This window comes from Hyperolius riggenbachi, chromosome 9 (genome assembly GCF_040937935.1).
Source record: "Hyperolius riggenbachi isolate aHypRig1 chromosome 9, aHypRig1.pri, whole genome shotgun sequence".
Taxonomy (NCBI): Eukaryota; Metazoa; Chordata; class Amphibia; order Anura; family Hyperoliidae; genus Hyperolius; species Hyperolius riggenbachi.
Window position 1 is genome coordinate 236,795,800 of NC_090654.1, and position 72,089 is coordinate 236,867,888.

General features: G+C 45.0%; 2 protein-coding genes across 5 annotated transcripts in view; one reads left to right on the plus strand and one right to left on the minus strand.

Moving 5' to 3' along the window:
- Window positions 1–998: 998 nt before the first annotated feature.
- On the plus strand, window positions 999–47,364 carry SAV1 (salvador family WW domain containing protein 1). 2 transcript variants are annotated; one of them, XM_068254172.1, is made up of 6 exons: window positions 1,166–1,250; window positions 16,834–16,940; window positions 18,358–18,789; window positions 26,590–26,860; window positions 33,528–33,683; window positions 44,853–47,364. In XM_068254172.1, the coding sequence occupies exons 3-6, from the start codon at window positions 18,363–18,365 to the stop codon at window positions 45,046–45,048; spliced, it is 1,050 nt and encodes a 349-aa protein (XP_068110273.1). In that variant the 5' UTR covers window positions 1,166–1,250; window positions 16,834–16,940; window positions 18,358–18,362; the 3' UTR covers window positions 45,049–47,364. The 2 variants fall into 2 exon arrangements, with proteins under 2 accessions (XP_068110272.1, XP_068110273.1); XM_068254171.1 differs by lacking the exon at window positions 16,834–16,940 and having other exon boundaries at window positions 999–1,250.
- A 7,735-nt stretch (window positions 47,365–55,099) lies between these two features.
- Window positions 55,100–72,089, minus strand: part of ATL1 (atlastin GTPase 1) — a 116,998-nt gene continuing 100,008 nt past the window's right edge. For all 3 annotated transcript variants that reach the window (XM_068254175.1, XM_068254174.1, XM_068254173.1), the window contains exons 10-14: window positions 71,033–71,089; window positions 67,076–67,147; window positions 61,856–62,287; window positions 56,407–56,421; window positions 55,100–55,269 (exon numbers count right to left, since the gene is read on the minus strand). In XM_068254175.1, coding sequence (XP_068110276.1) covers window positions 55,159–55,269; window positions 56,407–56,421; window positions 61,856–62,287; window positions 67,076–67,147; window positions 71,033–71,089 — 687 coding nt within the window. In that variant the 3' untranslated portion in view covers window positions 55,100–55,158. The remainder of the gene's footprint in view (window positions 55,270–56,406; window positions 56,422–61,855; window positions 62,288–67,075; window positions 67,148–71,032; window positions 71,090–72,089) is intronic.

The following is a 72,089-nucleotide window of genomic DNA, read 5'->3' on the forward strand; positions in this document are numbered from 1 at the left end:
GTTTATTTTGTGCTGACATGTTGCCCATTGCGTTTATTTTGTGCTGACATGTTGCCCACATTGCATTTATTTTCTGGTGTCTGGGGTTTACTGTTGCTGCATTTATTATTTAATGGTCATAGTTGGCTATGTTTGCTGCTTTGGGGTTACGGTATACTATTAAATAGCATCACACAGTTTCTGCACACCCATGATGCGAATCCTCGTTTGACCACATCATGGCGTAAACACTGCCTTCTTATGCCTCGCTGTTACATCATTATGTCAGCTCCGCCCATACAATGTCATGGCCACGCCCACTATTCGCTTTTGCGCGTGCCGGCCCGCCTTTAACCCCTAACCGCCCAGCCCCCCAAATCCCCCCCAGCACAGGTTGAACCGACAAAAATCTGGTCACTCTAGTTTAGCGCTCTTCCTATACCTTCCTTTAGAGCAAAATCGCCTCAAAAATGATACAGGCACCGCTTTGCAACGTGCTGATATGAACCTTCTCATAGACAATCTTTGCACAAGCGTTTTGTGGGAGATTTTGAAAATCTCCTGAGCTTGAAAAAAGGCCAAAAACACCCTTAGTGTGAACAAGCCCTCAGTCTGATAGTAGAAAATCTCGGATCAGCCTATACAGTAAGGAGTTCTTGGGCAAGACTCCCTAACTCTGCTACCGCTTCAGTGCACACTAGTGGCTGCATTGCAAGCGCTTTGAGTCACACAGAAAAATAAACGTTATACAAAGAAAAGAATTATTATTTATTATCTCAGGTTTCCTTTGCATTACACATTCCGGACAGAATATACCCTTGAAACTTGCTTGTCCATTTTACACCAGCCACCCACCCAGCTATTATAAGCGGAACAAACTCTCACAAACTAAACGAAAACTCGTCTCCTGGCGCTGATCAGCCCAACTAGAAGAAGCTGGGGCAGAGCGGTGACGTAGTGGATGTTTAGGGAAAAGCTCCGGTCACGTGATGAGGGATGCGCATTCCCGTCGTATCCGGGAGAGGGAGGTGTCTGCGCTGTCTCTCCGGTCCCCGTAGTGGCCGGCAGGGGGAGCCCGGGGCGGGTGTATGCTGGGTGGAGTATGTTGCCGTGCAGCCGGGGAGCGGAGGCTATGAGGGGACGCACCGTATAGCGGAGCCCGGGGAGGGAGGAGGGGATGTTATCCAGGAAGAAGACCAAGAAAGAAGTTTCCAAACCCTCCGAGGTGCAGGGCAAGTATGTGAAGAAGGAGACCTCGCCGCTGCTGCGGAGTAAGTGCCTGGCAGAGGGGGTGGGGCTGTAATGCAGTCAGGGGTCAGCAGTTTGGGGTCCCCAGCACATCAGGCGCCCCTAAAAAGAATGAGGGTCAACGCTAACTTGTGTTAAAGGGCACCTGTGAGTTTAAAAGGAAAAGTTATATACTTTAGTTAGTAGATGGATCCAGAGTCCCTGTCTCCCTGGAGCTCTCCATTCCAGTGCTGGAACCCTCTGAACCTAATCGCCGACAGCTTGCTCACGCAGCTGTGTGCCTGGCCCGTGCTCCAACAATCTAACCTACATCCCATAGACTTTATTATCCCTTACCCTAACCCTAATGGTACATACACACTTGCGACTATGGTCGTTTGAAACAGCAGCTTAACGATCGGTCTGCCGACAATCGGGTAAAGAACTTTACCAAACTATCATTAAGTACAACGACGAACTAATGATATCGGAACGATGAGAAAATCCAACAGGACGGATCGTATCGAGCGACAAGCGTTACAAAACTATAGTGTGTACAGTTATCTGCCGAGAACGATCGTTACAAGGGCCAATGCGCCTGCGTTGGATTCTGCCCAGATTCCGTACTTCCTGTGTAGCACGACCCGTAAAGATTGTTACATTACAATTTTCAAATAAACTTTGTTTTCAAGTTAACTATCATATATTTTTATCTATTGTAACTCCATTTTAGTGTTTTTTTTTTTTATATATAAATATGTACGCAACATTTCCCTCTGATCGTGCTTTTCTGCGAGAATGATCGTTAAAATGTGTATGATGATCGCTGCATCCCATCGTTGCATTCCAATCGTTCCAATATTGTTCATCTGGTAACTATCGTTCCTTGCAAACGATCGTTATCGCAAGTGTGTACGTAGCATTACCCTCCTGCTATATGTTGTATAGTGAATGTAGGCTGATTCGACGGGTAGGTTATTTCGTCGGTACACCGGCCTTATTGCGCAATGTCCCGCTGTAGTACGCATGCCCTAGCCCGGTTGCGCTCATTAGTGCGTATACCCTGGCCTGGCGGTGCGTGTCCTTGATTACGTGCCTGTGGCCGGGCACGCTTCATGAAGTCAAGGACACGGACCACTGGACCAGTGCATGCATACTATTGAGCGCGTCCGGGCTAGGTCATGCGTACTACTGCGGGACATTGCGCAATAAGGCCGGTGTACCGACGAAATAACCTACCCGTTGAATCGGCCTACATTCACTATAAAACGTATAGCTGGCGAGCTGTTCGCCTACATCACTACTGTGGAAGATCCATTGACTTCTCCAATCCTCCTGCAACCCACCGCTTCTTGCCAGGACCCTCTTCTTCTTCATGGCCGCACGGACGGTCTGTGCCTTTACATTAGCATGGAGCCGCTTGTGCACAGCTTCCATCCTCTGTGCATATGTGGCTCTGTACTATTGCGCAGGTTTTCATGCTGAAAAAGCATCCGCTAATATTGCAATAGGTCAGGACTTTGTGCTCTGTTTACTGCAGTTTTAAAAAGCAAGGGGAAGCATGCTCTATTTTTTTTTTTTTTTTTTTTTGCATTGAATCTATTTGCTGTATTTTCCTGTGCTGCAAAAAACATTGAGCAGGTACGTTTTCTGTGCAGTTGGGAACAGGGGCTTGTCATGGGGCTTTTTGTACTGAGGTTAGAGATCTTCAGCGATGAAAATCTTGTGTCTCTACATAGCTTTAAAACGTGTACAAGAGTGTGAAGAATGTTGAGTGCAGGGATCAGGACTTGATATTTTGGGGGACAGTTGCTGTCATGACGCATTCTGTTGCTGTAGAAGGAGGAGAATGGATAAAGGTACGGCTCACAACCGAGTAGTTTCTGTCGATAGGGAAACAAGGTGCTCAGTCAAGATGACCTGGGCACTTAAATGTACCCAAACCGAAGCTCGGGTACACACAATCAGACACTTGCCTTAACCTCCCTGGCGGTCTATTAAAACTGCCAGGGGGCAGCTCAGCACTTTTTTTAGATCATGTAGCTAGCCTAGCGCTAGCTACATGTTAGCCGCTGTGCAGCGGCATCCCCCCACCCCTTCCGATCGCCTCCGGCGATCAGAGCAAACAGGAAATCCCGTTTAGAACGGGATTTCCTGTTTGGCTTCCCCGTCGCCATGGCGACAATCGGGATAACATCAGACGTCGTGACGTCAGAGGGAGTCACGATCCACCCCACAGCACTGCCTGGCACTGATTGGCCAGGCTGCGCACGGGGTCTGGGGGGAGTGGCCCTCTAACGTAGCGGCGAGTGTCGACGATAGTTATTCACGCAGCTAGCAAAGTGCTAGCTGCGTGCAACAACAAAAAAAAGTGTACAAATCGGCCCAACAGGGCCTGAGCAATCCTCCGCGGCGGCTTAGCCCGTGCTCAGCACGGGCTTACCGCCAGGGAGGTTAAGAGAGGGAAGCCTCAGGGTCCTATTTAGCTTCCCTCAGTGGTCTGCTGTCCCCCCTCCCTCGCTGAGATTGGCGACGAGGCATTGTTGGTAATTAGGTCCGCGCCGCTCATCTTCCGCATACAGGCCGCGCAGTAGCCGACAGCCTGCATGCGCAGTAAGCCGAAGCCGCAGGCTCTGTGTAACTATGCATGCCCGCAGGGCTGTGGAGTCGGAGTCGTGGAGTCGGGCAATTTTGGGTGCCTGGAGTCGGAGTCGGGAAAAAATGCACCGACTCCTAATGAATTTGTAACTGTAATTAAAATAGAAAATATGATAAAATGTTCTATTTCTCAGATAATAGTCATTAAAAATAATGTATATATACAGTATATATACAGTAATAGCTGTGCTTAGTCCACAAAAATGAAATAAACCAATCAAAATTAGTTACTTGTGCTGCTTCAATAAAGCAGTCCCCGTATTTTTAAGGTCAGATATACATATCTGATTGTGACTGTATATATGCTGTGTACACAGGAATCTCTTATATATACTAAATAACATCTATGCTGTAAGAGTAAAGCCTGATGTGTAGCTATGTCACTAATAGAGATGGTCAACGAGATGGAAATAATTATGCATTGATGCTGATTTATGCAAATGTATGCACTCCCTTTGCTGATGAAATAAAATAATTTGATATGTTGTTAAAATTTGGTTTGGTGACTACAAATTAAAGGGTAACTGAGACAGATGAAAAGTAAAGTTTTATACATACCTGGGGCTTCCTCCAGCCCCCTTCAGGCTAATCAGTCCCTCATTGTCCTCCACCACCCGGATCTTCTGCTATGAGTCCTGGTAATTCAGCCAGTCAGCGCTGTCCGGCCGCATGCCGCTCCCACAGCCAGGAACATTCTGCACCTGCGCAATAGTGCTGCACAGGTGTAGTATGCTCCTGGCGGCGGAGTGTGTGCATGCGCACTACGCTTGATTGACTCAAGTACCTGGACTCATAGAAGAAGATCCAGGTGGTGGAGGAGGACAACGAGGGACTGATTATCCTGAAGGCGGCTGGAGGAAGCCCCAGGTATGTATAAAACTTTAATTTCATCTGTCTCAAGGCCCTTTTCCACTAGCGCGTTTGCGCTAGCTGAATCGCAAAACCGCAAACCGCTAGCGATTTTACAATCGCTACGGTTTGCTTTTCAACATAGGAATCGCGGTAGGTCATTTCCACTACCGCGATTCGTTTTTTACTTGATCGCGATCGCGCCACGGAGCGACTTTTGCCGCGATTTTGCTATGCAGTGCATAGCATAGCAAAATCGCGGCCGCAAACGTCGGGAAAACGGCGGAATTGCGATTCAGCAATCGCTAGCGTTCAGCACGAACGCTAGCGACTGCTAGTGGAAAAGGGCCCTCAGGCTTACTTTGTTACACAGTAGTACTATACTCTACATATGCACTCCCCACAGAGCTGCAGGGAATCCACTGAGAATGCTGTGCACATTGAACACAGAGGTGTTGTCTGTTTACAATCTCCTCATTCCCCTGCAGAGTACCTGCACATCATTCTTACATGCACCCACACTTGATAGATGTTCTTTGTTCCGGTTGTACCTTTTACAAGTACTCTTACCAAGGACTAGTTTTAGTCTAAAGGGAATAAATATAGTAGTCTACATATCCTTCTCACTTCCGTTGTCTTGTAAAATTCCTAAGCGTTGGCAGTTAAGAGACGAATTTCATGTTACATACTTTTAATCAACAAAATTGTAATATGCAAATTAGAGGAGTCGGAGTCGTGGAGTCGGTGGAATCCTAAACTGAGGAGTCGGAGTCGGATTTTTGGACCGACTCCACAGCCCTGCATGCCCGGGCGGGCTACAGCTTCTAATGTGCAGCCACGATGAGGAGGAGGGGGCGTGCACGCTCACCAACCGGGGATAACGGACCACCGAGGGAAGCCTCAATAGGATCCAGAGCCTTCCCTCTCTTCATGGTAAGTATCCGTTTTTGAACCCGGGCTTCGGCTAGGGTTCACTTTAAAGAAAATCTAAGGAGGAAAAAAAAGTTTTAATTTACCTGGGGCTTCTTGCAGTCCCCTGCAGTCATCCTGTGCCCACGTCATCTTTCCGAAACCCTCCAGCCAGCAGCGGTGACCCCCTCAAAGCCAGCCCGCCACGCACCTCCTCATCGCATCCCTTAGCATCAGGGCTGTGGAGACGGAGTTGAGTCGGAGCAATTTTTGGGTACCTGGAGTCGGGAAAAAATGCGCCGACTCCTAATGAATTTGAACTGTTATTAAAATAGAAAATATGACACAATGTTCTATTTCTCAGATAATAGTCATCATAAATAATTTATATATACAGTAATAGCTGTGCTTAGTCCACAAAAATTAAATAAACCAATCAAAAAATAGTTACTTGTGCTGCTTCAATACAGCGGTTTCCGTATTTTTAGTCAGTTATACATATCTAATTGTGACTGTATATATGATGTATATGTGTTGGGCAGAACCCGAAGTTTGGCCACTTCGGATTCTGGCCGGGCAATGTGCGAAGTGGCCGCGGCGCTGCGGCCAATGTCCGAAATGCGCCGAATCTTGGCGGCTCCGATCATTTTCCCAGGCGCTGGTTCCGCCCCCTGCCTCCCTGCTATCGGCTTCCCCCCCCCCCCCCCCCCCCCGAGTCGTTCGTGGCTGCAGGAAGGCAGAGGCAGGAGAGCAAGAATTAGTTCGTCCCTGCAGAGCGGGTGCTGACAGAAGCAATGTCTGCAGCGCTCCCCGCTCTGCTTTCCTGCAGCCATGAACGACTCGGGGGAGGGGGGGACTCGTGTGTCTCCGGCTGACTGAAAGCCGATAGCAGGGAGGCAGGGGGCGGAGCCAGTGCTGGGGAAAATGATCGGAGCTGCCAGGATTCGGCTCATTGCGGACATTGGCCGCAGCGCTGCGGCCACTTCGCACATTGACCGGCCAGAACCTGAAGTGCCAAACTTCGGGTTCTGGCCGTAACATATATACTAAATAACATTTATGCTGTAAGAATAAAGCCTGATGTGTAGCTGTGTCACTAATGGAGATGGTCAATGACATAGAAATAATTCTGCATTGATGCTGGTTTATGCAAATGTATGCACTCCCTTTGCTCATTAAATCAAATAATTTGATATGTTGTTAAAATTTGGTTTGATGAATTAAAGGTTACCTGAGACGGATGAAAGGAAAAGTTTTATACATACCTGGGGCTTCCCCCTTCATGCTAATCAGTCCATCGCTGTCCTCCTCCGCCACCCGGCGGCGGAGTGTGTGCATGCGCCCTACGCCAGACTGGCTCAAGTACCTGGTCCCATAGCAGAAGATCCAGGTGGCGGAGGAGGACAGCGAGGGACTGATTAGCCTGAAGGGGGCTGGGAGAAGCCCCATGTGTGTATAAAACTTTAATTTAATCTGTCTCAGGTTTACTTTGTTATACAGTAGTACTATACTCTACATATGCACTCCCCACAGAGCTGCAGGGAATCCACTGAGAATGTTGTGCACATTGAACACAGAGGTGTTGTCTATCAACCACAAACCTGGTTCAGATTGTGCATGAAGAATGTGTGATGGAGGAAGAATCCCCTCATTCCCCTGCAGAGTACCTGCCCATCACTCTTACATGTACCCACAGTCACATTGCCTAGGGCCTGATAGATGTTCTTTGTTCCTGTCTGTACCTTTTACAAGTACTCTTACCAAGGAATCGTTTTCGTCTATGACTAAAAGTATTAAAGGCAGAAGATCAGCCGGATAGCCAGGTAACTGGTATTGTTTAAAAGGGAATAAATATGGCAGCCTCCATATCCCTCTCACTTCAGTTGACTTTTAAAATTCCTAAGCGTTGGCAGTTAGACTCTGAAGCCAATTTAAAAACGGCTTTTTACCTTTTATTTGTTAGGCATGTTTGCCCCTGTTGAAACGTCGCTATGCCGTGGCAGAACAAGGGTTTTTTAACCCCCAAATCCCCTGGGGCACATTGCGGGGAGTCTAATGAGATTAACAAGTTGTATGGAAGTGGACTCTTCTTAGCAGTTTCTTGCCCGGACTTATATCATACGAGACTATATTGTTTATTATTGCATGTATGTGGTGTGAGCACTGTGCACATAACTATTCACATTGCGGGGAGCGCTTCCGTGAGAGCCAGAGCTTTTGGCTGTAGCTCTGCCTCTACTCACGTCCATCAGAGTGGGGAGAGGCTGCTAACAGCGCTGATTGACGTGCATGTAGGCAGAGCTACAGCCGAAAGCTCTGCCTCCCTGGGCAACAAAACCCACGACCAAGAAAGTTGTGGATTTTGCACAGAGGATTTGGGAGGTAAAAAATCCTCGTTCTGCATCGGGATAGCTGCGTTTTAAGAGGGGCAAACATGCCTAACATCAGAGGCGGCCTTTGGGGGGGGCCACTGGGGAGGTCGCCCCAGGCCCCGCGTCTGAAGGAGGCCCCGCAGTCAGACAGTATAGGGAATTTGCTGATATTACCTTCCGTGCGTTGCTATGAGCTCAGGAGAGCCCAACGCTGCCTCCATACACGCCCCCTCAGTTTCCGGCCAATAGAGGCAGTCAACACTTCTCTCTGCTTCAGCCTCCGCCTCTAAACCCGCCCCTTCCTCATAGCAGCAGCCAACAGCCTCCAGAGTAGTGTTTGCCATTTCCGTGAGGCCCCGCCTCTAACTCCGCCCCCTCTCGTTCTGCCAGGCATGAGGGCGACAGAGAGACTATGTTCTCCTGCGTGGCTGTGTCCCCCTGACTCCCCCAGACAGAGAGACTCGAGCAGGAGCTGCAGCCAGTGAGTGGACACAGGCAGGAGGGCACACACCAGAGAGAGAGAGAGAGAGAGAGAGAGAGAGAGAGAGAGAGAGAGAGAGAGAGAGAGAGAGAGTGTGTGTGTGTGTGACAGGCACAGCCAGCCAGCCAGCTCTGAGGACACAGGCAGCAGCAGCAGAATTACCAGGGATCTGTGGTGGGCACAGAAGAGGTGACAACACATGGGTCAGAGAGACACACACACAGTTTGTGTGCCTGATGCAGCAGCTGCGGCAGTAGCAATAAATGATGAGCATCTAACAATCATGCTGATGCTGCTGCATTGCTCTTTTTTTTTTTTTTTTTTTTTTTTTTTTTACTGATTTTAAAATAGTGTTTTTCTATTATATACATGTGGGATTTCTGGGGCTAAACATGACTGATAGCATGGTATTGATAAGCTGCCTGCTTATCAATATCATGCTGTGGCCCCAGAAATCCCCTCTTCCCCACTGAGACCACTCATGTATATAGGAAACACACACAGAAAATCCAAGCCAGCTATCAGCACAGCACATTGGAATGTGGAAGATTTACAGCACTTGCCTAACAAGAGGGAATCCTTCTATAGAGGCTTCCCATGGCGTCCTCTGGTCCCCTGTTGCTGTGGACACCCAAAGATTTCCGACAAGGGCTTGTCGGAAATCTGAGCAGGCCCCGCTCCTCTTCACAGAGCTGTACTGTACCTGTGGAACTCATAATCTGATCCTTTCACAGTCAAATGTCCTACCATATTATTATTATGTATTTATATAGCCCTGACATCTCCTGCAGCACTTTACAGAGTACATAATCATGTCACTGACTGTCCTCAGAGGAGCTCACACTCTAATCCTACCATTCATAGTGTAATGTCCTACCATATTATTATTATGTATTTATATAGCCCTGGCATTTCCTGCAGCACTTTACAGAGTACATAATCATGTCACTGACTGTCCTTAGAGGAGCTCACAGTCTAATCCTTACCAGTGTCATAGTCTAATGTCCTACCATATTTTTATTATGTATTTATATAGCCCTGACATCTCCTGCAGCACATTACAGAGTACATAGTCATCTCACTGTCTGTCATCAGAGGAGCTCACAATCTAATCCTGCCATAGTCATACTAGTCTAATGTCCTCCCATATTATCATAGAAGCACTGCACAGAGTGCATAGAGTTGTCAGTAATTGACTGTCCTTAAAGAAGCTATTAGTCCAATGACTATCCTAGCCATAGTGTGATGTTTTCACTCTAGGCTTATTATGTGGAAAAGCATATTCTGTATAACACTATCTGTATTTGATCTGTGGGGACATGATATCTGCATTTGATCTGTGGGGACATGATATCTGCATTTGATCTGTGGGGACATGATATCTGCATTTGATCTGTGGGGCATGATATCTGAATTTGGTTATGTGGGGAGCATGATATCTGCATTTGATCTGAGTGGGGCATGATATCTGCATTTGATCTGAGTGGGGCATGATATCTGCATTTGATCTGAGTGGGGCATGATATCTGCATTTGATCTGAGTGGGGCATGATATCTGCATTTGATCTGAGTGGGGCATGATATCTGCATTTGATCTGAGTGGGGCATGATATCTGCATTTGATCTGAGTGGGGCATGATATCTGCATTTGATCTGAGTGGGGCATGATATCTGCATTTGATCTGAGTGGGGCATGATATCTGCATTTGATCTGAGTGGGGCATGATATCTGCATTTGATCTGAGTGGGGCATGATATCTGCATTTGATCTGAGTGGGGCATGATATCTGCATTTGATCTGAGTGGGGCATGATATCTGCATTTGATCTGAGTGGGGCATGATATCTGCATTTGATCTGAGTGGGGCATGATATCTGCATTTGATCTGAGTGGGGCATGATATCTGCATTTGATCTGAGTGGGGCATGATATCTGCATTTGATCTGAGTGGGGCATGATATCTGCATTTGATCTGAGTGGGGCATGATATCTGCATTTGATCTGAGTGGGGCATGATATCTGCATTTGATCTGAGTGGGGCATGATATCTGCATTTGATCTGAGTGGGGCATGATATCTGCATTTGATCTGAGTGGGGCATGATATCTGCATTTGATCTGAGTGGGGCATGATATCTGCATTTGATCTGAGTGGGGCATGATATCTGCATTTGATCTGAGTGGGGCATGATATCTGCATTTGATCTGAGTGGGGCATGATATCTGCATTTGATCTGAGTGGGGCATGATATCTGCATTTGATCTGAGTGGGGCATGATATCTGCATTTGATCTGAGTGGGGCATGATATCTGCATTTGATCTGAGTGGGGCATGATATCTGCATTTGATCTGAGTGGGGCATGATATCTGCATTTGATCTGAGTGGGGCATGATATCTGCATTTGATCTGAGTGGGGCATGATATCTGCATTTGGTTCTGTGGGAGCATGATATCTACATTTGGATCTGTGTGGGGCATGATATCTGCATTTGGTTCTGTGGGGGTCATGATATCTACATTTGGTTCTGTGGGAGCATGATATCTGCATTTGATCTGTGTGGGGCATGATATCTGCATTTGATCTGTGGGGACATGATATCTGCATTTGATCTGTGTGGGGCATGATATCTGCATTTGATCTGTGTGGGGCATGATATCTGCATTTGGTTCTGTGGGGGGCATGATATCTGCATTTGGTTCTGTGGGGGGCATGATATCTGCATTTGATCTGTGTGGGGCATGATATCTGCATTTGATCTGTGTGGGGAATGATATCTGCATTTGGTTCTGTGGGGGGCATGATATCTGCATTTGATCTGTGAGGGGCATGATGTCTGCATTTGATCTGTGAGGGGCATGATGTCTGCATTTGATCTGTGAGGGGCATGATATCTGCATTTGATCTGTGTGGGGCATGATCTCTGCATTTGATCTGTGTGGGACATGATATCTGCATTTGATATGTAGGGGACATGATATCTGCATTTTACCTGTGAGGGGCATAATATCTGTATTACAATTATTTTCAGGCAGGCGCCCCTGCCCGCAGTCATGCCTTGCTGCGGTCGCACTGAAAACCCTGTTCTTCTGGTTGAGCTGGAGATGGATGTTAGGCTACCTTGGAGAGCTGGGAATGGTTTCTAGGCTGACTGAAGAGCTGGGGATGAGTACTAGACTGGCTGGGGAGCTGGGGAGGAGTACTAGGCTGACAGAGGAGTTGGGGATGGGTACTAGGCTGGTTGTGGAGCATGTCTGGCTAGAGATACAAACTTTGGTCTCCAAACCTTGTATCTCTATCCAGACACACTCCCCAGTCAACCTAGCACCTATCCCCAGACAGTCAGGTACACACCCCTAGCTCCCCAGCCAGCCTGTACCTATCCCAAGTTCCCCAGCCAGCCTTTACCTATCCTAAGCTCCCCAGCCAGCTTAGTACCCATCCCCAGTATATTGGTTGGCTTAGTGGCTTTTAACAAACGTAATTGTTTTTAAAGAATAATAAGGGATACTGCATTAGAGGTGGACAAGCCAGTGAACGTGGTGGTACGGTACATGACCTCCACCTATGGCTCTAGGCCCCGCGTATGACACTCGCCCCAGGCCCCGCATACTCTAAGGCCGCCTCTGCCTAACATAAATAAAAGGTAAAAAGCCGTTTTAAGTGCCTTCAGAGTTTCTTTAGAGATGCATTTCATGTTACATACTTTCAATCAACAAGATTGTAATATGCAAATTAGAGGAGTTGGGAGTCGGTGGAATCCTAACCTGAGGAGTCGGTGGATTTTTGTACTGACTTCATAGCCCTGCTGAGCATAGCAGCGTTCTGCGCATGGACTGTATGGGAAAATCTCTACTGCGCATGCGCAGAATGATCCCGACAACAGAAGTGCAATTAGGGTGCCCACAGCTCAGGGCTGCGCATTCGCAGTATCCTCAGACTGGCCACGACCAGCAGGCTTTGAGGGGTCACCACTGCTTGCTGGAGCGTCTCGGAAGGACGGTGTGGGCACAGGGTGACTGCAGGGGGCTGCAAGAAGCCCCAGATAAGTGCAACTGATTTTTATTTTTCGCTTACATAACCCTCATCATCAGGGAGACTGTACACATGCTAGATTCTTGGCAGAGACTGCCCTGACCAGTCATCCCTCTAGCATGTGTGCAAAGCTTGAGCTTGTAATTTGTTTACTTTTCTGTAGATGTGCATTGGGGCTTTTCCAGGAGTTTGGATTTTGGCATGATGCCGCCTACAAACTCTTTCAAGTGCAGACGCCTGACAGACCCCATACAACGTGTGATAGATGTAGTAAACAACTGACCTATTACATGTTTCGTGCACCTGTAGGAATCTTGTTCTACATCAGTAGTTCCAACTGGAGCTTTGTACTGCTTGGCACAGGACAAAGCTATGAAAATATCCATTATAACGCAGGTATGTAAGCAGTATGCGTGCATGTGTAATGCAGACTTTACTTACCTTTAGGGGGTTGCTCCCCAGCCCCCCCCCCCCCTTTTCTGGTCTGCATTGGCTTCTCCATCTTTTTCAAGCAGACTTGCAGCTGCGACTGTTTGAAGTGCCTGCAGGATTGTCGTGGGTTCCTGGCTGCCGCACTGCATTCCGGAAGATGTAGTCCTTCGATGTAAGTACTTCTCCCAGCCTGGAGATGTTCTCAAATCGAAGGACTACATCTACCAGCATTGTGGCTGCCAGGGACGTATGACACCATTGTGAGAGTTTAAAGCTGCAGCACATAGGTGCTTAGTTGCCTAACAGAATTTTATTAAATAAATGTATGTATAACAAAATATATCTAATCTATTTAAAATCATTGTACAGTATTTATAGATCCCTAGATTTAAAAGGGACGTCTGTTTCTTTTTGGATGGATCAAATGAAACGGAAGCAGTTAGTCTTGCTGCTTATAGTGTATGTGAAGTGGAAGAATATTGAAGTTGGATCTGCTGTTCTGAATAACTGTAGACTTGGATACATTTGGATTCTACATTTATTGTAATTTTGATTGATTTTTCCAGAAAATGCTGTGTGTGTGTGTATATATGAATGTGTGTATGTGTGTGTACATATGTGTGTGTGTATGTGTGTATGTGTATGTGTGTGTATATGAGTGTGTGTGTGTTGTGTGTGTATGGTGTGTGATAGAAATAGATCCCTGTGATCAAATTCAGATCACAGGAGGATCAATAGTTTTGCCACATTGGGTGACAATCTTTGTGTTGTGTCTGAACACCATTAGAAGTCACTGAGACTTAAATCGCCTCTTTGGGTCAGTGGTGCATTGTGTGCCTACCAGTGAAAACCATTATCAGTGTTTTCCAAGTGTGCTCTGCAGGCTGAAGTAAAACCATATTAGGGTCTCTGGAATGGACTTCTTATCAGTATTTTGCAGGCTGATGGAGGGAGAGAAATCACAGGCTGCAGACACCAGCCTCACAATTCCATAGGAGTGAATAGATTGCTTTCACCATCCTAGTTGTCATTGGGCAGATGATTTATTGTTATGGCCAAGATATCATTTTCACCAGGAAAAGGCTTATCTGCTGTTAAACCCTGAAACATCAAAACATATAATGCTGCTATTACATGGCAAGCAACTCAGTGAAAACATGCAATTCATTGAGGTTGAGGGACATTTCTTGTGGGAGAAATCCACCCATCACTATATGATATCATGGGGGAGGGTATGTGCAGGTGTGTGATTGATACTTTCTACCCGAAGGTCCACTCATTATCTTTGAGAAAAAAACTGTGTCGTGTACCTGCGGCTATCTGCCTCACTCTTCCAGAGGCTCAGCACATCTCAGTCAAGAAGCCAAGTGTGTCAATGGTATCTCTGTAGATGGGTCTGAGGCTACATACACAGGTGATATTGCTGTCTCCCATTGGGATCCGGACTCAATCCCTCAGGCAATACTTTAGGGATGAGTTATGTACAGATGCGTTGCTAGCCTAGAGGCTAGTAACATGTCTGTTGCTTTGGCGAGGAGATTATGCACAATAAAGCGCCTTCCAGCAGACAAAATGAGCGGGGAGTAGGCCAGAACAATTTTAGTAAAAGATTGCATGATTTCTGCCAGAAATTGCGATTTCGAATTGATACACAACAATGGATCAGCACACAGATGGTGAGTATGAGTGCAGCTAGTATAGGTAGCCAAGTATAGGTGCCTCCAGTATAGTTTAGCCAGCTGTAGGTGCCCCAGTACAGGTTAGCCAGTATAGGTAAACAGGGCTGTGGAGTCGGTCCAAAAATCCACCGACTCCGACTCCTCAGTTTAGGATTCCACCGACTCCGACTCCTCGACTCCGACTCCTCTAATTTGCATATTACAATTTTGTTGATTAAAAGTATGTAACATGAAATTCGTCTCTTAACTGCCAACGCTTAGGAATTTTACAAGACAACTGAAGTGAGAAGGATATGCAGACTACTATATTTATTCCCTTTAGACTAAAACTAGTCCTTGGTAAGAGTACTTGTAAAAGGTACAAACCGGAACAAAGAACATATATCAGGCCCTAGGCAATGTAAGTGTGGGTACATGTAAGAATGATGTGCAGGTACTCTGCAGGGGAATGAGGAGATTGTAAACAGACAACACCTCTGTGTTCAATGTGCACAGCATTCTCAGTGGATTCCCTGCAGCTCTGTGGGGAGTGCATATGTAGAGTATAGTACTACTGTGTAACAAAGTAAACCTAAGACAGATTAAATTAAAGTTTTATACATACCTTGTGCTTCCTCCAGCCGCCTCCAGGATAATCAGTCCCTCGTTGTCCTCCTCCACCACCTGGATCTTCTGCTATGAGTCCAGGTACTTGAGCCAGTCGGGCGTAGTGCGCATGCACACACTCCGCCGCCAGGAGCATACTACACCTGTGCAGCACTATTGTGCAGGTGCAGAATGTTCCTGGCTGTGGGAGCGGCATGCGGCCGGACAGCGCTGACTGGCTGAATTACCAGGACTCATAGCAGAAGATCCGGGTGGTGGAGGACAGCGAGGGACTGATTAGACTGAAGGGGGCTGGAGGAAGCCCCAGGTATGTATAAAACTTTACTTTTCATCCGTCTCAGTTACCCTTTAATTTGTAGTCACCAAACCAAATTTTAACAACATATCAAATTATTTGATTTCATCAGCAAAGGGAGTGCATACATTTGCATAAATCAGCATCAATGCAGAATTATTTCCATCTCGTTGACCATCTCTATTAGTGACACAGCTACACATCAGCAGTGTTCTCCCCAGGCTCTTTTAGCCGGGTGCTCCACCCGGCTAGATTTGGTGACCACCCGGCTGTCATCGGCTCACCTGCTCACCACCTCCTATGCTGTAAGCAGAGTTGCCCTGCATTTTCATCTCAACCCACCCGGCTACTTTTTCATGCCACCCGGCTACTATTTCATGCCACCCAGCTGGAAAAAAAATTCTGGGGAGAACACTGCATCAGGCTTTATTCTTACAGCATAGATGTTATTTAGTATATATAAGAGATTCCTATGTACACATCATATATACAGTCACAATCAGATATGTATATCTGACCTTAAAAATACGGGGACTGCTTTATTGAAGCAGCACAAGTAACTAATTTTGATTGGTTTATTTCATTTTTGTGGACTAAGCACAGCTATTACGGTATATATAGTGTATATATACATTATTTTTAATGACTATTATCTGAGAAATAGAAAAATGTATCATATTTTCTATTTTAATTACAGTTACAAATTTATTAGGAGTCGGAGTCGGTGCATTTTTTCCCGACTCCGACTCCAACCACCCAAAATTGCCCGACTCCACGACTCCGACTCCACGACTCCGACTCCACAGCCCTGTAGGTAAAGCAGAACAGATTGGCCAGTATAGGTGTCGCAGTACAGGTTAGCCAGTATAGGTATAGCAGAACAGATTGGCCAGTATGGGCGCCCCAGTACAGGTTAGCCAGTATAGGTATAGCAGAATAGATTAGCCAGTATAGGTGTTGCATCATGTTAGCCAGTCACAATCCCTTCCTTTAGTGTATATAGGCAGCCCCCCCACCCCCCCCTTTAGTGCATATAAGCAGTTCCCCTCCCACCTTTGTTGTATGTAGGCAGACCCCCCTCCTTTAGTGTATATAGGCACATCCTCCCTTTAGTGTATATACTGTATAAGCAGGTCCCTCTTTAGTGTATATAGGCAGATTTCCCCCTTTAATGTAAATACTGTAGGCAGACCCCCCCCCCCCCCCCCCCCCTGATTAGTGTATATAGGCAGATTGATGAGTGTCATCAAATTAATGAACATATGGGTGGAGTTCTCCTTTTTAATACATGTACATTATCCTGGATTCACAGAAAAAGAAACTCATAATTTTGCTGCAGATGCTGCACATGACTTCAGTGGAACAAGGACTAATTCACTCATCTCAGAACAGCTCTTCTTGTGGCCCGGCGTGCCTCGGGTGAGGGATGAGAATGTTAGCATGTAATTTGTAATAAATTCAGGCCGTGCTTGCTGAGTCAGTTATATTTTATACTGTTCTCCAGCTTGGTAGGACTTCAGTATGTAAAGGCCTCTGTGTTAACCAGAAGAACCAGTTAGATTCTCTTCCACATTTTTAGTTCTTATGCAAAATATCATTTAAAGTGATATTCCTCTTTTTGTAGTGCAATCCTTCGACTGTGGCCATGGAAAGCTAAGTACAAAGTCGCACAATTTGTACGCCGTTTTGTTACCTGCCAGGATCCAACTCCATCCTTTGGGTGAACTGCAGGTCCCCAGCACTTTACAGAAACGTCACTAGGCAACAGCTGAGTGACAGGTTCTATATGTGTAGAAGGGAGCAGGGACAGCTGTGCCAGTGTGACACAGCAGCTTCTACAGGTGGGGTAAGAAGGGGAACAATGGCCCTCTGATTCTTAAAGGAATGAGGCGGGCGGAAAGATCATAGTTTACCTACCTAGAGCTTCTTCTAGTCCCCCCTGCAGTATATCCAATCCCTGTAGTACTGATCCTCTCCAGGATGCCGTTGTCCGATCCGAAAAAGCTGGCTTCTGCGCATATGCAGGCTTGCCCATTTGCCTTCTCGAACGCGCTCTTGCAGCTGGAAGCCTTCTGCACATGTGCACTTTGTCTTTGTGAACTGCGCAAATGCAGAATGCTCCCAGCCATGGGAGCATGTGATCGTGTGATGGAGGTGCGCTGACAAGCCCAGGCATATGCAGTAGCTTCCGACACTGGGCATTACTCAGGTCTTTCGGAGGGGCCAGCAGCACCATGGAAGGGCATTTGAACTACAGTGAGGGACCTGGTAGACTGCGGGGGGCTGGAAGAAGCCCCAGGTAAGTAAGTGTAAACTCTCTCTAATAATGCGGTCTTTAACGTGTTTAAAGCTGTTTTTGAAATGTACCTCGGCCTAAGCTAGTGTACAAAAGTAGATATTTACCTAAAGAGAGGGAAGCCTTCAAGATCCTATTGAGGCTTCCCTCAGTGCTCTGATGCATCCCCTTACTGAGTGTGCCCCACATCCAAGCAGCCACACCCAAGCATGTGCAGTTAGACGACGACGCTCGGGAGCTTCTCAAGGCTTCCCCCATCCTCCTCCACCAAGCCGTTCAGGACCAAGGATCCTCCAAAGTGCGGCCGCACTGCACCTGCACAGTACCACAGATCTGCTTGGGCTGTGGTGAAAAAAAAGCTAATTTGAAAAGATATTGGAATGTGTGTTTTTTTTTTTTTTTTTTTTTCTTAGGCAAATCATTTAAAGCAGATTTTAAGCAAAGGAAAAATAGAGATTAAAACATAAATTGTAACTGATATCAAATTTGGTATTCTTATTTTACACATCCTGGAGTTCTTTAACGTTTCATTTTCTTTAGATTTGATGCCATCCTTTATCCGCCATGGACCAACCATCCCCCGTCGGACTGACATCTGCCCACCAGATCCCGCCCCTTCGCAGTACACAGCTGCCAATGATGGGGTGGGTTCAAGAAACCAAAGTTTTTTGCGGACTCCAGTTCATAGAACTCCCCAAGAGGCTATCCGAAGGGAGAACAACAGACTATCCGCCCCTTCATTTTTAGTGCGGGGACTTGGTGATGTACCTAGGGAGTATGGATCTTCTTCCCAGTCATTTTTAACAGAAGCCAGTTCTGCTATGGAGAATGGAAATGGAATCTCCAGGTATTACTGTGCAGATCACCACTTTGAAGAACAGAGGAGGAAACCGCATGAAGACTACAGATACTACGAGCACAGCAGCGATCATATTCACAGAGTGTTGCAGGGACCAGGCCGGCTCCCTGCAGGTAATGAAAACAAGGCTTTTCTTGCACCTTTAAATGAGAACTTCCCTAATATAATTTATTGTATTATAAGCTAAATAACTGTGACAATAGAAGTTGCATCATTTGGGACCTACACCCTTCCTCAGTTGCCCTGACTGACTGAAGCTATCATACATAATATATAACACATCTCTCCAAAGGGGTGGCCACAGTGATCTCTGTTGCAAAAATCTTAAAATGTAAAATACATGTAAACATATACAAATAAGTATGTTTTTTACAGAGTAAAATGAGCCATACATTACTTTCCTCCTATGTTGCTGTCACTTACAGTAAGTAGTAGAAATCTGACATTACCGACAGATTTTGGATTAGCCCGTCTTCTCATGGGGGTTCTCAGGAGTTTCTTTATTTTTAAAAGCACTTAGTGAATGGCAGTTGCTCCGTACAATTGCCAAAGAAGTGTACGGTGAGCAGGGAGGTTGGCCAGCATCTTTGTTTAAATCTTTTTCAGGGAAAGTCCATGCTGAGAATCCCCCATGAAGAGATGGACTAACCCAAAACCTGTCAGTAATGTTAGATTTCTACTAATTACTGTGACAGCAACATAGAAAAGTAATATATGACTCATTTTACTCTGGAAGAAATGTACTTCTTATTTATGTGTTTTAAATTGTAAGATTTTTTTTTTTTGTGCAGTTCCTCTTTAACATTTAAACCAGGTCCATGAGGGCAGCTCAGTTGCAGGAAGCATTTCAAACTGAACTTGGGCCATTTGGTTTCAGTTTTCCCAGTATGTCCATCTTATGCCTGGTACACTCCATGCAATATTTCCCATCAGATGGGTCGAATCGATTATTTCCGACAGGTCTGATCTGATCAGTTTTTCTCATTGATTTTCCATTCACTTCTATACAAAATTGATCAGAAAATGGTCATAAATCAGATCGGTAGTGTTGGAAATATTCAATTTCACTCCGCTGTCTGACAGGAAATTGCATGGTGTGTACCAGGCATAAGACTCCTCTCTTGTAAGCAATAGATTACCCTTGTATCCTCCATCAAGGCTGAAGTGAGGAAACTTGGTCAGGTTAGATGTTAGATACTTGAGAAGAGGGAAGGCTCTGGAGAGTATAGAGCCTTCCCGTTCCTCCATACTTCCCATACTTTCCAGTATTAGTTGGTAAAGCCATACGACCTGCTGGGTCAAACAGCTGTTCAAAGCTACTCAAGTCCCAAAGTATATTTGAGGATGAATGGATCGGTACTGCGCAGGTTTACCGAGAGACAGTTGAGGGACAATGGGCCGGACAGAGGAAAGGGAAGGCTCTATACCAGGGGTATCAAACTCAATCGCATAAGGGGCCAAAATCTAAAACCTAGTCTAAGTCGTGGGCCAAACCGTTAATTTGAGACTGTTCAATAAATTAGTCCATATTTCCTGGATGCCACTCAGTTCTGCGCGGGGAGATGCTGCTAAACTCTGAGGCAGCGCTAAATACTAGGTTTTTGCAGCTCAGAGGGAGCTGTAATTTGGGGTCTGGCAGCTGCCAGAGCCCCAAATTACTTCTATGCAGGGTGCGCATCATAGCATTGCTGCAATAAACTGCGCTCCGCGCCGAGATAAACTGCTTTGCAATAAATGTTACATTTTATAAACTGCATAACTATAGCAACTGAGGGGGGGGGCTGCTCCCCCCCCCCCCTTCTGCAGAGTAGCCCAGTGGAGCAGTTTAGTATTTACCTGTTCCAGTGCTGCTTTAGATCTCCTCTGATCTCTGACAGCCATATGCTCTATGCTGCATATCTCTGGCTCTGAATGGATGTCACGTGATCGTTAGAAGGCAGTATGGAAGCACAGTGCAGGCAAATGCCAGGAAGACAGAAGAGACACAATACATCATTGTATCCAAAGATGGGGACTGGTGCTAATTGCATTGGGGATTGTCGCTGCACTCTGGCTCCAGCTGACAATGTTTTAATAAGTCATCAATGTGCTCCTCTGGGCGGGAAGGAAGGGTCCTGTCTTTTACTGCTTACAATGATGAACGTTGGAAGCTCTTGAGGTCCACCTAAAATGGCAATTCCCCTGTGGGCTTTGAGTTTGGCATCTGTGCTATATACTATCCAGACCCTTCCCTCTTCTTAGGTAAGCATTTAACCAGAAGTGAGTTTCTCACTTAAAGTTTGCTTAAAGCAAACCTCAATCAAATACTGCCGCCATATGATATACTTACCCGCGGCTTCCTCCAGCCCCTTGCAGCATCTCCGCAGTCTCCAGCCCAGGATCCCCGCCGGTGCAGAGGGCGACCTTGAGGTCGTCTCTACTGCGCCTGTGCGAGCGTCGCTGCCAGTCAAGCCCATGTTCTGCTGAAAACGTGGACTTGACTGACAGCGGCGTTCGCGCAGGCGCAGTAGAGGTCAGCCTCTGCACTTGCGGGGGGGGGGGGGGGGGCGGTGGTTGTGACCGGAGATGCTGCAAGGTACATGTCGGCTTCATCAGCCAGCAGGAGTATGTTCTGAGCAGCTGGGATATATGGGGACAAGCGTAACCTGCAGGGAATTTATGTTGTAGCAATGCACTGGGAATACTCTCATGCAGCAGAAATCCACATACTGAGATAAGCAGTCCTCCAGGAAGCCCCGGCTAAGTATATCATGGGGCAGTATTATTTGATGCTTCCTTTAAACTCCATGCAAGATACATTAGTGCAGCTGACTTCTGCCATGGCCTTCTACAAAAAAAATGCCTAGTGAGTGGTGTATCCTTAGTAAACCTACCCTATTAAGATCAGTATTGCAAGGTACAGGATTAGTTTTCAATGTGTGATTATTATTTTCTGGCAGTTCTGTCCACCTAAAGTATTTAATCATGTAAAGGTGCAAATAATTGCATGAAATTTTCACGATCTTAAAAATCAAGCTCAGCTGTGAGTCACAGAATTTCTCCTGATACCACCAGGACAACACTAGCATCCAGCGACCATCTATGGGCAGCATTGCCCTGTACTACTTCCAGGTTGCAATGTCCCGCAGTAGTACGCATGCCCTAGGCTGGACGTGTTCTTTAGTAAGCATGCCCTGGTCCAGTGGTGCGCAGTCTTAATTGTGCACCTGTGGCCGAGCACGCTTCGTGACATCAAGGATGCGCACCGTCAGGCCATGGCATGCGTAATAATGAATGCGTCCGGGCTAGGGCATGCGTACTACTGCGGGACATTGTGACCCGGAAGTAGTACAGGTCCAGGCTGCTCATAGCTGTTCACTGGCGTGTTCGTCACTATCCGTGACATGGAAATGTACAGAGGTAGCCCCCCCAACACTGCTGGGATGCTTGTCTCCTCCTCTCTATGCTAACTCTTACTGTGGTGTACCGTCATTTAACCTCATTCCATTTCTGTAGACAAAAATATGATTTCTTCATTCATGTAAGACAACTGGTTATGAAATGTTCATTAAAGCAAACCTGAGCCATCAAAAAAATAGATACATAATTACCTAAGAGGGGAGCCTATGGATGGTTCAGAGGGTCCCCATGTCCACCTCAACCCCACCGCCACTGGCCGGGACCCTCTTACAATTCACATCCGCTCTCTCCTTCATATACGAGCATAGCTGTAGTACGCAAGCGTGAGTATGGCCGTTCCTGTGCAGTAACGTGAAGAGAAAGTGGTTTCAGCTTACTGCACAAGGGTGGCCATACTCATGCATGCGCAGTATGGCTCCCCCCTCCCCAGAGCTCAGGTTTACTTGGGTTGTGCTTTGTGTGAAATATGTGTTTTTAGTTAGCGGAGCTTATGAGAAAAGGCAGCAAACGTGAATGTATTTGGTCTCATCACTGTTATTTAGCTGCTAATAAGCAATACATGGGATATTGCTAAACTGTTTGCTTAGGGATACAAACCATTCCATAACCAAACCTCATAGCATTCCTGAGCATATAGCTATATGTAGGTGCCAGGTGGAGGCATTGAGAGACTTGTCAGCATAAGGTGTGCCATGGAGGCAGGGAATATATATCCCTAAAGGACATCCGAGGTAAAAAAAATAAACTGATGAGAAAAGAAATTGTATCTATCCTCCTCCTAAAAATTAGGTTTTTTTTTTGTTTTGTTTTTTTTAGATATCCCACAGTTTTATTTTATATTTAAATCTAGTTTTTAAATTTTTACTGTCATTGTCTCAGCTCAATGCCACCTTCATTGAAGTATGCCAGAGTCTATGAATGATTGGCCCTTTTTATCTACTGACAGGAAAGTATTTACTGACAGGAACGTATTTTATGGCTGTAATCACTTATCAGTGATGCTATAGTCTGACTCAGTCTGACCCGGTCCCGACCTGGGCAGAAATTGTCACTTGCATACCTGATGTTTAACCCTTTCAGGCAGAAATAGGAAAAAAGGAACACAGCCTAGTTATTTGTGTGCTTGGCACTGTACATGCACATGTCTATCTTATCATGTCACCTCGGTTGTCCTTTTGTCCTGGATAGAGATGGTCAATTATATGTTAATAATTCCATGTGCAGCTTGGAACTCAGTCTAATTTACATCCTTTCGATTTTGCTTGGACCAAGCCCAATCTGCGTACAATTTGCATCCAATTTGCGTGCAAGACATACTTTTCAGCATCATTCTCCAGCTCTGTTCCCTGACAGATTTTTTTGTTTTACATCAGACTCTCCTGAAATCTGATATCCGGCCTAAAGATGGCCATACATCTCTTGACTTGGTGGCCCATCGATAATTATTGAATCTGATGAAAATCTGTGCCACCAAGAAGGATTCCTGATCGACAATGTGTGCCAAAATTGGTTGTATGTATCGATTAGACATGCTGCAAGATGTCGGGCTGTCGTGGTCGCGGCCTTCACGCCAAGTGATATCGGGGTGCGCAATGAAACCCCCGGCGCTGTTCCTCCTAGTGTATAAATGTGCCCCTCCTGTGTGCATTTATACATTACCTGTCCTTTGTCCCTGTCGTGTCGCTCACCGCACAGTGCCCGTCAGTCATTGGAATCCCACGTTCTTCCATTAGCAGTATACGGAACGTGTGACGTCATACACGTGCCACGTGCTATATGCTGATGGCATGTATAGCACAAATGGAATAGCGGTTCCGAAGAGAAGGGCACTGTGGTGGCGACACAGGACAGGTAATGCATTAATGCACACACTGTGGGGGCACAATTATACACTAGGGGGCAGCAGCAAAGCGGTGGACTTTCATGCCGAAATCAATTGGTAATCGGCCTGTGGTGTATGGGCAGCCGACAGATCTCTTTCTAGTCAGATTCAATCAGAGAGAGATTTGTCTCTTGGTCGAATCTGCCCATCATTGCCTGATGTATGGGCACCTTAAAGTAAATTGCAGGCCTCTTGTAGGACAAAGTTACGATTGCCTCTATTTGTCCCACAAAGTTCTCCCAAATCAGCCGCCTTCTGGTTTCATCTGTCCTGTGTACAGAACTTTATGCTCTTCTAGAGTTACATATTACTGCTCCTCTGCAGATCTGTGCAGTGTTCTTTGCCACATCATTAGGCACTGCAGGCAGAGCAGATGAGGCCACTCATCTTATTGCATAGCTCCCAACTTTTTGAGATAAGAAAGAGGGACACTTAAGCCACACCCCTAATCACGCCTCCAACACACCCCTAGTCAGGCATACCATAAAGATTTCATTAAAAAAAATGTTGTTTGATTATTCAAACCACATTCTTCCTTTCTATCCTGGTTCATTTTCCTTCATATTTGATATTAAGAAATATATACATTTAAAGGAGGGGAATAAACACATTTTTCAGTAGTTAAAACACATATATTTACATAGTTCTGTACATGAGCCCGGAAAGAGGGACAGGGGGATTGGGTCCCCAAGGAGAGACTGTCCCTCCAAAACAGGGACAGTGGGAGCTATGATATTAGTACAATAACAATATAAGAATAGGTCAGCTGCTCATAGGTTTGTGAAAAAATATAAAGGTAGCTTTATTGAAAAATTGTGCCTTGCACAAAACAACCAATCAATTTTAAAACATTTAAAATGGCTATCATATGAACATCCACACACTCATTGTGCCCACACTCATTTGCTTGAGCTTTTTAGGCAAAATAAGGAGTTAGTCCCCTTCTGTTTCTGCAGACTGCGTTGTAAAGCACATAAAGGAGCGGTCTCACCTTTAATGCTGTCATCATGCGAAAGCTATGATATTATTGCCTGAATGTCTTATGCTATCTCCCTCATGTACCGACTCGTTTGCAGTGGATTTTCTGTCTCTTTGCTGCATCCAGTGCAACAGCTTGGTGAAGTTTTAGCGTTTGGATCTACTCTTGGTATTTAGACAGAATGACATGTTGTGGGGCACATCTCCTGTCTGCACAGTGCTGCTTCTGAGCAGAAAGAAGGGAGAAACATAATGCTGGCTTCCCTGGAATGTTATGGCAACATTAAAGGGACACTTAAGTCAAACAAAAAAAATGAGTTTTACTCACCTGGGGCTTCCAATAGCCCCCTGCAGCTGTCCGGTACCCTCGCCATCTCCCTCCGATCCTCCTGGCCCCGCCGGCAGCCACTTCCTGTTTCGCTGACAGGAGCTGACAGGCTGGGGACGCGAGTGATTCTTCGCGTTCCTGGCCACAATAGCGCCATCTATGCTGCTATAGCATATATCATATACCATATAGCAGCATAGAGGGTGCTAATGTGTCTGAGAACGCGAAGAATCACTTGCGTCCCCAGCCTATCAGCTCCTGTCACCGAAACAGGAAGTGGCTGCTGGCGGGGCTAGGAGGATCGGAGGGAGACAGCGAGGGTACCAGACAGCTGCAGGGGGCTATTGGAAGCCCCAGGTGAGTAAAACTCATTTTTTTTGTTTGACTTAAAGTGGACCCAAATTAAAAATACAAGATTTCAGAAATAAAATCTATTTTCTAAATTATAATAATAAATAGCAGCCTTTTTTCAGCTGCATGATGACAAATATAAAATATTTTACATTTATTGGAGGAACCCCTCCCTTCCTTTCAAATTGCCGGCATTTTTCCGGCAAACTTGTGGAGTAGATGGTGTCTGGCAATGGAGGAATTGCAAATGGCTGCTCCCAGTATAACCCTAGCTTTGAAAAGAGAAGGGTGAAAAGCATGCACTGAAATGATCATAGGTTTGAAGGAGTGTTTATTTATCTTTATATGTGTCAGAGTGGTGCAACTAAATATTTTTTATAAAAAAAATGTTTGGTTTGGGTCCGCTTTAAGTGTCCCTTTAAGTAGTGCATACTTCAGATACATCTATTATCTGCATGTAGAGGGAACAGAGCTTATCTCAGTATGTGGATTTCTGCTGCATGAGAGCATTCCCGGTGCATTGCTACAACATAAACATTCCCTGCAGGAAACGCTTGTCCCCATATATCCCAGCTGCTCAGAACATACTCCTGCTGGCTGATGAAGCTGTATCTCTGCCTGCAGCATGAAGGTGACATTTATAGAGTCCCTGTAATACAACCTTTATGGTTTTGCTCCAAAAACAACAGAGATGTGCTCATCCTCTGGAGTGAGGTATGAAGGGAACCTTTCAAGCAGGAGATTATTGTGGGAGGGGCTTCCAGCCCTGCATTCCCTTCTGGAAGGGTGAATGAACTCCTCTGGCTGTACTTATGCCTCATCCTGCATTCTTCCAGCTGTTTGTGGCTCTGCTATCATCTTCCCTTCTCCATCCAGCAGCTTCCCAGCTATCCTGTCAGCTTTTGGCTTCTCAGTGTCTGCGTCTCGACATTCCTCCATTGCATGTAAATGTAATAGTCTCTGTTTCCGGGACAGGCATCGGGAGGGTTGCAGCCACCTCGTTAGGAAATCTAACCAATCACAGTTCAGAAGATATGCCTCTGCCTGCTGGATGGTCGGTGGACTGGACTATAAGGGGGCGCAAGTACTACATTGATCACAATACAAACACTACCCATTGGAGCCACCCGCTGGAGAGGGAGGGGCTGCCTCCTGGCTGGGAACGTGTGGAGTCAGCTGAGTTTGGTGTTTACTATGTGGATCATATTAATAAAAGAGCCCAATACAAACACCCGTGTGCTCCCAGGTAAGAAGCCTTTACATCCATCTATATGTGCATTTTCTAGGTATATGGCTATTGAAATGGCAGTTAGGTAGCCCCAAGTGTGAATGTCAGTTGGTATGAGGTCTTGCGGCACTCTGCATGCTCATAATGGCTTGCTGAATTGGAGAATGAGAATCCTCAAAGGGAACCCGAGGTGACAAGGATATGGAGGTTGACATGTTTATTTCCTTTTACACAATACCAGTTGCCTGGCTGTCCTGCTGATGTATTTGGCTGCAGTAATGTCTGAATAACATCATAAACAAGCATGCAGCTAATCTTGTCAGATCTGACAATAATGTCAGAAACACCTGATCTGCTGCATGCTTGTTCAGGGTCTATGGCTGTAAGTATTAGAGGCAGAGGATCAGCGGGATAGCCAGGTAACTGGGGTTGCTTAAAAGGAAAAAAAAAATGTCAGCCTCTACATCCTTCTCACTTCAGTTTTACTTTAAATAATGGCCTGGCTGTAGATAGATCATTTAAGTGTGATAAGTATTGATAAAGTTATTGGCTAATGAACGGGAGGAGTGTGAAATGCAGAAAATTGTTCTGCTTTTTAAGGGGGAGTAACTCAGGGTAGGGAAGTGGTTAAAGGAACATGATTACCAAAAGATTTTAAAATTGAAAATGCGTACCGTAAGTTGTATTGTACGTTTGTATAAGAATAAAATGCACTGTTAATTACTCTGTTGCTGCCACTTACAGTAACTTAATGCCTACTACACAAAATGCAACTGCCCATCACATTGATGATTAAAACGATAATTTCCGATAGGTCTGCAGTGTTCTCCCCAGATTTTTTTTCCAGCCGGGTGGCATGAAAAAGCAGCCGGGTGGGGCGAGATGAAAATGCAGGGCAAATCTGCTTACAGCATAGGAGGAGGTGAGAAGGTGAGCCGATGACAGCCGGGTGGTCACCAAATCTAGCCGGGTGGAGCACCCGGCTAAAAGAGCCTGGGGAGAACACTGGGTCTGATTTCTGATCGGTTTTCTGATCGAGTTGGTATAGAAGTGATTGGAAAGTTGACCAGAAAAACGACCGTAAATCAAATCGGACCTGCCGGAAATGATTGATTCGACCGTCAGTCTGATGGTAAATTGGATGGTGTGTACCAGGCATAACATATTTTTTTGACAGATCTGACAGATTTTATACTAGTCCAATACCCTTATGGTGGATTTTCAAGATTTTCTTTATTTACAAAAGCACTCCCCAGACAGCACTGGTACAGACCAACTGCCAGAATGGAGTGTGCGTGAGGAGGCTGGCCAGCTTCTTTGTAGACGTTCCTTTTTAGGGGGTGCTTTTTGTAAATAATTAAGGCAACACCGAAAATCCCCAATAAGGTGATGGACCAGTCCAAAATCTGTCAGATGTTTACGAACTACTGTAAGTGACAGTATCATAGAAAGGAAAAAAAAAAGTTATTTCTAGTCCATTTTGCTCTGGGACTAGTGATGGCCGTGTCTAGAACTCATGAAGAAGCGTGTGATTTGTTTGATCAGCTGATAGATTTGCAAAGTTCTTATTTGCCATGATCACATCTGTAACTAGTAACTCAGAGACTTCCATATCTATCACCTGATCCATAAGTTCTCCTAGACATGACCATCACTATCTGGAACAAACGTACAACTTGTATCTATGCATTTTAGATTTTACAATTTTTCGCAGTAGTAGTCCTTTAACCACTTCAGCCTTCAGTGTATTTTCACCTTATGCATCTGAGCAATTTTCAGATTTCAGCGCTCCTCCCATTCATTCACCAATAACTTTACTACTACTAATCACAACAAAATGACCTATATCTCGTTTTTTCTCTGCAACCAATTAAGCTTTCTTTGAGTGGTACATTTTGTTAAAAATTATTTTTTCTAAATGCATTTTAACAGGAGTATTAAGAAAAAAAACATTATTTTTGGCCATTATAGTTTAAAAATAATACATGATATTCAACAGAGAAAAAAAAGTGGTCGCGCATCTAACCAAGATGCACCTGACATTACATAGGGCTACCTAGCCTCTTAAAGGCACAACTGTGCTCATTGCAGTAAAACAGGTGCATTAGAATAAAAATAATACATGCTACCATAATTAAAACCCACGTATTTTATTTGCCCATTTGTCCCGGTTATTACACCGTTTAAATTATGTCCCTATCACAATGTATGACGCCACTATTTTATTTGGAAAAAAAGGTGCACTTTTTTAGTTTTGCGTCATCACTATTTACAAGCCCATAATTTAAAAAACACCAGTAACATACCCACTTGACATATATATTAAAAAAAGTTCAGTCCCTGAGATATATATATATATATATATATATATATATATATATATATATATATATATATATATATATATATATATATATATATATATATATATATATATATATATATATATATATATATATATATATATTTATTTAATTTTTTAATTGTATTTTTTTTTATGCAAAAGTTTTTTGGGGATATTTATGAGAGAGTGTGGGAGTAGAGTTAATTTTAAATTGTGTAGGTCCCTTTATTAAAGTAAATGGATGTAGGGGTAATTTTACAATTTGGCCACAAGATGTCCTCACTCATTAGCTTCCTACGCATGCTTTTAGTAGGAGAAACAGGAAGTAGTGAGTGTAAGTGTAATTACAGTTTATACAAATGAGCATAGGCATCTCATTTATGCCATGATCATTGACACAGGGACCTAGAACAATGCATGGTGTGTTCCCATTCATTGATATCTGGGCTAACTGGCAGAGGGAAGAACAAACGCAGGAGCACACCCCTGAGCGGTTGGGCGCACAGTGGGGATCGGAGTGCATACTTCTACAACGTGAGGCTTAGATTAAGTTTTTTAGGGGCAAAGATATACTGTACCAGTAACATTAAGCACGGTAGTTAAGTGAATCTCGTTTAACGACAGTGTCATAAAAGTCTACCTTCCCAGCCCCCTGAAGAAATTATGGCACAGGATGACTGTATCTTATAGCTTTGCTATCCTACCCGATTTACATGTCTGGGAACACGGCCCCCTTCATTACTAACGTTCCATCTGTGGTGTATGATGATGTTACCTCAGATGACACAATTCATTTTAGATGTAGCATGGCAAGATGATGATTTTGCCATTATTTTCTATTAAAGGGGTTCTGTTAGGGGTTTCTGAGGAAAAAAACAGACCCTTACCTTGGGCTCCTATCAGGACCGTGCAGCGGTAATGTCCCACGCCGTCCTCTTCCCATCTGCTGTTCTCCGCCGCCGGCCCCGGTCTAAGCGGCATGGGATCCAACTGCGGCTGCGCTACAGTGGCCGCGCACCCGCTCGCTTCTGCCTGTGTCATCGAAAGCTTACTGCGCAAGCACAGTACAAGGCTCCATTGTACTGCGCCTGCGCAGTAAGCCTCAGATGACGCGAGCGGAGGCACGGCAACGCGCATTATTCGTCTGTGTGACAGACGAATAATAGCCCGGTGCCGGCTGCGGGGAACGGCAGATGGGAGCAGGACGGCGTGGGACATTACCACTGCAGGGGGCTGATAGAAGCCCCAGGTAAGTGGCAGTTTTTCTCCTCAGGAAGCCCCACAGAACCCCTTTAAGAAAGCCTTATTTTGTTTGGCCAATTGTACCACTTCCATGTAGGATAATGGTTGATACACACCATGCCAATTTCCCGTCAGATCGATTATTTACGACAGGTCTGTTCTGATTTCCGTTTTTCTCAGGGCTGTGGAGTCGGTCCAAAAATCCACCGACTCCGAATCCGACTCCTCAGTTTAGGATTCCACCGACTCCGACTCCTCTAATTTGCATATTACAATTTTGATTAAAAGTATGTAACATGAAATTCGTCTCTTAACTGCCAACGCTTAGGAATTTTACAAGACAACTAAAGTGAGAAGGATATGTAGACTACTATATTTATTCCCTTTAGACTAAAACTAGTCCTTGGTAAGAGTACTTGTAAAAGGTACAAACCGGAACAAAGAACATCTATCAGGCCCTAGGCAATGTAAGTGTGGGTACATGTAAGAATGATGTGCAGGTACTCTGCAGGGGAATGAGGAGATTGTAAACAGACAACACCTCTGTGTTCAATGTGCACAGCATTCTCAGTGGATTCCCTGCAGCTCTGTGGGGAGTGCACATGTAGAGTATAGTACTACTGTGTAACAAAGCAAACCTGAGACAGATGAAATTAAAGTTTTATACATACCTGGGGCTTCCTCCAGCCGCCTTCAGGATAATCAGTCCCTCGTTGTCCTCCTCCACCACCTGGATCTTCTGCTATGAGTCCAGGTACTTGAGCCAGTCGGGCGTAGTGCGCATGCACACACTCCGCCGCCAGGTGCATACTACACCTGTGCAGCACTATTGCGCAGGTGCAGAATGTTCCTGGCTGTGGGAGCGGCATGCGGCCGGACAGCGCTGACTGGCTGAATTACCAGGACTCATAGCAGAAGATCCGGGTGGTGGAGGACAGCGAGGGACTGATTAGCCTGAAGGGGGCTGGAGGAAGCCCCAGGTATGTATAAAACTTTACTTTTCATCTGTCTCAGTTACCCTTTAAGTTTGTAGTCACCAAATCAAATTTTAACAACATATCAAATTATTTGATTTCATCAGCAAAGGGAGTGCATACATTTGCATAAGTCAGCATCAATGCAGAATTATTTCCATCTCATTGACCATCTCTATTAGTGACACAGCTACACATCAGGCTTTAGTCTTACAGCATAGATGTTATTTAGTATATATGTTACGGCCAGAACCCGAAGTTTGGCCACTTCTAGTTCTGGCCGGCCACTTCGGGTTCTGGCCGGCCAATGCGCGAAGTAGCCGCTGCGCTGCGGCCAATGTTAGAAATGGAATGATTCCTTTGACATTAATGTATCTTCTGGCCGCAGCGCAGCGGCCAAACGTATAACAACTTAGTTCATTTAATGCAATTCAGCCGGCGGCAATGTAACAATTCAAGCCGCCGGCTTTTTCTCTGCCTCTCTCTCCTCCTCTTATGGGCAGCAGGCGGGGACACGCATCTCCCCGGGAGTCGTTCGTCGCACCAGGAAAGCAGAGCGGGGAGGCTGCAGACATCGCTTCTGCCAGCACCCGCTCTGCAAGAACGGCAGGATTCCCCTGCCGCGACGAACGACTCCGGGGGGGACGCTCGTGTCCCCGCCCGGCTGTCCATAGGAGAGAGGCGGGGGGGGGGGGTGGGGGGGGGAGAAGGAGAGAGAGAGGCAGAGGAGGAGAGAGAGGCAGAGAAAAAGCCGGCGGCTTGAATTGTTACGTTGCCGCCGGCTGAATTGCATTAAATGAACTAAGTTGTTATACGTTTGGCCGCTGCGCTGCGGCCAGAAGATACATTAATGTCAGAGGAATCATTCCATTTCTAACATTGGCCGCAGCGCAGCGGCCACTTCGCGCATTGGCCGGCCAGAACCCGAAGTGGCCGGCCAGAACTAGAAGTGGCCAAACTTCGGGTTCTGGCCGTAACATATATAAAAGATTCCTGTGTGCACATCATATATACAGTCACAATCAGATATGTATATCTGACTTTAAAAATACGGGGACTGCTTTATTGAAGCAGCACAAGTAACTAATTTTGATTGGTTTATTTCATTTTTGTGGACTAAGCACAGCTATTACTGTATATATACATTATTTTTAATGACTATTATCTGAGAAATAGAACATTTTATCATATTTTCTATTTTAATTACAGTTACAAATTCATTAGGAGTCGGAGTCGGTGCATTTTTTCCCGACTCCGACTCCAGGCACCCAAAATTGCCCGACTCCACGACTCCGACTCTCCTACTCCGACTCACCAGCCCTGGTTTTTCTGATCGATTTTCTGATCAGTTCTATATGAAATCAATCAGAAAATTGATCAGAAATCATACTGGACGTGTCAGAAATAATCGATTTGACTCATCTGATGGGAAATTGCATGGTGTGTACCAGGCATAAGGGAGGGTCAACAGATTTTAAAAGCTATGAACAGATAGCGTTCGATTGTTTTTGTATAGGCTGCCTACGCGCGTACCTATTATTCAGCCGCCTGGAGATTTGAGCGCAGGGCAAAGCCGATAATCGGCTCACGTGGCGGCATTAATTACTATTCCCCCTCCAGGTCACCATGGATAGTGGGGAAAGATGTAATTCCGCCGCCAGCTAAAACAGTGGTTTGATGGCACCCAAATTACTTACCGAGTGCCGCTGTAACTGTAATTCCTATTATGGCCTATGGTGGCGCCAGCTGTTTTTGCAGCGGTCGGCTTATGCTGTGTCTGTTGAACAACCAGCAATTATAGTTGCCTGCAATAAAGATGTTGACAGACAGCTGATTTGCTAAGAGGTAGGCACTGTGTTTGGTGGCAGCCTGGATTTCTAAAAATCATCACCTTGCCAAGCAGAGCAGTTGTTGACTAGGTTGCTGAATTTATCAATGAATAATGGAGACTGCTTGTACAGACAGTCTGACCGTATAGTTCATGTACATGTATAACCACTGTCAGGAGTTATATCAGTCTGTAAAATGTTCATGTTTATGTTGTGAAGGAATACATAACATTGGTAGTATTTCATTTAACCTTGTACAAGCTCCTCGCTAAATCGTTCTTCCTTTTTTCCTGCAGTGTTCCCCGCTATGACCAGCCCCCTCCTCTTCCTCCTCCTGTCACTTACCAACCTCGGCAAGTGGATAGAAGCCAGCCGCTCCTGGTGCCTGCCAATCCTTACCATACAGCTGAGATCCCAGACTGGCTGCAGGTGTACGCCAGGGCCCCTGTCAAGTGAGTCTGCATTTGCTACGTCATAGAAACATTCAGTTAACGGTAATAGAACTCTGTAAACCAAAACAACCAATCAGAATTCACTCTGCTGATGTAAATGATGAATGTGTGATTTGGAATGTTAGAGTGAATGCTATTCAGCCTATAAGTTCCCAGTATGATGACATCACATAGGTTGATGGGCAGTTAGCTCTCAGTTCATATGAGGTGCAGCGGTGCTTGAAGGGGACTATCCTAAAACAGGATACTTGGTCCCCCACATAAATTGGCTTTAAACTGCAATGGGAACATAAGACAATGACTGAGGAAGGTAGGGATTAGATTGGGAGCTCCGAGGGACACTGCTCCTTGCATAAAGTAATTGGACCATTTTTCTGATTAAAAACATAGATTTGATTATTTTAAGTGATTTACTAGTATATTTGCCATTATGTAACCTGCAGAGTTCTCAAAACATCTCTCTGGGAATGTCTGGAGTTCTCCTAAATGCTCCAGAGTCACCACCACTCCTCTATCTTTTGCTTCCATATACAGTATTGATTTCTAGATTGCATAGAAGTGAATTTTATTTGCCGCTGGAGTGGCGCTCCCCCCAGAGCTCAGGATTGTGTGTACCTCTGCTTTATGCAGAGGTCGTGCCCCCTGTAGAGTATGATTGGGCAGTGTGTACGTCTGCTGTATGTAGAGGGTGTGCCACAGCCCCCTGTAGATTATGATTAGGCAGTGTGTACTTCTGCTGTATGCAGAGGTCGTGCCCCCTGTAGATTATGATTGGGCAGTGTGTACTTCTGCTGTATGCAGAGGGTGTGCTCCCTGTAGATTATGATTGGGAAGTGTGTACTTCTGCTGTATGCAGAGGTCGTGCCCCCTGTAGAGTATGATTGGGCAGTGTGTACGTCTGCTGTATGTAGAGGGTGTGCCACAGCCCCCAGTAGAGTATGATTAGGCAGTGTGTACATTCTGCTGTATGCAGAGGTCGTGCCCCCTGTAGAGTATGATTGGAAAGTGTGTACTTCTGTATGCAGAGGTCATGCCCCCTGTAGATTGGGCAGTGTGTACGTCTGCTGTATGCAGAGGGTATGCACCCTGTAGAGTATGATTGGGCAGTGTGTACTTCTGCTGTATGCAGAGGTCGTGCCCCCTGTAGAGTATGATTGGAAAGTGTGTACTTCTGTATGCAGAGGTCATGCCCCCTGTAGATTGGGCAGTGTGTACGTCTGCTGTATGCAGAGGGTATGCACCCTGTAGATTATGATTGGGCAGTGTGTACTTCTGCTGTATGCAGAGGTCGTGCCCCCTGTAGAGTATGATTGGGCAGTGTGTACGTCTGCTGTATGCAGAGGGTGTGCCACAGCCCCCTGTAGAGTATGATTAGGCAGTGTGTACATTCTGCTGTATGCAGAGGTTGTGCCTGCTGTAGAGTATGATTGGGCAGTGTGTACTTCTGCTGTATGCAGAGGTCGTGCCCCCTGTAGAGTATGATTGGAAAGTGTGTACTTCTGTATGCAGAGGTCATGCCCCCTGTAGATTGGGCAGTGTGTACTTCTGCTGTATGCAGAGGTCGTGCCCCCTGTAGAGTATGATTGGGCAGTGTGTACTTCTGCTGTATGCAGAGGGTGTGCCCCCTGTAGATTATGATTGTGCAGTGTGTACTTCTGCTGTATGCAGAGGTCATGCCCCCTGTAGATTGGTCAGTGTGTACTTCTGCTGTATGCAGAGGTCGCGCCCCCTGTAGATTATGATTGGGCAGTGTGTACTTCTGCTGTATGCAAAGGTCGTGCCCCCTGTAGATTGGGCAGTGTGTACGTCTGCTGTATGCAGAGGGTATGCACCCTGTAGATTATGATTGGGCAGTGTGTACTTCTGCTGTATGCAAAGGTCGTGCCCCCTGTAGATTGGGCAGTGTGTACTTCTGCTGTATGCAGAGGTCGTGCCCCCTGTAGAGTATGATTGGGCAGTGTGTACTTCTGCTGTATGCAGAGGGTGTGCCCCCTGTAGAGTATGATTGTGCAGTGTGTACTTCTGCTGTATGCAGAGGTCATGCCCCCTGTAGATTGGTCAGTGTGTACTTCTGCTGTATGCAGAGGTCGCGCCCCCTGTAGATTATGATTGGGCAGTGTGTACTTCTGCTGTATGCAAAGGTCGTGCCCCCTGTAGATTGGGCAGTGTGTACTTCTGCTGTATGCAGAGGTCGTGCCCCCTGTAGAGTATGATTGGGCAGTGTGTACGTCTGCTGTATGCAGAGAGTGTGCCACAGCCCCCCTGTAGAGTATGATTAGGCAGTGTGTACTTCTGCTGTATGCAGAGGTTGTGCCCCCTGTAGATTGGGCAGTGTGTACTTCTGCTGTATGCAGAGGTCGTGCCCCCTGTAGATTATGATTAGGCAGTGTGTACGTCTGCTGTATGCAGAGGTCGTGCCCCCTGTAGATTGGGCAGTGTGTACTTCTGCTGTATGCAGAGGGTGTGCCTCCTGTAGATTAAGATTGGGCAGTGTGTACTTCTGCTGTATGCAGAGGTCATGCCCCCTGTAGAGTATGATTAGGCAGTGTGTACTTCTGTTGTATGCAGAGGTCATGCCCCCTGTAGAGTGTGATTGGGCAGTGTGTACTTCTGCTGTATGCAGAGGTCGTGCCGCTTGTAGAGTATGATTAGGCAGTGTGTACAGTCTGAAGATGGGCTATGGGAGCTAGGACTTGTGAAATGAGTGCACAGCCCTAGACTCAGCAGGGCAGCCTGCTCCAGCAGAAAATGGGACCAGGGCAAATAATTGAGGGGACCTATTGAGGTAGGTAAGACAGAAGGTTCAGATGGGCTTTATCCTATGCTGACCTAATAGAGCCCTGACATTTAGCATGTTTATGAGAATGATTGCGTTCTGTAAAACTGATATCTTCTTGGCCGGATTCACACTGGCATGGATGGAAAACTGATCTGTGTAGAAACTGATGTGTGGCGCAGATCAGTTTATAAAGGGTATTCGTTTTCCATCCGTGACCCTCCATTCCATCAATGCAACGCATCCGTCGGTTCAGAAGAATCGCAGCAGACCCAAACATGCAGTCCATTCACCAGAACGTGATGAATGGATCCTTTCGAACGGACCAATGTATGTGGATCTATTGGTTAACAGTGAATCCGTTCTCTACCGTTCCGGTCCGCTAAACCTTTTGTTTTTTGGACCAACGTCAACCGGGCCTAACGCCAAAGTGTTTCACTCCCCCAGGATTGAACTGAGACGTTTAATGCACAGCAGACCGCCCTGCTTAACACTTTATTTTCAGGATTCCTTCCAATAACAAATCCTCCCACCAGTTCCACACCCCTGACCTCTCGCCAGCTCGTGACTCAGCCTGTGTTTGTAGTTACACAGATGCTTTAGTTTTCAGATAAAGTTGTTCTCCTCCCATATTTCTGACAGTGCAACGTAAATCTGCCTTATTTTATTAAGCTCGGTCATAGTTGCATGATGTCAGCTTTGCTGATAAAATTCCTCTGCTCTTTATCACTGACGTTTTGGCAGCTTGTTGTACACAGCCCCCTGCAGTAGTTTCTTAGTACATTTTCTTTAGCACAAGCATACATGCCACACTTTGCTAGTCCGGAATGGCGACCATCTCCTGCAGAAAAGCAGGGCTGTGGAGCCGGAGTCGGGCAATTTTGGGTGCCTGGAGTCGGAGTCGGGAAAAAATGCACCGACTCCGACTCCTAATGAATTTGTAACTGTAATTAAAATAGAAAATATGATAAAATGTTCTATTTCTCAGATAATAGTCATTAAAAATAATGTATATATACAGTAATAGCTGTGCTTTGTCCACAAAAATGAAATAAACCAATCAAAATTAGTTACTTGTGCTGCTTCAATAAAGCAGTCCCCGTATTTTTAAGGTCAGATATACATATCTGATTGTGACTGTATATATGATGTGTACACAGGAATCTCTTATATATACTAAATAACATCTATGCTGTAAGAATAAAGCCTGATGTGTAGCCATGTCAATAATAGAGATGGTCAATGAGATGGAAATTATTCCGCATTGATGCTGATTTATGCAAATGTATGCACTCCCTTTGCTGATGAAATCAAATAATTTGATATGTTATTAAAATTTGGTTTGGTGACTACAAATTAAAGGGTAACTGAGACGGATGAAAAGTAAAGTTTTATACATACCTGGGGCTTCCTCCAGCCCCCTTCAGGCTAATCAGTCCCTCGCTGTCCTCCACCACCCGGATCTTCTGCTATGAGTCCTGGAAATTTAGCCAGTCAGCGCAGTCCGGCCGCATGCCGCTCCCACAGCCAGGAACATTCTGCACCTGCGCAATAGTGCTGCACAGGTGTAGTATGCTCCTGGCGGCGGAGTGTGTGCATGCGCACTACGCCTGACTGGCTCAAGTACCTGGACTCCTAGCAGAAGATCCAGGTGGTGGAGGAGGACAACGAGGGACTGATTATCCTGAAGGCGGCTGGAGGAAGCCCCAGGTATGTATAAAACTTTAATTTCATCTGTCTCAGGTTTACTTTGTTACACAGTAGTACTATACTCTACATATGCACTCCCCACAGAGCTGCAGGGAATCCACTGAGAATGCTGTGCACATTGAACACAGAGGTGTTGTCTGTTTACAATCTCCTCATTCCCCTGCAGAGTACCTGCACATCATTCTTACATGTACCCACAGTTACATTGCCTAGGGCCTGATAGATGTTCTTTGTTCCGGTTTGTACCTTTTACAAGTACTCTTACCAAGGACTAGTTTTAGTCCAAAGGGAATAAATATAGTAGTCTACATATCCTTCTCACTTCAGTTGTCTTGTAAAATTCCTAAGCGTTGGCAGTTAAGAGACGAATTTCATGTTACATATTTTTAATCAACAAAATTGTAATATGCAAATTAGAGGAGTCGGAGTCGTGGAGTCGGTGGAATCCTAAACTGAGGAGTCGGAGTCGGTGGATTTTTGGACCGACTCCACAGCCCTGCAGAAAAGTTCATTTTTTTTTATCAGACTGACTGATCTTTCATGGGTGATCAGGTCGGATGTAGCGATGGTCAGTGAGATGCAAATAATTTCAGTTTGCATGCCAATTAAAATCGTCAGAAAGTGAATGCTCTGTGTGATTTGCCTTCTTAAAACAGAAGGAAACCTGCAGTAATTCAGCTATAAGTGAACATTTCTGGTTACCCACAATGCACTACTATTGAATATGCAAATTATCTCTTTATGCCCCTGTAGCCAGGCTTGCATCCAGAACCGCTGGTGTCTAGCAAGTCTAGCTTTACATTTTACACAGCCACATCAACCTCATAAAGCCATAGGCTTGCTATACACCAGCGGTTCTGGATGGTAGCCTGGCTACAGGGGCATAAAGAGATAATTTGCCTTTTCAATAGTGGTGCATTGTGGGTAGCCACAAATGTTTACTTATAGCTGAATTATTGTTTTAAGAACGCAAATCGCACCAAGAATAGCTTTTTTTAGTAGTGGGGTTTTTCGGTCTCTTTTAGCCCCCTATACTTTCCTGGTGGTTTGGGTCACCCTGTTCTGCTTGGTTACTCAGGAAGTGAATGTGATCGATGTAGTTCAAACTTGCATAATTTGTCTGCATCTTATTAACAATATCTCGCAGCGTATGATCCTTTTCAACCATACATCATGAAGGATACATCACCTTGTGAACAGCCATTCACTGCTGCATTGACACTATCGGCCAGAGCTTGTTGGCTGAAACTGACCAGCACACTCCGGTGTGGTGCTAAATTTCAAAATGTACCATTATGCTGGCCATACACTATTCCATTTGTAGTCAATCATAGAATTATAAAAGACCGAAGAATTATAATTATAAATAGATTATTATTATAAAAGACAGAGTTCAGAAATATAACGTCTTAAGCAGAGCGTGATGCCTCATCTGGGTGTTTACAGGCATTCTGATCTTGGATCTCCTTCCCCTCAGGCACAGATACTCTGCTAGTTAACAAATTCTTCTAGAATGGCTCAAACACATTGGTCCAATTAGTAGACTCCTTTTCATCTAGAACAGCTGGCCTGGACATAATTTGTATTGCTGTAATTGTGAAACCTTCTACAGGTACCAAATCCCTAAATCGTTATATGGTACCCCTTAATGCATGATGTGCAGGAAAACAAGCTCTCAGCTAGTTCTGATATGAGTTTGGTTTTTGCTTTTGAATGAATAATGTGGCAATGAAGGTCGAATATGCCATAGTTTCACTATCTTTTGGAAGAAAGCTGTGCTTCATGTAGGCTACTAAGCAGAGAGATCTTCCAGTGCGATGTTTAACATGTTCCTAAATTCTGAATGTCTCTTTTTTTTTTTTTTAACTAAACCTGGGAGATAAAGTGAAAAATGTAGATACTTGCCTCAGGAGAGGGAAGCCGCTGGATCCTACAGAGGCTTCCCTCATCTCCCTCTCTTCCAGCACTGGAACCTATGATTTACCACGGAGAGCTGCACTGCACAGGCGCAGATAGCTTGTGCTATTCATTGGCTCCTGACCCTGTGATCACTGTAAGCCAATCACATTAGAGCAGCGTAACATCGTGATTAGTGTGGCGTGACGTCAGTAGAGCCTGTTTTTTGTACCAGCGGTATCTTTTCCTTAAGGGGCCCAGAGGCTGCTGGTACTCAAGTGGTTAAAGCAATTCAGAAGTCACACAAAACCCCAAAAGGATACAGGTTTACCTCGCTAGTTTGAAGTCTCTGGATGGTCCGGATTCTTCCTGGATCCCTCTGCCCACCATTCCAACGTTGGGTCCCTCTAAACATCTGAGCCAGCAGGTTGAATATGCTGCTTCTGCCTGGAAGTGCGTCCATAGGCGAGCACATCTACACTGGGCATGTGCGAGTACAGCATGCCCACCAGAAGAACAAATCGCTTGTACTCGGGGGAAAAAAGATGTGCACGAGTGGCTTCACTCTACTGGGCATGCACAGACCATACTCGCACATGCCCAGTGTGGATGTGCTCGCCCAAGACCGCACTCCAAGATAGAAGATAAGGATCCAGACTATCCAGAAGCTTCTCACTACTGAGGTAAGTATCTACATTTTTTGTGACTTAAGGAGTGCTTTAAAACAGGTTTTTATATGTTCTACTCTGAAGCCCGATGAGCTTCCATACTTTTAGTTTGTGAAGTCCTGTTCCTCATGTTCCCACTTCCTGCCTGTAGAATTGCTGCAAATTTTTTTTTGAGGAATGGAACGTAACTGAGAAAAAGTAAAGGTATGTAGCTAAGTATGCTGCCAAGGAGAAAATACAAAGACATCTTCCAGGACATTCAGGTACATTTGAATGTGTCACAGTATACTTGTCCGGTACTAAGACTGCTCACTAGACAGCTTTACTGAGGGATGATACCCACAGGCAGTAAATGTGTCATTTTTGGCGGCCCATTAAAGTGCAGTTTAAAAGCGATCTACTGCTGTTCCATTCAAATGAATGTAAGCATTTAGAAACAACGGAGACAACAGTTGGTGTTTATGTAAACGTAGCGGTAGATCCCCTTGTATCAACTCATGTTGGATGCTACATGTAGCCGTCCAGCGTCTGCTGCATTTGTGTGCTTCTCTGTCCCCACATAGGGCTTCAAATGCAAACCTACTTGGAAACGCCGGTAATTAAGGTCAGAAGCTTAGTAACGGAGATTAACTAAAAAAACATAGGAGCCAGAGCTTTCTGTCATGCTGCCCCTACCCTGTGGAATGCCTTGCCAAACTTAATCAAGGCAGCTCCAACCCTAGAAACGTTTAAACCAAAACTGGGTCCAGTGCTCTTCAATTTATTTATTAATGACCTAGTAGATGCAGTAGTGAGCAATGTTGCTATTTTTGCAGATGATACAAAATTGTGCAGAATCATCAACTCTCAGGAAGATAGTGTCATATTGCAACAGGATCTGGATAGGATGGCTATATGGGCACATACATGGCAGATGAAATTCAATGTTGACAAATGTAAAGTCATGCATTTTGGACGTACTAATGGACTAGCACCATACAAAATAAATGGGATACAGTTGGGGACATCAAACTTGGAGAAGGACTTAGGAGTACTCATCGACAACAAGTTAAATAATCATACTCAATGCCAAGCCGCTGCAGCTAAAGCTAACAAATTTTTGGGATGCATTAAAAGGGAAATAAAAACTTGAGATGCTAGCATAATATTGCCCCTGTTTAACTCTCTAGTAAGGCCACATCTGGAATATGGAATTCAGTTCTGGGCACCACATTACAAAAAAGATATTGCAGTTTTAGAGCAGGTGCAGAGACGAGCAACAAAATTGATACGTGGGATGGAAGGTCTCGCTTACCAAGAAAGGTTAGATAAACTGGGTTTATTTAGTCTTGAGAAAAGACGCCTTAGAGGGGATCTAATTAACATGTATAAATACATCAGAGGGCAATCTAATAGCTTGGCGGATGAGCTTTTTGTCCCTAGGCCTTCTCAAAGGACTAGAGAACATGATCTGCGCATGGAGGAAAAACGTTTTAGCCATTTATTTAGGAAAGGGTTCTTTACAGTTAGAGTGATTAAGATGTGGAATGCATTGCCACAGGAAGTCGTTATGGCAAACTCTATACCTGCATTTAAAGGGGGCTTAGATGCTTTCCTTGCACTGAAAGACATCCATGGCTACAATTACTAGGTAATGCCTAATGATGTTGATCCAGGGATTTTATCTGATTGCCATCTGGAGTCGGGAAGGAATTTTTCCCTTTTGGGGCTAATTGGACCATGCCTTGTAAGAGTTTTTTCGCCTTCCTCTGGATCAACAGGGATATGTGAGGGAGCAGGCTGGTGTTGTACTTTGTACTGGTTGAACTCGATGGACGTATGTCTTTTTTCAACCAAAATAACTATAACTATGAAAAGCCACCTGTTTAGTCTGGCATTTATGATCATATACCGTAACTTTTTAACCTGTAACACATCACTATGTACTGATCTGAGACAAGCTTATGTGATTTGGGTCCTACAGGAGAAAAGCCCTTTACAAATGTTTATTGTTGTTTAGCCCTGGCTATACGAGCCAGCTGTCCTGCAGAAGCCTGTGTGAACCAGCCCTTACTCCGCAGAAATGGGTGCTGTTGCTCACTGGTCTTTACTGAACCACAGGATGTGCTCATATTCTTATGAGAATCCAGCTGTGGAGTTGAGTGTTCAGTTGTGTTTGCTGAGACTCCTCTGCACTCAGCCAGCCCCAGGGTGTAATTACAGGAAATGCACTGAAGTGTTTATCTTTCTGGAGGGGGGGGGGGGGGGGGGGGATGAATTCTCGGTAAGTAGCAGAAGGAATTGCCCCAGGCCTTTTTCATGAAAGAGAACAAGCAGTTTATCTGTGCAGAAAGAACAGGCTTCTGTTTGTGCAAATAAATATAGTTTTTAGTGAGGACGTGTGCAATTAGTAAGGGGTCCTAAAGCTTTCTTACTGAAACACTGCAAGTGACTGGCTACAGTGGTGTATCTTTCTGGTGCAATAAAATGCACATAACAACTAGAGTGTCTATCGAGGCCAGAGAGAGAACAAGATGTACCCTCCCTTCTCCCACCATCGCACAACAGACATACTCAGTGATGATTATACAGTGACGTTTCAAAGTTCATAAAGCATTTAAAGCGGACTTGAACTCAGAATGTCCTCTCTGCTCTAAAAGAACAGCATAATAACCTTTAAAAATCTCTCTATCTATCTATCTATCTATCTATCTATCTATCTATCTATCTATCTATCTATCTATCTATCTATCTATCTATCTATCTATCTATCTATCTATCTATCTATATATATATATATATATATATATATATATATATATATATATATAATCTCTCTATATATCTATATATCCTAAAATAAATCTGCACTGTTTTTACTTCCTGATTCATGTGCTTTCAAATGAGCTTTTCTGCCATGGCAGTCATGTGACACAGGATTAAATTACAACTAGTGATTAGACACAAATGGTGGGGAATGAAACAGACTAAACTCTCTAAATACATACAGTGTGCATTTCTCTCTGTTTTCCTTCTGTCCTGTGCAAGAGTTCAGGTCCACTTTAAAATGTTCTATATTTTTATAACCGCTGAGGCTGGTAGATCGATGGCCTATATTGTTATACTTCATCGAACAGAGCAAAGCTGTGGTTCAATACATTTTCAATAGATTTCATGCTGAAATCTTTACTATGTGGGAAGATTTAAAGGAAATCTGTAATGAATAAAAACAGGCCCTGGAGGCGTCCTTCCCTCAGGATCCTAATGAGACTTCCCTCATAGCCCCCTAACACCATGTGTGGCAATATTTACAAACTGTGCCCCTGCGCAGCTGCAGTATCAGCTTTCTGCTCGGGCAGAAATAGTAGAGCCCGATCGGGTCTGCTCTACTGCACAGGCGACTGGCGTCTGCCCAGTGGAGCGGGCCCAATCAGGCTCGGCTGTTTCCGCCTGAGCCGGTTGGAGAGCTGATACCGCACGAGCGCAGATTGTAGATATTGCCGTGCACATCTTGTCGGGGAATTTTGGTTGGAGCTAGCGCTGGATCCCTGAGGCTCAAGAGGATGGGGAAAGTCTCATTAGGATCCTGAGGCTTCCCCCCTCCTGAGGTAAGGACCCCACAGTGGCACTTTTTCTTTTCTTACAGATCCACTTTAATCCTTCCCCGATCAGATTCAAATCAGAGAGGGATCAATCTGTTTGCCACAATGTTTTGGTGTGTATGAATAAACAGCAGTGTGAGGAACTGAAGGCTACCTGGATTCTGCCAGCAACACTTGTTTTAACTTTTAAAACGTCCACAATTTGGTGAGTCAACCTGTGCATAACTTTTTAAGGACTAAAAAATAATGAGTGCATTTATAAATGTTTTTCCTGCTGAATACCCGATAAAATGACACTTCATGGTGGACTCTAACTGTAAGACGTGTCAAAGATGCTTCATTTTAAGTACACAAATACTTTTAAACATTAGGTATTATTTCTGCATTGTATCTGTCAGTTTACTAGCTGTAGTTTAAACTGTCCAGATAATCAATGTTTATTGCCCTTATTATATCCTCTTGGCTGCAGTCATATGAGCTTCCTCTGCATTACACAATCCTTCTAAAAACAACTAAACATTTTTCTTTCCGCTCTCAGATACGACCACATCTTGAAATGGGAACTCTTCCAACTGGCAGATCTGGACACATACCAGGGGATGCTAAAGCTGCTTTTTATGAAGGAACTGGAGAGGATAGTTAAACTGTATGAAGCCTACAGACAGGCACTGATCTCAGAGGTGGAGATGAGGAAACAGAGACAGCAGTGGTACGCTCAGCACAAGAACTTCTGAAACACTCGTCCCCATTTCCTCCTCTGGACTGGAAGGTCATCCTTATGTCACCGATGGACCGTTGTGCCTTAATGGTCAATTCCAGCATTGCCTGTGCTTTTCAACACTACGTTTTCATAAAGGGAATTTCACAGAGATTATGAGTATCGGGGCAAACGCCAAAGGAAGCACCTGTGTTTAACAGATGATGCTGCTGCTAGTTATACTACAGTAAACACCTGATCTGTTGACTCCCTGAGACTGGCTAAAGCGTACTTTACAAAACCCGGAAGTCCAGCCTTGGGGGTGGCATCTGTACTAATGCAGTCAGTTGTTTGTGAACTTAACCTGCTTTCTTGAAAGTAGCCACTATTAAGAGCCTCACTTGAGGTCATGTATGTGTTCCTTAGAAGAATGCCAATTCCATTTCTTACAAATCCAGGGGATTATTTATCTAGGAAAGTGCATAGCAAACTGCAGCTAAAGTAATGCAGTTAGAGCATCCAATCAAGATTCATCTGTGAACTAAAAGTAAGATTTTGATTGGCTACTCTGGGCAAAGGTGCCTCTTTTGTTCCAGTTTCCTATGCCCGTGCCGTGATAATTCTGTCTCTGTGTGGTGACTAGAGGTGCAGTGTGTACACACGCATAAGTTCTGTCGCATTTTAGGGATTTAAACTGAATCCCTTAGGCAACAGTTTGAGGCCAAGTTCTGTACAGAGGTGTTCTGTTGCTATGGAGGGAGGAGGGATGGTGCACAACAGAGCGGGAGGGGCAAGGCGGAAACCAATGGCCTCGGCCAAGACGGTTCGGCAATCCAAATCTGTTACAATGCATCAGGGCTGCCATAAATGCTACATTTGGCCAAGAACCATCTAGTGTGTGCTCACAAGAAACTAATCTATCAAGAAATGTGAAAAGAAAAGCAGAGCAAAAGCAAAGCTGATGCCCGGAGCAACCAAACATAATCTATGCTCCATGTGACACCTGAAACACTATTAGTTGCTCTGGGCAACTGCTGCACCTGAGGTACAAATTTCTTTGCTGCTGTTTTGATAAGTCAACCCGGCGTAGTCATTGGAAGACTCCAATCGTTACATACTATACACCCAGCAGACATGGCTCCCTGAGCTTTTCTCCTTACTTTTCTGGTTAGGAGAGGATCAGGGAAGATGTCAGCCAGACCCCTGAACACTTACTGTACCAGGCCCAAGGCATCTGCCTGGGTTGCTTTGTGGATTGCCCAGTTTAGACTGCAGCATTTGTATGGAAAGGTAAACCATGGCTCTGAGGAGGTGTTTACAGAGCCATGGATTTAGCAATGCCTTGCAGTTTTTATTTGTCATATCTGTAATATCCAACCAATCTTGTCAAAGATCTGGAATAGGCAATAGTTGCTTGATTCTGAAAGAGGTTCAGTAAGGGCTGTTGCACACCAAGAGCGGTTCTAAGCGTTTTTTAAAAACTCTTGCGGGTTGAAAACCGTTTGGCTAATGTTTTCAATGGGCTGGTTCACACCAGAGCGGTTTGTTTTTTCCTCAAACGCAAACTCAGGTCCTGCAGCATTTTTGCGGATTTCTGCGTTTCTGCCTCAGTGTAAAGTATAGGAAAGTGGAAAATCGCTCTGAAAAGCGTTAGATCAGAGCGATTTTCCAAGCGTTTTTGTTACAGAAGCTGTTCAGTTACAGCTTTACTGTAACAAAGTATAAAAAATGGTACACCTAAAAAACACTAGGCATGTTTAGAAAATCGCTCCAAACATGCCTAGAATCGCTCTAAAAAAAACCCCTAGCGTTTGTGGATACGCTAGCGGTTTTTGGTTTGCACTGGCCCTTAGATGGTTGCCTAACCGTTCATATGTTAAAGCCAGTCATACAAAATGGCTACCAATGTTTTTTTTTGTTTTGTTTTTTCATACATTGGGGAGTAAAATCTTCACTCATGGAACTGGACATGAAGATGATGCAGGTTATAAAGTATATGGGTAATAAAGTGAATGCAGCATACATCGCCTCTCCCACTACTCCAAGCCATTGTCAGTGCATACAATGTGTATGCAGTTATAACCAAAAACCCAGGTTTGTAGAACTCTAGCTCTCTCCAAGCACTAGCTGTGTCATATTTATTATAGAAAACCAGCAATCTCTTGACTGAAACATGGTATACTTTAATGCAATAATTACTATGCAGGAATTTTGATAGGAGAAGAGTACGAAGTATTGGACAACAACAAAATAAGAGAGTTTTGCTTTATTTTTCTATCTACACCTATCTTTTCTTCGTGAAAATCGTATAACAATGTAAAAACAACTAAAATAAAACCGCTTGTTTTTAGTACATCCATTGATGATTGTTTTTATAATTTGGCTTTGTGTGTATTCTTTCTTTTCCTTTGTTTTTGGGCCTTGTATTTACTCCAGGAAAACAAGAATGTTTTTAAATGAGACAATTGGAATACAAGAGTCCAGATAAACATTAATCTTATGCTGGGTACACACGTTGCGATTTCTTGCTCGATCCGCGGGATTGATTGGATCGATTCGACTATTTCCAACATGATCAATCGGGTTTCGATGGCTACAGCCGTCGATTTTGCATATTTAATATGCAAAATCTACGGCTGTATCCATCGAAACCCGATCGAACATGTTGGAAATAATCGAATCGATCCCACGGATCAAGCGGAAAATCGCAACGTGTGTACCCAGCATTAGTCTTGTGCAGAAACTAATGGATAAATAGATACAATCTCCTACAAACAAAGCAGTATAAACAAACTGCTTTTATATTGACTGTTAAAGTGAACCTAAAGTCTAAAAAAAAAAAATGAGATGAACTCACCTGGGGCTTCCCTCAGCTCCCAGCAGACGATCGGTGCCCTCGCAGCTCCGCTCCGATGCCTCTGCACCCGCCGGCGACGACTTCCGGTTTCGCCGTCACCGGCCGACAGGCATGGGAACGCGAGTGATTGTTCGCGTTCCCAGCCTGTATATCGCCCCCTATGCTGCTATTGCGGCCTCCTGCCGGCCTTTTTTTTTTTAGACTTTAGGTTATCTTTAACTGTTTTCACAGACAGGCTGAGGTGCCTGGGGTACAGCAAGGATTTATGCCACCTGCTTTTAGCACACCTGATGCGATCGCACGCACCCGAGAGGGTAGATTAAGCTGTTATATGACAGCTGACATCTCCCCTCACTGATCAGGAGCCATGGCATTGGTTCCTGATCACATGATCACTACAATCGCCGGCCATTTGTAATGCTCACTATGAGCGGCAGTAGAAGGGGAGGAAGAGGACCGCGACTCTCCTGATGTTTCTCTGGAGATCATTGCTCTCCTTCGCACTGCCTGGCATCCCTGATCGGTCTGACTCTGTTGGGTCCTGGCTTGATGGCGCTACCAAGCCGGGACCCGGAACCTCCCGGCTTGATGACGTCATCAAGCTGGGACCCGGAAATTAGCAGCAGTGCGAGCAGGGATGCTGGGCAGAGCGGAAGGAGCTAGAGCTGCTCATTGCTGGGGCTTGGGAGGTAATGGCTGCTAGCTATAAAGGAGACACCTATTTATACGGGGGACACCCATACCTAGCTATCTATATTGGGGATACCTCTGCCTGGCTATCTAAACCCTGCCCATAGACTTTATACCAATACAAGGATATGTATATCAAAAATATTGAAGAAACTTGAAGAATGTATATGCTAAAGTACAAAAAGTCTTTATTGAAAACACTTGTGTAAAAATGTTCATAAAAGGTATTCTTCAGGAAACAATTTCCATAGCCAAGAATGGGGAACCGTACAGCAGTGATTAACATCAAGATTAGTGCAGTTGTAAATATTGAGGCGACAACTTCGACTTGTTTCGGGATAGACCCTTCATCAGGCCTCCACATATAAAGACAAATCTGTATAGTTAATACATGTTCTGGGAACCGCATTTTAAGAAATGAGATACTTACCCAAGGAGAGGAGAAGGCTCTGGGTCCTATAGAGCCTTCCCGCTCCTCTCCTGCTCCCCTCGTTCCAGTGCTGGCTCGCCCGGTAGCAGTATTTGACTAAATTAGTCAAATACTGCTTTAGCCGGCCGAATAAGGCTTTAGATGTCACCAGGTAGCCCGAGTGCTCCTGAAGAAGGGCAGCCCTGTACTGCACCTGCGCAAGCACTCTCACGCCTGTGCAATATGGAGCCGCACGTCTTCGAGAGGACACGGCTCCCGAAGACTTTCAAATACCTATTTGGCGGGGGATTGAAACAGGGGAGAGCCAGCACAGGATAGAGGGCACTGAGAGAGGAGACTGAAGGCTCTATACAACCCAGAGCCTTCCCTCTGCTTAGGTATTTGCTTCATTTTTTTTTTAAAAAAATGCGGTTCCCATTCACTTTAACAGACATCTGGTCAAAATGAAGCCAGGTAAGACCACTCATCCAATTTTCAAACATGGCCATTCTCCTCCAGCTCCTGCCATGTGCAGTTCCTGTGTTTGAAAATTGGATGAGTGGTCTTACCTGGCTTCATTTTGTCCAGATGTCTGTTTAGAACAGGTGTTAACTATACAGATTTGTCTTTTTATATGTGAAAAATTTATTGATAAAATTATTCAATGGGCTGGGCTGCCTATAGGATTCACCACAATTTTCACCATATGATTCACTATCTAGCAACCAGTTCAATTGATGGAAGTCCTGCAAAGAAAAGTGATGGTGGGATCGCGGTTTCACTGTTCCAAATAGAAAATATCAATAGCTGAACTGCGCTCTCCACTCTGCTACAAGTTCCTGTAAATACAAAACAAACTCCACATAGCGTAATTCTGTTTCACTAAATCCTCAAACACCGTGTCTCAGTGATTGGTGCAACACTCGTGATCACACAGCTTGCCTCACACTCCCCAGTATATTGCGCTCACCAGATGTTGGCCACCTCAAACAGGTGGATCTATCGTTTGATTCATTAACCCCACTGGCACTGTATGTTTTCCACTTCATTGAATTGCGCACTCACGTCTGTTGTCTTGTATAGTTGCACATCAATAGATTAACAGCGGGGTCTGTCCTGGCATCTGGCCTGGTCCCTCTTGATTAGAAAGACGGCATCCCGAATCTCTATCCCCGGGCCCGGGCATACGGGGGCTGGGGATAGAGATTCGGGATGCCATCTTTCTAACCAAAAGGGACCAGGCCAGATGCCGGGACAGACCCCGCTGTTAATCTATTGATGTGCAACTATACAAGACAACAGACGCGAGTGCGCATTCAATACGCGGGTGCTTTACTTGTCATAAGGTTTTACGCTGTCTGGTTTTATATCTTTTCTATGAATCGGAGTTTTATCTTGTTATTAAAGAGAATCTGTACTGTAAAATTTTTACAGCAAAAAGCATACCATTCTATTCATTATGTTCTCCTGGGCCCCTCTGTGCTGTTTCTGCCACTCTCTGCTGCAATCCTGGCTTGTAATTAACAGTTTTAGGTAGTGTTTTACAAACAAACTAACCAGCTTGTGATAGGCTCACCTAAGCAGAGTGTGTGAGTCATACAGGGCCTGCAGAGGGTGTTTATCATTCTATCCAATTACAAGCAGCCCTGAACATTCCACACATTCAAGCCTTAGCAGGACAGAAGGAAACCGATTAGATCATATAACAGAGATAACACAGCCACTGTGCAATTAGGAAAGGCTGCAGTAAGCCAGAGCACATTAGAACAGGCAAAGGAACTTATAGGATAGAAGAACTAAGGCTGAAAATTTTGTTACAGAGTCTCTTTAAAGAGAAGTGAAAGACATACAGTGCCAGTGGGGTTAATGAATCAAACACTAGATCCACCTGTTGTTTGAGTTAGGCCAACATCTGGTGAGTGCAATATATTTGGGAGTGTGAAGCAAGCTGTGTGATCACGAGTGTTGCACCAATCACTGAGATGCGAGTGTTTGAGGATTTATTGAAACAGAATTACGCTAAGTGGAGTTTTTTTTGTATTTATAGGAACTTGTAGCAGAGTGGAGAGCGCAGTTCAGCTATTGATATCATGTCTTTATATGTGGAGGCCTGATGAAGGGTCTATCCTGAAACGTTGTTGCCACAATATTTACAACTGCACTTAACCTGTTGCCGACCGCGTCGCCGATGGGCGTGGCCGCGGCAGCAGCCCCAGGACCGCCTAACGCCGATTGGCGTAAAGTCCTGGGGCTTACATTTGCAGGAGATCGCGCGCAGACTGCGCACGCATCTCCTGCTTGGGGGGCGGAGCTCCGGCCCACCTTGCTCGGGAGACTGTTAGACGGCGATCACGCCGTCTAGACAAGACAAGACAAATAACATTTATATTGCGCTTTTCTCCTGGCGGACTCAAAGCGCCAGAGCTGCAGCCACTAGGGCGTGCTCTATAGGCAGTAACAGTGTTAGGGAAACTTGCCTAAGGTCTCCTACTGAATAGGTGCTGGCTTACTGAACAGGCAGAGCGAGATTCGAACCCTGGTCTCCTGTGTCAGAGGCAGAGCCCTTAACCATTACACCGTCCAGCCACTATTTATATGGTGCAGCGCGGCGATCCCCCTGGACACGGCTGTCCCCCTGGGGGACAAGAGAGCGATTGGCTCTCATAGGGTGAAGCCTATGAGAGCTGATCACCGTGATTTACTGGCTGGGGGGAGGAGGGAGGGAAGGGGTTTAAAGGAACAGGTCTTAAACAAAAATATTTAAAAAAAATAAACATGGGGGGAGCAATCAGACCCCACCAACAGAGAGCTCTGTTGGTGGGGAGAAAAGGGGGGGGGGGGGGAATCACTTGTGTGCTATGGTGTGCGGCCCTGCAGCTTGGCCTTAAAGAGAATCTGTATTGTTAAAATCGCACAAAAGCCGCTCCTCGTCGCATTAAAAGTGGTTAAAAACAGTTTTAAAAAGTTTGTTTATAAACAAACAAAATGGCCACCAAAACAGGAAGTAGGTTGATGTACAGTATGTCCACACATAGAAAATACATCCATACACAAGCAGGCTGTATACACCCTTCCTTTTGAATCTCAAGAGATCATTTGTGTGTTTCTTTCCCCCTGCAGCTATCTTCCACTGAAGTGTCAGGCTGTTTCTTCCTGCAGAGTGCAGACATCTCTGCCCGTATGTAATTCCTCAGTATGTGAAAGCCCAGCCAGCTCAGAGGAGGATTTATCCAGCTTGTAAGAGAGAAGAGAGAATCTGCCCTAATCTAAATAATACACAGGCAGTGTGCAGAGAGGGGCCTGGAGGGGGGAGATGCATCACAGAACCACAACACTGAAGAACTTGGCAGCCTTCCAGACACAGGCTGACAAGTCTGACAAGAGAGAGATAAGTTGATTTATTACAGAGATGGTGATAGTAGAACGTGCTGCAGTAAGCCAGAACACATTAGAATAGCTTTTGGAACTTGTAGGATAAAAAACAGGATGCAATTTTTGTTACGGAGTCTCTTTAAAGCTGCAGTGGCCTTTTTTTTACTAAAAAATGGCCTGGTCACTAGGGGGGTTTAGCCCTGCAGTCCTCAAGAGGTTAACTTGATGTTAATCACTGCTGTACGTTCGCCACTCTTGGCTATGGAAAATGTTTCCTGAAGGATACCTTTTATGAACATTTTTGCACAAGTGTTGTTTTCAATAAAGACTTTTTGTACTTTCGCATATACATTCTTCAAGTTTCTTCAATATTTTTGATATACATGTCCTTGTATTAGTATAAAGTCTATGTGGGTGTTGTGGCACACCACCTTAGAGGATATTGTTAAGGAGGGGTGGAGGTAGTGGTACCCAGAAGTTAAATTAGTGCTACATTTGGAGAAAGAAGAACAATGGATTCCCGTATAAGAAACTTATCCCATCTGTGAAACAGGGTGGATGTGTTCTGGTTTGGGCCTGCTTTGCTGTGTCTGGGCTTAGTCGGCTTGCTAATATTTATGAAGCAATATATTCTGAACTATACCAGAGCATTGTATAGGAAAATGTCAAGACATTGGTCTTTAAAGTGAATCTCAAGAGATGGAGACGCTGGGTCATGCAGGAATGACCCAAAACACGTTCTACCAAACTATGGTTAATAAAGTGAATGTTCTTTAATGGCCAAGTCATTGACTTTAAAGTGGGATTATACTCTAAAAACTAAAATTTGTGTAACTATTCTTAGTTACATAAAAGAACATTTGAAAGCTTTCCCAAGCATTCTGTGTGTAAAAACACTTAATTTTGACTGCAGAGAGCAGTACAGGCTTCCTCATCTCTAGCTATTTGGCAAATGTAATAATTTTTGTCAAGAATCCTCTTTGCTTGTGCCTTCATTCTGCCCCTCGTCTTTTCTGCTGAAGTGACTGAGCTGTTGCCACAGTCTGTTCAGCAGAAGGGAGGAGGAGGGTAGAGTGATGATAGAGGCAGAGAGGATTCTTGCCTTAGCTGAGGTCAAGAGATAAGCAAACTTCTACTACGTTTTTACACATGGAATATGTGGGAAAGCTTTTAAATGTTCTTTTATGTAACGTAAGGGTAGTTATTGAAATTTTAGTTTTGGGAGTATAATCCCACTTTAATCCAATTTAAATGATGTGGAAAGGCCTAAAGTGAGCAGTTTATGTGAGGAAACGCACTACCACCTTAGAGCTGAAGCTGTTCTGTATGAAGAAATGGGCTAAAATTCTTCTGGGACAATGGACAGTACCAATCAACACTTAACTCAAACATTTGGTTTGCGGATGTTGCTGAACATAAGGGTCACACCAAAAGCCTGATTCAATTACAGTACTTTTGTTACACAATAATTACATCAATAAATATCATTTTTGTTTAATTTGTATAACTAGATTTTCTTCATAATGTTTAGGACTTTGAATAATCTCCATCTGCTTGCTATGTGGTTGCCTCTGTGGTGATCATATTTCTGAGTACTCAGGCCCTTATACAATTAATCTTTTCTCCTATGTTTTTTTTCCTGGGTCACATTCTAGTCACATCTTGTCAATAAAGCACCTTGTAAAGCACCAACAAGCAAGAGAATTCTCAGAGTAATTAATTTGACAGTAATTGTTAACATACTTTTTGATGCTTTTTCCATTGTAGTGTGCCAAAAAGTTATTGTAAACAGAAGATAGAAAATTATCTCTTAGGAGAAAAATTGAATTGAATAAGGTCATCAGTGTCATAAAATATTTAATTTGGTGTCTAATGCCTGGTACACACCATGCAATTTACCATCAGGTAGTTTTAATTGATTATTTCTGACAGGTCAATTCTGATCATTTTTCTGATTGATTTTGTATAGGTCATGGACCTGTCGGAAATCATCAATTCAACCCTTCTATCTGATGTGAAATTGCATGGTGTGTTAAGTTACCACACTAGTGCCCAGTTTATGTACTAAAGCCAGTAGCTGGTGTCCGAATCATACACTTAGCACTGAACCAGTAATTTGCATTAACCCAGTGGCAGCGCCAAAACAACCAGCACCCAAATGAACTGCTTTGATAAGAAGTATCACTTGACTGTAAACTAAAACAGTGTCCATATTATAAGCTTGTAAACTTCTTTAAAATCCTTTAATAAAACTTTCTTGTGAAACAATATTTATTTCTGGTATATGCCATAACAACAAAAATATACAATATAATAAATTAAGAGTGTACAGGCAGCGATAAAGCTTGCAGCAGTGAACAGCACTGGCCATTGTTTTCACAAGTCAGGTGGTATAAACAGGATGCATTGTGGGACACACTGCCAATTTGTGCTCTTCATTGGATGACGTGAGCTATGTGAGGACAGTGATATTATTTCTTAAGTCAAAAACAGTCTGGATTTAAAATAAATGATGTGACTAATGGTGCAACTAGTGTATTATTGTGTATTAGACCATTGTTCAAAAATAAATGAGCAGAAGCTGTTGTATGCTTACTTTACCGGTTTACAGCTGCCTGCTAGGTCCAGATCTTGCATCCCAAATTGAGCCCTGAACAAGATGGCAGGACAGACTCCTTGCCAATAGGCCAAGCCTCCTCTGAAGGATATGCTTTTGGCATGTACCACGTGAAGACCTTAAATTGTACCAGTCAGTGACACTTAAGTTCATGCAGCTTTTATTTGTGAGCATTCTGTTTTCCAGGCTTATACAATGGTTACTAGATGTTCTTCTTGTCTTGTTCCTCAGCTGCCTGTTGTTGTGGAGTGGGGAAGGCATGGTGATATAAGTGTCTGTGGGTGGCAGCAGCACTGTAGAGCTTGTAAAGTGCCTGGAGACAGAACATAGAGCATGTTAGAAGTCATTTTCTGATTGTCAGTAGGGAAAGGATAGCTGGCATTCAGTTACATTTGATGGTTTGTCTGATAAGCTGCTTGCCATTTTCTTTATTTACTTTAATATTTTCGCACAAATCTCTTCATTTTTCTTTCCACTACCGTGTTCCCCTGAAAATAAGACATCCCCTGAAAATAAGCCCTAGCTGAAATTTAGCCCTACTCTGAAAGTAAGCCCTAGCAGCAGCCCACATGACACCAACAAATTGCACTAGATACAAAGCCTGGATGGGCTGTAAGACCTGAAATGTGAAAAAAGGAGAGCAGAACCTGCAGCGATGTGAGTTCTAAGGTACCACTATATGTGTTGTTTTAGGCAATTTGTGTTTTTTAATGGAGCAGATGGTCTTGAGGGCGGGACCATGGCTCCATTATTGAGCCAATCACTGCACACGCTGAGAGAAATCATGTAATAAAAAGTGCTTCATTTTTACAATAATTATGTATAAATGATTTAGTCAGTGTTTACCCATTGTACATTTTTTTTAAATCCCTGATTTACATTTTGACATTTATCTCATGGTGATATTTTTACTGCTGGCAGGTGATGTAGCTGCTGCTTGCTTTTTCTGGCAGTTGGAAACAGCTGTAAACAGCTATTTCCCACAATGCAACAAGGTTCACAGACAGGAAACTGCCAGGACTGGCCCTCAGAGTTTCTTGTGGGAGGGGTTTCACCACAATATCAGTCATACAGCGCCCCCTGATGGTCTGTTTGTGAAAAGGAATATATTTCTCATGTAAAAGGGGGTATCCGCTACTGATTTGGATCAAGTTCAATTTTTGGTCGGAGTTTCTCTTTAAGCTTACTGTCAGTTTTAAAAATTCTTAACCAGCTGAGAATTGATATTGAAAGATAGTTGTATTAGTAATAAGCTGCAAGAACACTTGTGAGACACAAGTATATGTTTATGGCGTAATATGTTGGCGCTTTATAAATACAATAAATAATAATAATAATAATGGCAATTTTATAACAAAAAGTGAAATTTCCCTTTAAACACTCTCTAATACAGTATCAGTGGTAATTTTATTTAACTTATTTGCACAACTGAGAAGAACAGAACACTTACCTCATTGGTGCTTCCCTTTGTTGGAAACAATTAAAAAGAAGAAGAAAACATATATTAGTATTTATTGTGTAACAGTGACCTCTACAGAACTGTCAGGAGGCTTCCACAGGCTTTGGTAACATAATATTAGATTTAAAGTGTAAGTCTACAGGAATGTGAAAACTCCATTTTAAAGTGAACCCGAGGTGAGAGTAATATGGAGGCTGCCATATTTATTTCCTTTTAAAGGATACCCGAAGTGACATGTGACATGATGAGATAGACATGTGTATGTACAGTGCCTAACACACAAACAACTATGCTGTGTTCCTTTTTTTCTTTCTCTGCCTGAAAGAGTTAAATATCAGGTATGTAAGTGACTGACTCAGTCCTGACTCAGACAGGAAGTGACTACAGTGTGACCCTCACTGATAAATTCCAACTATAAAACACTTTCCTAGCAGAAAATGGCTTCTGAGAGCAAGAAAGGGGTAAAAAAATGGGAATTTCTTATCAGTGAGGGTCACACTGTAGTCACTTCCTGTCTGAGTCAGGACTGAGTCAGCTACTTACATACCTGATATTTAACTCTTTCAGGCAGAGAAAGAAAAAAGAACATAGCATAGTTATTTGTGTGCTAGGCACTGTACATACACATGTCTATCTCATCATGTCACTTCGGGTATCCTTTAAGCAATACCAGTTGCCTGGCTGTCCTGATCCTCTGCCTCTAATAATTTTAGCCATAGCCCCTGAACAAGCATGCAGCAGATCAGGTGTTTCTGACATTATTGCCAAACCTGACAAGATTAGCTGCATGCTTGTTTCTGGTGTAATGCAGAAGCTACTGCAGCCCAACAGATCAGCAGGACAGCCAGGCAACTGGTATTGTTTAAAGGGACACTTAAGTCAAACAAAAAAAATGAGTTTTACTCACCTAGGGCTTCCAATAGCCCCCTGCAGCTGTCCGGTGCCCTCGCCGTCTCCCTCCGATTCCTCCTGGCCTCGCCAGCAGCCACTTCCTGTTTCGGTGACAGGAGCTGACAGGCTGGGGACGCGAGTGTTTCTTCGCGTTCCCAGACACATTAGCACCCTCTATGCTGCTATATGGTATATGATATATGCTATAGCAGCATAGATGGCGCTATTGTGGCCAGGAACGCGAAGAATCACTCACGTCCGCAGCCTGTCAGCTCCTGTCACCGAAACAGGAAGTGGCTGCCGGCGGGGCCAGGAGGATCGGAGGGAGATGGCGAGGGCACTGGACTGCTGCAGCGAGCTATTGGAAGCCCCAGGTGAGTAAAACTCATTTTTTTTGTTTGACTTAAGTGTCCCTTTAAAATGAAAATAAATATGGCATCCTCCATATCCCTCTCACCTCGGGTTCACTTTAAGGTGGCCGCATACAATACAATTTTGTTTATATTTTACAGTTTGAGAATTACAGTCTATTTTTAATTGTAACATTTGAAAAATCTGGCAAGTTTATCATATATACATATTAAATTTTTCCCCAATTATGAAAAAAAAAAATGAAAAATGTGCTGGGCTCTATAAATCATGAAACGGACAATCTAACCTTCACCATTCAATCTTCTGAAAATTGTACAGAAATTTCCACCACTCCCAATTGAGTGTTAAAAAAAAAATGGGATCTTTTTATTGTACCGTGGCCACCTTTCGACAGACTTCGGACTAACTCACCTTGTACTTCTTGCTTATCTTAGAACACCAACAGTGGTTGACAAGAACAGCAAACCAAGCACACGCATAGATAGTAAATGCTCCTACAGTACATCACACATTTAAAAGACACCTGAACTGAGAGAGATATGGAAGCTGCCATTTTTATTTCTTTTTAAATAATACCAGTTGCCTGGCATGCTGCTTTTTTAGCTGCAGTAGTATCCGGATCACCTGAAACAAGCATGCAAGTCAGAGCCCCACCCTCCTAACTTATTCCCAAACCTAACCTGTCTGTGGCCAGGGCCGGTTCTTCCATAAAGCAGTGTGAATCCCATGCTTCAGGGTGGCAGCAATTAGAGGGCGGCAAGAGGCGGATCCTCCCCAAATGGCTCCCTCCTCCCTGCCTTGAAAATAAAGCGTGTTTTTCATTACCACCCTTGGAGTCACGCCGCTGCAGACAAAGCTCTGTACTTCTCTTCCCAGGGCACAGAGAGGTGCAGGGGCCTGCAGGAGACCCTTTCCAGTTAAGGACGCCACCTTTCCCATAGGGATACCAACAATGTGCTCGTTGGCAGGTTTGGGGGAATGGCGGGGGGAGGGGAGCTGAAAGGCACAAGTGGATATAGACATATCACCGAGCAGGCAACATGCTTCTGTGTCCCATTTGCCCCCCTGAATCCACTTCTTCGTGGACTGACTTATAGATACTGATTAATATAATATCATTAGGAATATGAGCCTGCAGTGATGATATAAATAGGATTAACCAAACATTGCTGGAATATTTCTTCCGAGAACTGCCAGGGACATTCCAGCATTACAATATGTGACCGAGGTTGGTGCCAGTAAGAAGGCTGCTCCTCTGCGTTTATTAACAGAAGAGAATATAAGAGATGCAGCAAAGTTGAACTGGATTCGTATTATTGTGTCTGATATCAGGTAGCAAAACCTAGCAGTCCTTACCTCAGTCATATCAGAATACAGCAATAATTGCTGAAAGCTAAATGAATTCATGTGTGCTACTCTGTGGTGCAGAAATACAGGTCAAACTCTGGCCCGGAGCCATCAATTTGGCCTGCAAGTGGTTTTCCCATTATTTTGGGTTCACTCCAGATCACCAGGGAAGCCATATAAGGGAGAGAGGGGAACACTAGACACCAGGGAACTGTATAGGGGTGGGAGGAGGACCATTAAACACAAGTGAAACCCTATAGGGGAGGGATGAGGCATTTGACTGTAGGGAACTGTATAGTGGAGGATGGGGCCACTAGACACCAAGGAATTGTATAGGGAAGGAAGAGGGGGCCATTAGACACCAGGGAACTTAATAAGGGAGAGAGGTAACCACTAGACATTGAGGTTGGCCCACGACTTGGTCCCAGTGTTGAATTTCAGCCCTCTTTATACTTGAGTTTGACACCCCTGATGTAGCGGTTGCAATTGCACCAGGGACTATGGAGCCCTGTTCCTGTCACTGCACTAGCTCTTTATTGCTGCTGTAGAGGTAACAATCACCTCTTTGTGTTTTGAATAGTGGTAATCATTAACAAACCAGTCCTTTTCCTCTGCTTACATCTCTCTCACACACTGGTTGTCCTTGAACGGCCGGTTTGGTCATCTGTATCATGAGTATTAGACACAGTGCTGGAGGGACTAAGTGCAATCTATACTATATTCCTGCTATTCACATTAGTTAGCTTTCTGCTTTATTCCACACATTGCATGTGTTTCAAATGACAATATATTTCACTGCAACGCAGTAGATTGTGAACGGAAGGGGAAAATTGAAAAATGTGATTGCAGAGTGGAAGAAACCCTGAAATCCCGTGAGAAAATGCTAGGACAAGTGTGTTCCCTGTCACTTTGTTTCAAAGGGTGCTTTTGTAGCTAATAATCCTTTCCTGAAATTCTGATAGTATGACCAGACTCTGCTGTTGTGAGAGTATCAGGCTCTGAGGGAGGGGCTACTGCTTGAATGGCATCATCCTGCTGTTCAGAGAGCAAAGGTGGAAGGTACAAACTGAGTGATTTACTTGGTAACGGCTAATAAAGGAGCTCCTACACATAAAAAAGAAAACCTTTCCATTGTGTACCTACACAGATCTAGAAAACCATTGGTGCATGTAGTGGGCTTTCAGTGCCTAGCTGAAGGGGTGATCTTAAAGGACAACTGAAGCGAGAGTGATATGGAGACTGCCATATTTATTTCCTTTTTAACCTCCCTGGCGGTAGGATTGGGTTTTTTTTTACTTTTTTTAGCATGTAAACTTTTTTTTAGCCTAGCGCTAGCTACATGCTTCCCCCCTCCCTGCGGCGTCCCCCCGTATGCGCCGATCGCCACCGGCGCTTATGCCCATCCGGAAATCCCGTTCTGAATGGGATTTCCATGAGGGCTTCCCCCGTCGCCATGGCGACGAGCGCGATGACATCACCGACGTTATCGACGTTGTGACGTCAGAGGGAGTCCCGATCCACCCCTCAGCGCTGCCTGGCACTGATTGGCCAGGCAGCGCACGGGTCTCGGGGGGGCACCCTCTGATGCGGCGTGTAGCGGCGAATTGGCGCGGGCCGGCGGCGATCGTAAGTAACACGCAGCTAGCAAAGTGCTAGTTGCGTGTATTAAAAAAAAAATTATGCAAATCGGCCCAGCGGGGCCTGAGAAATCCTCCTGCGCGGCTTACCCCGTGTCCAGCACGGGGTTACCGCTAAGGAGGTTAAGCAATACCAGTTGCCTGGCTTTCCTGCTGATCCTCTTTTAGCCATAGACCCTGAATAAGCATGCAGCAATTCAGGGGTTTCTGACATTATTGTCAGATTTGACAAGATTAGCTGCATGCTGGTTTCTGGTGTTATTCAGACACTGCTGCAGCCAAATAGATCAGCAGGGCTGCCAGGCAACTGGAATTGTTTAAAAGGAAATAAATATGGCAGCCTCCATATTCTTGTCACTTCAATTGTCCTTTAACAATTTCTGCATAGGTGATAAAATAGCATTGTATGTAGATGATAAAAGGTGTCAAAGGTAGGCAGCTTGTTGGCGTAGTGAATAGCACGCTCGCCTATCGCAATTCAGCGCTGGGTTCCTGGTTCCCAGCCAGGGCACTATCTACATGAGTTTGTATGCACTCCCTGTGTCTGTGTGGGTTTCTTCTGGGCATGCCAGTTTCCTCCCACATCCTAAAAATATACAGATAAGTTAATAGGTTTTCCCCAAAATGGGCCCGAGACTATGATGGATATATGACTGTGGTAGGGGATGGATTTGGAGCCCCTGTGAGGGACAATTAAATGGCAAAACTATATACTCTGTACAGCGCTGTGAAAGATGTTGGCTGGATGGTGTAATGGTTAAGGGCTCTGCCTCTGACACAGGAGACCTGGGTTCGAATCTCGGCTCTGCCTGTTCAGTAAGCCAGCACCTATTTAGTAGGAGACCTTAGGCAAGTTTCCCTAACACTGCTACTGCCTATAGAGTGCGTCCTAGTGGCTGCAGCTCTGGCGCTTTGAGTCCGCCAGGAGAAAAGCGCGATGTAAATGTTATTTGTCATATATATATATAGATATATATATACACACAGTATATATATATAGATTTTTTTTCCCTTTCTTTTCATAATTCTTTCTTTTTAATAAAGGCTTCTTCTGTTTAGGAAAGGTTGTTTCAGGTGTCCAGTTGCAGGTACAGCAACTGGATAAAACAGATCCTTGATAGTAATACTGCCTCTTGATATACTGTACAAAACCACCTACAGCTGCAATGTATGTGTAAATATTGGAACTTTACCTGGTCCCATAAGGCAGCAGCCACCTGGTCTATGACTGCTCCAAGTTCTCGGTACTCGCCGGAATATCTGATGTATGCCCATGTACAGAGAGTGATGAGCGTCAGTCCCATAATCATGTTACAGAGGCTGGCGATAATGTCCAGGCCAATAAAGCCAGTGATGGCAGCCAGCACGTAGGTGATGAAGATGACCACAAACAGTGTGGCGGGGGTGCGGGCAGCGTGGAATATGTTCTTGCTGTCGTTGTGTTTAATGTACTGGACATAAAGCTCATCGATCTCGTTCTCCAGCTGCTGGAGGTATCTCCGGCTGAATTCTTCACCTCCCATCTTCTTGACACTGCGGAACAGTTTCACTGAGTCTTCTTTCAGCTCCTGGTGTTTATGCTGCAGGTCGGTGGGCGCCAGGAAGGGCCGATCTCCCCCACATACCTGTTGGACGGCAGGAGGAATAGGTAAGCTTGTGAACGACAAGTGGACATAGTTACCATTGAACAATCATGGAGTTATTGATGTATCAGATGAAGGAAAAAAAAAAACAGGAGCGAACTGAGAACGCAATTAATGTGGCCACCTACAGGAACAAATTTGCTCACTATGATCTAATCTGCCAATGGTCTATTGACCACTGATGATGTACCTCCCCGTAATGTTCAAATGTATAGAAGCTGTGTCTTCTAAAAAAAATGTCAGCATACAGGGATTGATGAGTCTGAAGAAGGTTGATCAGCCAAAAGCTTACTCTTTTTCTTTTAAAGGATAAGTAAAACTAAGCTACATAGTTTATTGTACCTGGGGCTTCTTTCAAGCTAGTCCTTCACAATTGTTCTGCTCTTCTACATTCAGCAGCTGTGCCCCTCTGGAAGATGGCCAAATGGGCCAGTCTCGAGCTGCTGAGCATGCGCGTCCCTGGCCGAAAGTGTTCTGCACATGCACAGTTGCAATCTTTATGAATTGCATAAGCACAAAATGCTCCCAGCCACAGGAACAGGATCAAGGAAACATGCAGCCCGGGGCCAGTCAAGCAGCTTTCAGCCGGTATATGGCTGATCCTGCTTCTGCACAAGTCCGGGCCGTGTTAATTATTATTACCCCTCCAGGCCGCCATGGATAGTGGGGGAATGATATAATTTGCCTTCCAGCGATTGCTGGAGGCCGAATTATTGTGTTTAAGCAACTTCGGCTCCGTTTTCTGATGGCGCCGACACTACTCACTGAGCGCCGCTGTAGATGTGATTCCCATTATAGCCTACGGTAGCGCCGGCTGTGCCCAAATCTAGCAGCGCTGAAAAGCACTGCGCCTCTGGAAGAAGTCTCCATGTAACTTAAAGTGAACCTAAAGCCGGTAAAAAAAAAATGAGATTAACTCACCTGGGGCCTCCCTCAGCCCCCTGCAGCCGATCGGTGCCCTCGCAGCTCCGCTACGATGTCCCAGGACCCGCCGGCGAGCACTTCCGGTTTCGCCGTCACCGGCCGACAGGCATGGGAACGCGAGTGATTGTTCGCGTTCCCAGCCTGTATATCGCCCCCTATGCTGCTATTTTTTTTTCCTGAGATAGTGTGGCTGACAGCTTCTCTTTAAAGAGACACTGAAGCGAGAATAAATCTCGCTTCAGAACTTATATTCAGCAGGGGCATGTGTGCCCCTGCTAAAACGCCGCTATCCCGCGGCTAAACGGGGGTCCCTTACTTACCTCCCAAATCCCCCCCCCCCCCCCTCCCTGCAAAATCCATGACCAACTCGGTCGTGGATTTTGCTGCTCTTGAGGCAGGGCTAACAGCTGCAGCCCTGCCTCTCAGTGCCGTCTATCAGCGGCGCACCGCCGCCTCTCCCCCGCCCCTCTCAGCGAAGGAAGACTGAGAGGGGCGGGGGAGAGGCGGAGATACGTGCTGACAGACGCATGTGGAGGCAGGGCTGCGGCCATTAGCCCTGTCTCACCAGGAAGAGATCCCCGGGCACCACGGAGGGGATTTGGGAGGTAAGGGACCCCCGTTTAGCCGTGGGATAGCGGCGTTTTAGCAGGGGCACACATGCCCCTGCTGAATATAAGCTCTGAAGCGAGATTAATTCTTGCTTCAGAGTCTCTTTAAGTTAGCCAATAAATTGTATTAGCCTTATACAAAACTTCCTGCTTTTACTGATGGCTAAAACAGTACAATACTCTAATGCTAGTTACAAGCAGAGGCAAGGGAAGGGCGTACGTATTGTAACTGCTCAGAATCCACAGAGTTTCCCCGCAGGCAAATCGCTCTGGCATAGGAAACTATGGCGCTGCCGGCCGAATCACTTACCCTAGCGATTTGGCCGACACTGCCCGCAGATTTCGCTCGGGAGGCTGCGAATCCCATAGCCGTGCATGGCACGGCTTCTGGGATACGCCTGCAATCCCGCATACCCGGAAGTGCCGCCGCGCGTCTCGCTGATGCTTGCGGCACAAGTGGAAACGGGTCCTTAGAGTTATAGCAACTCAGAGCTCAGAACCCCAAATTACCCTTGTGCAAGGTGCGTACTATAGCATTAGTGCTATAGCTGCAACTAGCTTGTGCACTTGGTGCTGAGCACCAAAATGACCTACTTTGAGGGAAGAGGTGTGAACATAGGAAGGAGCATCAAAGTTTTGCGAGGAAGCCACATGATTTGCGGTTACACCTCTGTCCCACCTGCTCCATCTCATCCATCTTCATACTGGTCCTTCAGTGCAATTAATGGCTTCCCTGGTCAGTAGATAAACTCGGGAGCACAAATCCCTCTGTACTTTAACTTTACCTACTACAGCAACATGCATTTCAGGAACTACTGATTGTTCTCACTTGAAATATTCAGCAGGAAAACTTTTATTGGGGCTTTCTCCTGTCTATGATAACACTACAATGGCTCCTGGTTTACTATCATTTTGATCTTAATGATACCTCCAGGATAAGAGAAGATCTTGTTTGGTGAGACAGACACTCCACATCCTGTTTTGGCAGGACTGCAGCATACACAACTTTGTCACGCTTGGCATGCCGAGATGGGTCAAGTATTGACTTGTGATTGGTTTTACATTTTGGGAGGGCATCACAGACTAAAGCTTGTTTTGGTAATTATACCTTTCTCTATTAAAAAAAATAAACTTTAAATGAGAAAAGAATGGACTGTGATTAAATGGTTAGGATTTGCTCATCTTTGTTTTAGGCATAGTCAGGGTTGCTAAAAGGTTTGATTTAGAGACTCTTTGCTTACTGTTGCAGGCAGCATCCATAGGAAGAGGGGTTTACCTCTGAAGTGGTTTTAAAAATTAAAATTAGATACTTACCTCGGTAGTGGGAATCCTCTGGATAGTCCGGAGGCTTCCCATATCTTCTTACATTCTTACATGCACATACGTATGTCTTAGGTTCGCGCATGCCACATAGAATGAAGTTGCTCCATGCACGGGTGGCTTTAATCTACTGGGCATGTGCGGAGCTAACTTGTGCATGTCCAGTCAGTATGCGCTTGTCCACGACCGGAAGAAGCTTACTCGATGGGACCCATCGCTGGAACAGCGGAGTGTAAGAAAATTGGGAAGGCTCTGGCTATCAGGGGTACTTAAAATACTCTCAGGGTCTGCTGGATTTATTAAAGAAAAGTTTCTCACTGCTGGAACCTGCATAAGATATGCAATCACACAACTGCCAATATACTAACATTTAGCAGACTTTTTTTTTTTTAAATCTTGTTCTTCACTGGAGATTCTCAGTGTTCTTTGGAGATACCTTAGGCCTCCTTCAGATGGGCAGCTAACAGACGGTGAATTCACCTCATGCCCAGCTGCTCGCTTGCACCAGCCTGGAACTTGTTGGTGCTCGGAGTCGGTACTGGCACTGGACCCCCCCCATGGAGTTACATCTGAGCACAAATGGATCTTGTGGGCAGCAGACTGGATGCTGAATTGAAGAACAGTTCAGCTGCCTGTCAGAGAGGGACCTAAGTAAATGAGGCCTAAAGCTAGATTCACAGAGGGCATTGCGTTCCCTGTAACAGCAGGAACGCAATGCAACAGGTAAGCGGCTCTACACATTGGCCTCAATTCACTAAGCTTATTTCCTGTCTTTAATAACGTTTCTAGAGTGGTCACCATGGTGATGAGGCATGTTGAATTCAGGAAAATTTTTACCTCAGGCAAACCGAAAGTTAACTCTTCCGTCTTTAAGTTAACTCTTCAATCCTTAAAATAACTCCACAGTTAAAGACAGGCTGTTTATTAACTGCGTGTGAAAATAACTACAGAGGAGGTAAAATAACTACAGAGGAGGTAACTTAAGGAATGAAGAGATAAGAAACTCTTTTACTGTGTGGAGGTAAGTTTTCTCTTGCCTTATCTCCAGCATGATCTTAGTGAATTGAGGCCATTATCTGTATTTTGCGTACAGTGAAGCATACAGTCAATGAAACGTATGCCCTCCCCCACACACGTTTTGCAGACACGCACTGCATGCAGTGTGTTGTGATGCCACACACTGTTATACCGCAACACACTGGCTGCCATGGACGTAACAATAGGCCCTGCAGCCCCTGCTCCTACCCCCCTGGGGCCCACTCGGGGCCATTTTGTGGGGGCTGGCAGCATGAGGGGAAAGCCTTGGCCACAGTCGGCGGGGAGAGGGGAAGTTCCCCCCCTCTCCCTCACCTCGGGGCTCTCCCCTCTGTGCTCCCCTCCAGCTAGTTACAGTTTGGGCAGTGGGCAGCGGCGGCAAGATACATACCTTCTTCCTTGCGTCCCACCGCATACTCCTCGCTCTAGCGGCTGACGTCACTTCCGAAAGTGACGTCACTTCCGGAACGGACGTCAGCCGCTAGAGCGAGGAGTATGCGGTGGAACGAAAGGAAGAAGGTATGTATCTTGCCGCCGCTGCCCACTGCCCAAACTGTAACTAGCTGGAGGGGAGAGCCCCGAGGTGAGGAAGAGGGGGGGAACTTCCCCTCTCCCCGCCGACTGTGGCCAAGGCTTTCCCCTCATGCTGCCACCCCTCCAGCCCCCACAAAACGGCATTCTGCAGGAGGGCCCGGTGGGGCCTACTTACGCCCCTGCTGGTCGCACTGTGAACGTCACATAGGTGGTGCATTGCAGTGCAGCAAGCCGCATTACAAAGCGGTCATGCTGCAATGCACTGCTGTGAACATAGCCTAGCTTATGTGTACTGAATAGACAGCAGCAAATAATTGTTCTGTTTTGAACAGCATGCCCTCGCTCTTACCTCTTCCATTTTCTTATTATACAAGTCTTTTGCAGTGGCCACTGCTGCGAGATTGTTGGCTTCTGCTGTGGCCTATTGAGAAAAGAACAGATATCAGTTTCCCAGGATCTGCCCTCCCCTACTTAAAATAAAATCACAGACGTAAATACTGCTTCCTGTGGCTTAAGAGTGCTGTCACGCAATTTCAGCAAAGCTTAGCTAAATGTAAAGGATATGCAGCAGGTTTTGTTGCCTAGAACAATGCATGCAAACATTTTAGCTGACACCAAAAAGTGATTAACCCTTAATTACCCAGTAATTAACCAGCTCCACAAATGCAGTTAATTCAGAATACAGCTTTTGTCCATACAGCTAATTACAAGTGTTGGTTTACAAAAACATGCATAATTCTGTGTAATCACATACACCAATAAAGATCCTCTGAATCTGTAAGTGTACACACCACTAGCATCATTATGCTGGGTACACACCATACATTTTTCCACTAGATTTTCCATCTGATCTTTCTTTCTGCTCGATTCTGCGCTCAGTTCTCTTATCTTCCGCTCGTTTTTCTTATCTTTTTCCATTCATTTCTATGAGAAATCAACCCAAAAAACTATCGAAAGGAATATCGGACATGTTGGAAATTTTCTATCCAACCCATCTATCGAGTGGAAAAACATATGGTGTGTACCCAGCATAACATGCTGCGTGGGGTAAGATAGTGCATCAATACTAGTCTTATCTAATCTCTACTAATCAATGGTGCACACAAGCAATGTACACACGTTATACAAAAGTCAGTGGAAACATCCAATGAACAAGTTTTGCTGCATCGTTAGCCAGGTGTGTACAATGTTGTTCAAACGGCATTGTTCTACAGCATGTGTGCAGATGCTTTTGTTTGTATCTAAATTACTTGGTTGTTTGCAATATCAGCATAAGGACAACGTCATTGGAAAGACTCATTGGGCTTGATTCACAAAGCGGTGCTAACTGTTAGCACGCCTGTGAAAACCCCCTTAGCACGTCTAAACAAGCTTTTCGCGCATAAAACTTTACGCGCACAAAACTTTATGCGCGTAAAACTTTACGCGCGTACTGCACAGAGCGCAGAGCGCTCCACGTGAAGTGCCCTATAAAGCCTATGGGACTTAGCACGCGTAAAACTTTGCGCGCGCAAAGTCAGCGCGCGATCTGATTGAGAAATCCGGTGCTAACCTACTTAGCACCCTGGTTAGCGCGTCTAAAGACTTTAGACGTGCTAAGTAGGTTAGCACCGCTTTGTGAATCAAGCCCATTGTTTGTCAGGGGGTAAAGCCGTTTCCAAGACGTTGGTCGTTTGTTTCTGGGGACTTTTGTATAGGACCTACTGTATATACTCTACTCATACCAAATGCACAACATAAAGCTGAGTAGATGCCTACAAAAATGGTAACAGTTTATGAGGACTAAAATAAAGAACACTGGAATTAAAGGGAACCTGAGTGATAGAATATGGAGACTGCCATATTTATTTCATTTTAAACAATATCACTTGCCTGGTAGTCCTGCTAATCTATATGTTCTCTATACAGTATCTAAGTTTGTATGCTATGAAATCCGACAGTCTTTTGCAACAACTTCACTGCTCATTAAATATTGAATAAACATATCACAAAAGAAAGAAGAAAAAAAAGCAAACTAAACACAAAAATAAGTAATTCTTACATTACACCAGGGGTGTCAAACTCAAATACACAGTGGGCCAAAATTGAAAACTGGGACTAGGTCGCAAACCAACCTCAATGTCTAGTGGCCACCTCTCTACCTTATACAGTTGCCTGTTGTGTAGTGCCCCCTTCCCTATATAGTTTCCTGGTGTCTAGTGGTCCTCCTCCCTCTCTTTTACAGTTCCGTGGTGTGTAATGCCCCCATCCCCTTTACGGTTTCCTGGTGTCTAGTGGTCCTCCTCCCTCCCCTATATAGTTCCCTGGTGTCTAGTGCTTCCCCTTCCCTCCCCTTTTTAGTTCCCTGGTGTCTAGTGGCTTCTCTCCCTCCCCTATACTGTTCCCTGGTGTCTAGTTAACACCTGTAATGATCTGCTCTGCTGTCTGCACAGGCAGACAGCTTTTTGACCATTTCTTAGGTCTGAGTGCTGCAGGTCCCTGGAAAAGAGACCTGTCTCCACTCTGCAAGCTGCAGAGTTGCTGTTCTGGTGAGGAATTTGAATCCACTTGTCATGCAAATTGCTTAGCTGCTTCCTCTGATGGCTTGCAGTATAAATACCATTTCCTCCCAGAATTCTTTGCGAAGTCTCAGCCCTTAGTTACTGTTTGTTAATATTGCTATCTTAGAGTAGTTCCTTGGGAGTGCCCTGGCATTCCTGTTAGCATAGTCAGGTTGTTTGTTACCTGTATTGCTATGTACTGTCTATCTGGTGCGATTGTCTTGTCGCCAGCGGCGGTCGACAGGAAATCGTTCCTTCTGTTGGGATCGCATTCGCCCTAGCGGTAAAGGCGGTGGTTCCTTCTGTATTCTGCCTTAGGAGTGTAGCCAGAGCAGCGGTTGCTACTGGCTGCTCCATCTGTCTGTCTATCTGGAACGAACGCTTGCTGTCGTCTCGGTGAGGTAACCGTTTAGCAAGCGTTCGCGTTCTCTTTTGTTTTCGTGCTTCTTTGGTTAGTCAGGGTTGGTACGCTTTGTTGCTATTGCGCTTCTCGTGTGGCGACCGTGCCACGCACTCGCTTTGTCGCTATTGCGCTTAACGTGTGGTGGCCGCATGTAGTTAGTCCTGTCTGCTCCTGTGTGTTGGATTACAGTTTGTTATCAGTTCTGTCTTTATTCTGTTCCTTTGCTCTGTATTACTCAGTCTGGTGTTGCTATTAGCAATCGCTATTCTTGCGATTGCGTTCCCACTTGGTTTTCGTTGTTGTGTGTTCACCGTCGCCGGGTGGCGACTAGATTGGTGGACACACATGCATTCTGTCTCTGTGCTCTCTCTCTCTCTCTCTCCTAGGGCTATCTTGCCCTATATTGCTTCACCTCATACAATTCCCATCTGGCATCTGTGGCAGTGCAGAGAGTTTATTCCTCTGCACTCCACAGCTCCATCTGCCGGTGGGAATTTCCCTCTACAGGTGCATAGCACCATAGCTGGGTTCTGTTATTTTATACGCTTGTGGAGGATTTCCGCAGTGTCGGCGCGCATCTTGTGCGCTGACCACGGAAATAATTCCCCAAACGTTACATCACCCTCCCCTTTACAGTTTCCTGGTGTCTAGTGGTCCTCCTCCCTCCCCTATATAGTTCCCTGGAGTCTAGTGCTTCCCCTTCCCTCTCCTTTACAGTGCCCTGGTGTCTAATGCCCCCTTCCTCCCCTATACAGTTCCCTGATGTCTAGTTACCACCCTCCTGTATACAGTTTTCTGGTGTCTAGTGGTCCTCCCTTCCCTATACAAATCTCTGATGTCTAGTACCCCCCTTCCTCCCCTTTACAGTTCCCTGGTGTCCAGTGTCCCCTCTCCCTCCACCATGTGGCTTTATAGTTTCAGCTCTTAGCAAAATATTCTTAGTGCTCAGGTGCTCGTGGGTCAAATATAATGCAAGATAAGCCACTGGTGGACTAGATTAGATGCCACTGCTGGACAGATTTGGCCTGTGGGCCAGAGTTTGGCAAGTATGCATTACACTGAGAAGGCAAATACAATGGCAACATACACTTTCAATTCCAGTCACACTGAGAAGAAACTTTCAATTCCTGTGGCACAACTCAGTAGACCAAGTTTTAAAACATGAATTAAAAAGACAACAGATAATTCTTGTAATTAATAATCATATCTGTACATGCTTTTAACTTACTAAGCACATTTCTGACAGTGTCACTTTAACAAGAAACAGAACAGCTCTTATGACAACAGTAATGTATCAAATATGATACAATAGTGTCAACAGATCAGTTTCTCACAAGTGTATGTAAAACCCAAAGTCTTTTACCTGTAGCATTGACTTAGGGTGTGGTAACTCCTCTCCTTGGTAAATCTTGATGTAAGCCTGTGATGGGAAAAGCAGTATTGTGTTAGCAATGCTTCATATGATCTTATGTATACCAAACACAGTGTAGAACAAACGCATATTTGAACTTTAAACCCGCTCACTGCGACCGTGGTGAGGGTATCTGCTTCCACCCTGGAGGATTGAGCAGGGGTGCTGCTTGGCCCTGGCAAATTACACAGCTGCTTGGGGCCTGAACCACAGCAGGGGCCTCCACTGTTGCCTGGCCACCCGGTCTGTGATTTTTATGGCTGCCACTGCCTCTCTGTCACTAAATCTGTGTACCCATGTCCAGGGGCGTAGCTAAGGTTTTCAGTACTTGGGGACAAAGTCAGCTTTTGCCCCTCTCATGACAAGGTGTGAACCATAAGGTGGTCCATCATGCTTTCCCAGAGATGTTTGAGTTTTAGAATAATTGCCTGCAATACCGATCTGCACCTACATAAGAACAAGATCAATTTTTAGATCAGCACTGCACAAAATTGATCCTGTTCTTGATCAGTAGCAGATCGGACACACCGGAAATGAATGATTTGACCCATCGATCTGGCAGGAAATTGCATCGTGTGTACCAAGCATTAGAAAGTTGGGAGATACGCAGAAATACACATGATCTACTTTGCTGATGGAAACATGGCAAGCGCTGCTTACAGCAGGGAGATATAATAAAACAAAACCCCGGGGCAGAGAGCAGGAGGAAGCAGGGGAGAAGATTGGATCCTTCCACCCTCTTTCATAGACTCTTCGACAGGGAAGCATCAGGGAAAGTGAAAACTGTAACCAGGCCCCCAGATGCTGCGCTTGGGGACAGATGTACCCCTTACAACCCCCCCCCCCCCCCCCCCCCAGGTACATCTCTGCCCTTGTCATGATGTTCCAGACGATTTTCAAAATTACCGTCGATTTTATGAGCGATCAGCGACGTAGGTACAGGCACATAATCACAGGATTGTTGCTTAGCGTTGCACGGCAATATCGACAGACATGGCGGATCTTTAAG

Bases quoted from the DNA above. Each gene is read 5' to 3' on its own strand.
- SAV1 (XM_068254171.1), top strand. From the start codon at position 1,157: ATGTTATCCAGGAAGAAGACCAAGAAAGAAGTTTCCAAACCCTCCGAG. The intron at 1,251-18,357 runs GTAAGTGCCTGG...CATTTTCTTTAG, and splicing joins GACCTCGCCGCTGCTGCGGA to ATTTGATGCCATCCTTTATC. The intron at 26,861-33,527 runs GTAAGAAGCCTT...TTTTTCCTGCAG, and splicing joins AAACACCCGTGTGCTCCCAG to TGTTCCCCGCTATGACCAGC.